The sequence below is a fragment of the Archocentrus centrarchus genome, chromosome 11 (genome assembly GCF_007364275.1).
Source record: "Archocentrus centrarchus isolate MPI-CPG fArcCen1 chromosome 11, fArcCen1, whole genome shotgun sequence".
NCBI lineage: Eukaryota > Metazoa > Chordata > Actinopteri > Cichliformes > Cichlidae > Archocentrus > Archocentrus centrarchus.
The window spans coordinates 18,881,441-18,936,550 of NC_044356.1; the positions used below are offsets into that span (position 1 = coordinate 18,881,441).

The 55,110-nt window shown below is 40.5% G+C and overlaps 4 protein-coding genes across 4 annotated transcripts; 1 reads left to right on the forward strand and 3 right to left on the reverse strand.

Moving 5' to 3' along the window:
* Positions 1-3,021: 3,021 nt before the first annotated feature.
* Positions 3,022-6,489, reverse strand: LOC115788000 (ras-related protein Rab-25-like). Its single transcript, XM_030740844.1, has 5 exons — positions 6,236-6,489; positions 5,508-5,703; positions 5,076-5,269; positions 4,836-4,916; positions 3,022-4,739 (listed from the first exon to the last, which is right to left on the reverse strand). Exons 1-5 carry the CDS (start codon positions 6,270-6,272, stop codon positions 4,612-4,614), a joined length of 636 nt encoding a protein of 211 aa, XP_030596704.1. The 5' UTR covers positions 6,273-6,489; the 3' UTR covers positions 3,022-4,611.
* An 881-nt stretch (positions 6,490-7,370) lies between these two features.
* On the reverse strand, positions 7,371-16,159 carry LOC115788180 (ubiquilin-4-like). Its single transcript, XM_030741123.1, is given in 15 exon segments — positions 7,371-8,804; positions 10,170-10,204; positions 10,207-10,331; positions 10,413-10,528; positions 11,572-11,655; positions 12,128-12,267; positions 12,428-12,650; positions 12,814-12,972; positions 13,131-13,168; positions 13,171-13,392; positions 13,492-13,524; positions 13,527-13,639; positions 13,812-13,854; positions 13,857-13,962; positions 16,016-16,159. Coding segments are annotated over 15 exon segments (1,734 nt in total). The 3' UTR covers positions 7,371-8,651.
* A 3,842-nt stretch (positions 16,160-20,001) lies between these two features.
* LOC115788449 (lens fiber membrane intrinsic protein-like) lies at positions 20,002-23,703 on the forward strand. The gene is made up of 6 exons (XM_030741477.1): positions 20,002-20,200; positions 20,284-20,427; positions 20,865-21,073; positions 21,199-21,348; positions 21,447-21,581; positions 21,713-23,703. Exons 2-6 carry the CDS (start codon positions 20,408-20,410, stop codon positions 21,772-21,774), a joined length of 576 nt encoding a protein of 191 aa, XP_030597337.1. The 5' UTR covers positions 20,002-20,200; positions 20,284-20,407; the 3' UTR covers positions 21,775-23,703.
* A 1,585-nt stretch (positions 23,704-25,288) lies between these two features.
* tinagl1 (tubulointerstitial nephritis antigen-like 1) lies at positions 25,289-45,118 on the reverse strand. Its single transcript, XM_030741701.1, has 12 exons — positions 44,982-45,118; positions 42,143-42,453; positions 40,208-40,274; positions 35,528-35,620; positions 35,309-35,423; positions 33,429-33,555; positions 32,889-33,039; positions 32,626-32,812; positions 31,736-31,781; positions 30,775-30,898; positions 28,162-28,207; positions 25,289-27,541 (listed from the first exon to the last, which is right to left on the reverse strand). The coding sequence occupies exons 2-12, from the start codon at positions 42,444-42,446 to the stop codon at positions 27,374-27,376; spliced, it is 1,428 nt and encodes a 475-aa protein (XP_030597561.1). The 5' UTR covers positions 42,447-42,453; positions 44,982-45,118; the 3' UTR covers positions 25,289-27,373.
* Positions 45,119-55,110: the final 9,992 nt, after the last annotated feature.

The window sequence follows — 55,110 nt, forward strand, 5'->3', positions numbered from 1 at the left end:
ATGAAATTAGAGGCTTTTAAAGGAGTTAATTGACTTGAGTATATGGGGAGATGATACAGCCAAACAGAAAGTGGCAGACAAATGTGCAAACACACTAATCTAGGAAACTGAATTATAGCACGTTTTAATTCCACAACAAGCCGAGCTGAGACTAAACAGCTCCAGTCTTCTAGCGAGATCGATGAAAGCGCTCTTAACAGTTTCCTTGTGATAAACTCGAGGCAGTAACCCACCACTCTGCCCATTTTCAGCTTTCTCCTTCTCCACTGCGCATTTTATTTTATTGTTTTTTTTTTTGTTTGTTTTGTTTTTTTGGGAACACACACAGGCACCCATCAGCTCACCTCTTCTTTTGATTGGTCACCATAACAACATCACCATGGCAATCAGTGTGCATTGACTTGGATTCTATTTATGTGATGATGTCAGCTGATGTGGAAATATCAAATGTGTGCTCTTTGCTGACAGATGAAGGATGATGCAGGAATGTAGGCTGTCACACACTCATGCTCCGATTTTGTTTTCCCCTCGTACATTTGCGTGCACATTTGTACCTATAAACCCACACAGGCACAAAAAGAAATCCCCCACTTATTGTCAGTAACAGGTCCAAGTTATGTATTTAATTTTTTTTTTTTTAGTATGCCCACATGATGCTGCTATCCAGTTACTTCCTCTCATTAGCTCATTCAGCATGATAACTTGAAAGAATTTGAGGTTCAGTTTTGCTAAATGGCACTCAGACATGTGGAGTGAGAGATTAAAGGACTAATCCTTTGATTAGTGCACGATCTTCTCTGCCACTTGTACAACGGCAAGCCAGCATATATCTCTGAATTTGGACTTTATTTCTCCAGATAACTGAAAATCTTCCTTAATGAGTTTAAACATCCTGCTGAATAAACATTTAAAAAACAGAAAAGTGCCGTCACTAGGCTGCAAGCATTGCTGTTTCTCTTGACTCATCAAAAGCTGACATTTTTTTTTTCAAGTGATGTGCAAAAATCTCTGCGTGCATTTTTGTTTCGAGCACTTTAGATGTAAGGAAGTGAGAAACTTTTTTTTTTTAAACGGCAACAGAGGACAGCTGTTTTTTTTTTGTTGTTTTTTTAGATGACATGTAAATAAGAGTGGAATTTTGTTATGACTTATATCACTGATAATCAAATATATAAACAAACAAAAACAGGAAGTAGATATAAACAAAAGAAAATGAGCTCCATAAAAGCAGACAGTAAGTGAGAGAAAGTTTTTGAAAGCAGGATTTGGAGTGGAGAAAAGAAACTGCGAGGCAATAGAAATGATGGACTTCTCCATGGGGACAAATGTCATAAGAAATACAAGGCTTACAACCAAACCCATGCAGATTTGATGCTGCAGTTTAACACTCTTGCAAGATAAGATTTCCCACAGACAAAGTGCTGAGGTGGGGGGGGGGGGGGGGGGGGGGGGGGGGGGGCATTGTAAACTGGAGATAAACAGATCCATGTTGGGGTCAGAGGTTCCATTGCACTCGTCACTTTAGCATTTATACGAGTCCTCGTTTCAGACACACTTTTTACAACTTACACATGTCTAGTAGCATGCAGGTAATAGCCACCACATGTTTGTGCTAAATCCAATTCTTTCCAACCACTGTGAGAACCTTACCTTTAAGGCCGGGTCAGAAAACACACCAGGAGAAATTTGAATAATCTGTAGCAGCAAATGCTGCTTCACTGTTCAGCCCGGGTGTCCTAAGACAAAAATAAGGGAACCTGTAATTTTGTTTTACAGATTTTGTAAGAAGAAGCCTTCTTTGTAAGCACAGGACAAAGCGAGATTTACAAGTTTTGTGACCAGGCTTTCAACCTGTGCAGCTTGCTCAGCCTGCATGGATTATTACACCAGATGTCTTTCCTCAGCCTATAAAATATCCCCATTCACAAGGTATAATTAAACATTTACTGCTTGGTGTAGAGCCTTCCTATCATATTTTCATGAGAGAAGCTTAATAAAAGCATTTGTGGTCATTTCACTGTAGCGAAATCATCTCCGGCGGGGAAATCTTGCTCGGGGACACAGCATGCACACAGCACACACGCACACTCATACCACAGTAAAGGCTCCTCATGCACATCTGTGAGCCAGAGATAGAGTACTATCTGTCCAGAATGTCATTAACTACCACTGCTGTAGATTTATATTCACTCAGTTGTGCCATACCAGCTTGTGCCAATTACATCCATAGGCTGGAGATCTTCTGCGTGTGAACACACTGACATAAAATCACCAAGTCTGGGGAAAATGTAAATTAATACCCTACTTCATAGGCTGCAAAGGTTGCTAACATAATATTATGAGCATAAATGGGATGGATAGTAAGAGATGAGACAGGAGTCTGAGACATGTAGGAGTTACTAAATGAATGAGAGGTGGGAACAAATGCATTTCACTACAGTACCCTCAGGCTTTAGTTTCAACTTATAACATCAGCACTGCCATCTACAGGCTGAGAAGAGATATAACACCTTCAACTCAGGACTATCATTGGGCAAGATCTGACAGCTCTTGTGCTGGTGTTGTTGGCACGTCATTAGTAACACTACCCTGGCATAATCAGTGCAACTGACCAATCGTATTATTGTGATGCCACTGCTCTACAGCTTAGTTGGGGGAAATGCAAAAAATACATTTTAACCTAAACCTCAACTCAAAACCTGTGTGTAAAATGTAATGATTTATCCAAATCACAATCAGTATGGGTGGTACAGTGGTTATCACCATCACCTTGCAGGGAGGTCCCGGGATTTCTGTGTGGAGTTTGTATGTTCTCTCCAAGCACTCCAGCTTCCTTCCAGAGTCAAAAGACATACATGTGGTTAGGTTAACTGGCAATTATAAATTAACCACAGAATGTGAGTGCAAATGGTTGTCTGTGTGTTAGCTCTGGGACCGGTTGGCCGTCCGTCCAGGGTGTACCTTGCCTCTTACACTTTAACACCTGAGATGAGCTCCAGGCTCCCACAACTGCGAACTGGATAAGTGGAAGAAAATGGATGGACATAATCAATATGGCATGTACATACATAGCTGCTTTATTAGGTACACCTGTTCAACTGTTTAACACAAATATCTAGACAGCCAATCACAGCTGACAACCTGCTGAAATGCAAACCAAGCATCAGAATGGGGAGGAAAGGTGATTTAAGTAACTTTGAATGTGGTATGGGTGTTGGTGAGAGATGGTTGGTCTGAGTATTTCAGAAACTGATCGACTGGGATTTTTCTTACACTATCATCTCTGTGGTTTACAGAAAATGGACTGAGAAAGCGAAAATATCCAGTGAGCGGCAATTCTCTGGGTGAAAACGCCTTGTTGATGTCAGAGGTCAGAGGAGAATGGCCAGACTGCTCGAAGCTGATAGGAAGGCAACAGTAACTCAAATAACCATTTTTTACAACCAAGATCTGCAGAACAGCATGTCTGAACTCACAACACTTCAAACCTTAAAGCAGATGGGTAACGGCAGCAGAAGACCACAGCCGGTGCCACTCCTGTCAGCTAAGAACAGGAAACTACAACTAAAATTCACATGAACTCACCAAAACTGAACAAAAGTTTGGAAAAACTTTGCCTGGTCTGATGAGTCTCAATTTCTGCTGGATGGGTCAAAATTTGGTGCAAACATAAAAGCACAGATCCAGCATGTTGCTGACCATGTCTGTTCTTTTAGGACCACAGTGAACCCATCTTCTGAAGGTGCTTCCAGAGGGATAACACAATGTCACAATGTTCAAATCGTTTAAAATTGGTTTCTTTAACAAATCAAGAGTGATGTTTGGTTTGAAAGAGGACAACCGGCTCCTTGCACTCACTTTGATGTGGTTTTTATTGCCTCACATAACTTCTGAAAGCCTTTCTGCTTTAGTGTTTCTGTCCTGAAAACAAACTTCTCCCACTACAGTCACAAATCTGACAACATAACAATGTGATTGGTCAAGTGCAATGATGGAATACCATCAACTTGACTAAATTAAATACACCATTTCTTTCATCTTTTGACTGGGACTCCATGATTCCTCATGTAATTCTAACAACAATAACTTTCACAGATTAACGTAACAGCATATAAATTGGTTAAAATTTGACCAGCTAGCATGTTATTTTGGGGGTTTTTTTCACCTCCTTTTCTCTCCTATTTCCACACAGTCTGGGCCTCATGGAGATGTTTCATGACTTTGTAATAATTACAAGCAAACAGAAAAGCAGAAATAACTTATTCCAAGATGTCCCCTCTGCATTCCTTTCTAAAACCAATAAAACTTTACAAAGTATTTCTAAAAACATGAAAAAAAAAAAATGCCATCTAATGCAGAAATTGCCCATCAGCCACCAAAAGAAACATGTATAAGACAGTGAATTACTATTTGCAACACTTATTCACTGAATTATACACAGTAAAGATGGTATATTTAAAGAGGCTTGACACTGCTGGACACCAACAGCTCAGTGTCAAGCAGGTGCCCCATTCCTATATGTATGAAGTCACACTTAAGCTTGAATGTCAGTCAAGCGTGATGATACTTCAGTATGGACAGATCAGATCTTTGTGGGGGGGCAGCAGTCTGTTAGGAGCTCTTGCAGCAGCCTTTGCGCTCCTCCAGTGCCTCGCTGTTTGGCCCAAGGGGGCGGGACAGGGTCACAGCACTGATGGAGCCACGGGTCACCTCTCTGCTGGCCACCTTCTTATGGATTGCTGGAGAAAACGAAGACAAAGAAGGGCTTGCATCTACATGTCAAAACAGAAATGAGTCAAAGTGAGGGTGTGAATGCTCTTACTCAACACTTTTACCTGTGAGAACTTCACTGAAAGATACTTCAACATTGGTGGAATCCAGTGCTGAGGTCTCCATAAACATCAGACCTTTCTTTTCTGAATTGGTCCAGGGGTTGGGGAAAAAAAAAAAAAAAGTCAACAAAGGTTGACATTATCACAGAGCAAAATTTAGAGTACTGACAATTCAAAATACTATATATATATATATAAATAAATAAAATAGAAATATGCCTGATCAACATTGACTTTACTTACCTGCAAAGTCTCTGGCTTCATCTGTGGGTACAGTCCTAACATTCCCCAGATCACTTTTGTTTCCCACCAGCATGACAACGATGTGAGGGTCTGCATGGTCATACAGCTCCTTCAGCCATCGCTCTGCACTCTCGTAGGTCAAGTGTTTGCTAATGTCATAGACCAGCAGCGCTCCAACTGCTCCCCTGTAATACCTGAGGAGAAACACACGTGGGCTGGGTGTTGTATTCAAAAGTGGAAACAATGTGTTAAAATAGGTGTTGTATATGAAAGAGGTGCAGCTGTTAATTACACACACACACTGCAATCAGTGTTACTTAAACTGGCAAAACATGTGTGAGCCAACACTGATAATCTCATAATTCCCACCTCAATTGTGTCTATTACTCATGCATAAATGGTGTGTCTATGCGTGTGTGTGTGTGTACCCACGCTGAGGTGATAGCCCTGTAGCGCTCCAGGCCCGCTGTGTCCCAGATTTGAGCTTTGATGGTGATGTTATCCAACTGAACGGTCCGCGTGCTGAACTCGACACCGATGGTGGTGCGACTGTCATGGGCGAACTCGTTCTTGGTGAAGCGAGACAAAAGGTTGCTCTTCCCTACACCGGACTCACCAATCAAAACCACTAAACAAAACACACACAAAAGATATTGAAATTGTTCTTACTCCTTTATTTGAATACAAAACTAGATACAAATAACATTCAGTATTAGATTAAGTACCAACTGTTAACTGATCCTGTCTGAAATGAATCACATCTTTTATCCCTTCAAACATTCGCCCTCAGAAGACACCCGACACTCTGACATCACACAAACGTGGCACATCTGCCCCGTGGCTGACTTCACTTTGGAATGAATGGAAGTTTATTTTAATAAGGCCAGTGCACACGCTCACAACATAAGGCTCTTGGTGAAGCAGGACATGGTAGATTATATGTTTCTCCAATAGGTCAAAGGTTAAATGGTTTACAGCCGAGTGGACACAAAGCGCTCACTTCCTCCTTTTCCTGCTCTCTTCACTTCCTTGGAAATAGCAGCAGGCAGCTATGGACGGAGTTGTACCTGACAACTTCACTCTACAAATACACAAACAATACACAGAAAAAAGGCATTTATCTCTTCCTACAAATCACAGCCTAAGCAAACATGACTCACCTTTAAAGACGAAATTGTACGAATCGTCAGACCCCATGCTGCATTCAGAGGCGAAGGATTCCTGCTTCACTAAGCAAATATCCTGAAGCCACTTTAAATATTAGCTCCTAAACTAGAGTTAAAAAAATAAAACAGGAAAAAAAAAAATACAGCCTCCGTCCTCAGTCTCTCTCTCCAGTGTGGAGAGAGAGCAAAGGTGAAAACAGAATGGAAAACAGAACTGGTTGAGCCGCTTGCTTCTTTATCTACGCATAGTAGGTAGCTTCAGATTGAGGGCAGGCAGTCCTGAGCGCTCATCAGCTGACACCTGGAGGGAGGAGAGCAGGTGGAACAGGTAGAACCACTGGCAGGTAATCAGGACAGACTCCACCCTCTGTTGCTCTTTTCATACACTGATTCTGATCATTTGTGCGACCTCACCTAAAAGCCGGTTCTGTGTGCAAATACACGTCGTCATTTCGCCACCTGATGCTCACATTTATAGACAGAGGGCTTTAATTGCCCCCAGTGTCCTAATTATCATGGAATATGTTGATTGTGATGATTAATGGAACACAGTTAACAATACAAAATGAACACAACTGGCAAACTCACAATATAGGCTGACACGGTAATATTACATACCTTAGACTTGTGAGAAGATATTGTCCCATTGTTATAGTGATGCATTCATCTTATAATAAATGGGCTCTTTGTGACTGGATAAGATCAGAATTACCAAATTATAAGATTCATAATTTTGAAAATAATAAAATTTGATCTAATAGCAAAGATTTAAAATAATATTCAATTTTTATAGGGACAATTCCTTACAGTGGTAGGGTACTGGTTTTAATTACCAAAATTAAAATCACTGATGAAAATATTCCCTGGATTACACTGGAAGCTTTATGCATAATATTACTTTATGCAATTTGCAGTAACAACAAGTAATCAATATCATCTCATTAGTACCATATTAAAACAAAAACCTGAAGGATAATCCATCTGTGTTTAAAGAAAAAAACTTCCAAAAGTGAATTTAACCTTAAACACATCAGCAGTCAAAATTTCACATTAACAAATAAAAGCAGAGATCAATAACTTCATATAAATTAATTTTCATAATTAATGGACACACGCGCAGGCTGTTTTTACCATGTTTTATTATTTTTTTAGTACAGTACTGTTAAAAGTTAGTTTCAACATGTTCAATTGGGAGATGGATTTTTTTTTTTTTCAGCTGAGGTCAACAGACAAAGCAAAGCTATAGCAGCAGTTGCCAAGGTTACCACAACTACATTGCTGAGAATTTCAAAAAGAAAGAAAAAAAAAAGAAACAAATAAAATAAAACCTAGGCTTGATTTGAGAAATTTACGGTGCCACTGTACCAGAACGGTTTGTAAAGCCTTTCCATCACTTCGTTTTTCCATTATTATTTGATGTGACAAATCACCTCTAGGTACTAACTGCACCTCAAAAAAAAAATTAAAATGAAGAATAAGATTAAAACAAAAGGAAAGCTTGTTGTTTCATTCGTATTCATTCTAACTGCGCCCTTCACTTCAGAGACGCTGCAGCGTGAGATCTGATTACGGCTAAAGTTCTGGATGATGTGTGAAATTGTTAGTTGGGCAGGGTCCTCAATAAACCACTGAGTGAGGCAATTTACTGATGACAGGGCAGCAGGCACAGCAACAGTGCCTCAGAGGGGAAAAAAAACCCCACTGCACCTGTGAGTGGGCACTTTTTTCTCAAATGACATCTTACATCATGTTATTGAGAGCTCGCAATAAATAGTGAAAGCTGTTGGGCAAAGATTAACTATTATGTAGAATCTTTAGAACAAAGAAAGGAGGAGTAAATAAGGTTGAACATCTGTGTCGACAAGATACCTTCCTTCTCACGCTCAGCTTTACTGACCGCAATCAGAAAATCTTCATTTATCAATTTGCTAGTTAAATACCAGCAAACCTCACAGTAGCCATGTATTAGACACAGCCAGATGCTAATCACATCACATGGGTTTAATTTGTATCATGTAAATGTTAACCTGTAGCACTCTACTCCAGTTTTACGTGAAGAAAACAATGTATGAAGAAAATGGTAGGGAATCCTTTTTTCAGGAGGGGTTTTCACTCCTTTTCTCTGCACCAGAATACCCTTTACAATAAGAGTGGTTCAGCCCAACTCTACAGCAGCACTCTTTGACAGAGATCTGGATGGATGATGGCAAAAAAGTGAAAGTACGGGAAATGGGGACTGATGATTTGAGAACAGATGTAGAGTGAGGGACTTACAGATCCTGCCCACGTTCATTCCGTAAAGTTGGGGACAATACACTTAAATTTATTTTGGTTCTCTGTAGATGCTGGGTGTTTTTTGTGAGTTAGGTATGTAGGCGCGTGTCTGTGTGTCACTAGGTACTGTATGTCTTTACGAGGGCTGTGAGCCCAGAAGTCTCTCGATTGCGGCGTTGATGTCTCCTCCGGTAGCAATGAGGGCCTGGAGGTTGGCCTCACGGTTGATGAAGCCCATAGCGTTGAGCTGGTCCAGCTGGGACTGGAACCGAACCTCTGGGGTCTGGGTCTACAGAGAGAAAGATGAATGAAATGTGAAACAAAACAAAACAAAAAAAAAGCAGCAGCAGCATCACATCAGTTTTTTTTTTTTCCCCCTATCCTGTCTGGCAGCTTTTGCAATCAGAATCGTGATCTGAATGCACTGTTGTGCCAAACACATTTGATTTCCAAGATAAACTTCATAAACTTACTTTCTATAGGCTCCTCTTGTTTGTGTTTTTCTTTTTTATTTATTCACTTGTATTGTTAGACATTGGAAATTGTTGGACATTGGCTGCTTTTTTACTCCTTTTCAGTTCAGTCCTTGTATCTGACCATTTTCAGAGATTATTTTAAAGAATGTGAGGAACTGGACAAATGGAGGACAAAGAAGAAGTGGCAGGCCTAAAAAAAAAAAAAAAAAACTTCTACAGCAGATAAACAGGGTCTGAAAGTCAGTCGTTTTTTTGAGATTTAACAGAAAAAAATAATGTTGCACTCAAAAATATACATTAATTAGTGTGTAATTACATCTTCCAACAAAGTAATGCAATCTCATAATCTTATAATTAATCCATTAAAAATACATATGAGTGGGTCCAGGTTGTGCCACGTTGCCCTGCTATCTTAATACAGTTCCCGAGATGGACATTGTCGGTTTACCAAATCGTGTTACTCTCCCTAGAAGAGTTGAAGCTGTTATAACTGCATGGATTAAGTGTGGGATGTCACCCAAGTCAATATGTGTGTGAGAAGGTATATGAGCGAATACTTTTGGCGTTGTAATGTAGGTAGCACACCTTCTAAGTTACTTTTAATTTAAAGATCACAAATGGCTCTTTCAAACTATATATGACCATTTTACATTTGTATATGTATATTTTCATCATCTCTTTCTCATTAAGTCTTTCTTCCTCTTGTCTCTATCTGCCTCCTCCACCGCAGCTCTCTCTCCTCCCTCATTTCCACCTCATCCTCTTCTTCCTCAACTCAAGCTCTAACACACAAAAGTGTGCATAAACATGCTTATTTGTTCCCGATATTGTTGCAGTTACTCATTGTCAGCAGAATAGACATGCAACCCTGTCGTCTCTGGACAACTGAGAACGAGCTGGCTGAACAATAGCTGGTTATACGCTAACATCTGCCAGTTATCTTATCAATCTACTTTTTGGAGTAGAGTTCAGCCTATGTTGAAGATAAAGGTGGTCATACCAATATGGAGTTTTAAGCTTGTTAGGATTGAACAAACTGTTCTTATACTGTATTTCCATGCACGTTTGCACGTTTTAAGAAAACGCTTGTAACTATTTCCCATTTTCCTAGTAAAATCTACAAAGAAGCACGGCTCATGACTTTTCCACAGTACTGCAATTCCTGTGCATGTGTGTACCGTTGCACTTCCGCCTCCGCCTCCTCCAGCAAACTCTGGAGCATCTGCTGCATCAGCTGCTGCTGGGCAGTGTTTGTTCCAGCACTGCTGGGTGAGGAAGCAGGGTTCTCTGTAGGCATGCCCCCTCCTGTGGGTATTCCTGGAATTCCACCTGACATCAAACTAGGAAGAGAGAAAAAATCGAGAGCTGAAAGAATATCATAATGCAAAAATGCACCATGTTTGTATCGTGTATTAGCATACCTGGGCATGAGGCCTGGTGCTTCTGTCTGCAGTGTCTGTAGGCCCTGTTGTATCTGCATCAGCGCTTGCATGGCCCGTGGATTGGTCATCACTGACAGGGCTTCTGGGTTCTGCATCTGCAACCCAACAGAAACAAGATCAGTGAATTTATCAAACAATTCTGTGACGTGTTAAAGGCATTTTCACACATGCACTGCAGTGCTGTTCACCTAACAGAGGTGCATTGAAGAACCTAAATGTCAGATGCAAGCCCATCAGACATTTTCCAGTCTTGAACCTGCCAAATGGTACTGCTGTGTAAGTACCACAGCCAAGATTCCTATGCATTTACTGTTAGCGTTTCCTGCATGCTAGGTCCAGGTCATTCCCTGAACTAAACCACACAAGTATTCCCAGTAGTGTGAAAGCATCTGAAGCAGACACCTTGCTGTGTATTTGTGACAATGTTGTGTGCTACATGTTGAGAAAGAAGAACTGGTAAATTTATAGACCCAATTATCCCAGAAACTGTCCAAAACTCAAGTGTGAAAACTGCTCAATTAACCAATATACTTCTGATATTCTATTTTAATTTGGGAATCTTTTTTCCTCTTACTTACTTATCTTATCACTTTAATTCAGAGTGATTATCGTTACCTCTTTAGCTATTAAAAAATACATGAACAAACAACACAAATTCATTTAGCAAGTTTTTGGACATTTGCCAACATTTCTGAGTGCCAGAAAGGAAAGAGCAGCAGCACCTGTGAGGGAGCTGCTTGTGTGTTGTTGTCTTGTGGTTTGTTACCCACATGGAGTCTGTTAACTGCGAGACAGGCAGTTAAGACATTTTGTCACTTCCTTCTGAGTGATCATTTTATTTATAATTGTAGCCAAATTCTCATGTTTTAAAAATTATACATGTTTTTTTCCATGTCATTCATTGTGTTTAATGTTTTTTTAACTTTGCATCAGATACTAAATACAAACTAATTACTACTGTAATTCATCATGCTCCCCTTAGTAGATACATGTCAGCACTAAGGTTTTCCACACCTGAAATGAGGCTTGTTATGCTACACTGCACCTTATACCAGATCTGATCACTCTTTGTTACCGTCTTTGATAGAAAACATGCAAATCTAAAACTGAAGTACTAAACTAAACAAATGTGCTGTACCTGCTGTAGAAAGACAGGTAGCTGAGCTCTAAACTGTTCTTGTAGCTGAGGGTTTCCAGCAAACAAGGGGTTATTCATCAAAACCTGGTAAAGAGAAAAGAAATATAGTCAAGTAAATTTGTCATTCCACATCAGACTATGCTGCTTACTTACTAAAGTTGATATTTAAATATATATGTTTCAGCATAGCTTTCAAAGTGATGCTGTACCCTCGACAATATCTCTTTGGTGACTCTGAGCTGCAATTTATCATAAACATGTTCTGGTTTGCCACACAGTCAGCCATTTTTACTTAAGTAAATAACTGAAAGCTTGTTGTTTACACATATCTTTCTGCAAACGTGAGATTGATAGATAATCTCTGTATTGTCCTAATGCCAATGTATAACTAGATCCTGATACTGACAATACATTTAAACTGAACTGTTCAGTATGATCCAGCCTGTAAATCCTGATGCACATTTTGAACAGGTTCTGGGAAAATATTTTAATCTTCTGTATGGCCGTGCATAACATGGATGTTTAAATGTATGTATGCATACGTCTTTAAGCTTACCTGGGAAGCCAACTCTGGGTTTTGAGCCAGTGACTGCATCATGCTGCGCATGTAGGGAGCAGACAGCATGTTCTGCATCAGCTGAGGGTTTTCAGAGATCTGCTGCAGTAGACTCTGCATGCCTGGACTGTTAAACATGCCTAAAATAAAAAGAAAATAATCTAATATATTATATTTAAACAGGAAAGATATATATATATATATATATATATATATATATATATATATATAAACACATAATAAATAGCCTAATATAGAGTTTTAGGAAAGTTTTACCAATTCTGGCTTGCTCTAGCTTACCATTTCCCAGACTGCTGGGATTGATACCCAGAGGGTTGGACACACTAGGGTTGGTGCCCCCAGTGGTACTACTGCTCCCTGTGCTGCCCCCTCCACTCTCAGATGGGTTAGAAGAAGCTGGTGGCCCCCACGGATTGGGCAGGGGCTCTCGGTTCTCTGTCCGTGATGGCTGGGCACCAGATTCAGAAGTCCCGCCTAGGGCTGAGAATGGGTTGCTACCAAACTACAGGGAGGCACATTTGGAAACAACAACAGTAAGAATAGAGCTAGCTATGCAATGCTGGCAATAAAAAGATAAATATTATAGAAGGCATGAAAATTTTAACAAGGACTAGCATAAGTACACAAAAACAAAGATTTCATCAGGAAGCATTCCTCACAGATACCTGTTCTCTGGCAGCACTAAACATGGGCTCCTGGATGTCTGTGTACATCCTTCGCAAAGCATTATAACCTCCTGGGATGCTCTCCAAGTTGCTCAAAGCCCGGTCCTGGTTGCGCATCATTTCTTGCATCATGGCTGGGTTTCTGGCCAGCTCCATGGTCTGGGAGGTGTAAGAATGAGAAAGGAAGTAAGTGAATCACTGTCTACTTTTAAACAGAGCTAGTCAAACTCTAAAAAAAAGAAAAATGTAGTGGAAACTTAATGTAATCATATTTTGTACTACCTAAGTGTCACTCAGTCCCTCCTCATTTTGTTTACCTGTCTCATGAGCTCAGGGTTGTTGAGCATGTGGGATATTCAGGGTTGCGTTCCATCAACTGTTGCATCTGAGGATTAGCCATAATCATCTGTCTCATCAGGTCTGGATTTGACATCATGTTCTGTACCAATGGGTTCTCCATAATTTGAGAAAGCATCTCCGGGTTGGACATGAGCTGCCTCTGCATCTGCTGCTGCAGCTCCATGAAGTTAGCCGAGCCCATCCCCAGTCCAGCTAGACTAGCCAGGTCACCGAACCCAGCTGAAGGAGGAAAGGTTGGTGAGTGCTAGTTAAACATGCTGCACCACTCAAACAACAAAAGGTGTTTGCCTCTATATAATTACACATAGTTGCACTCACTCAGTATGTTGGGCGTCTGTGTGGGTGGTGGGCTGAGCCAGTAGTGCCTGCTGTGGCGGAGGGGTTGGTGCCTGGACTTGAAGTAGAGGTACTGCCTGCTTGAGAGGATGTTGAGCTAGAGGCTGAGGTGCTGCCACCATCTGCTGCCCTACAGAGACAATTTTTGGGCATAAGACAAACTTAATAATGCTGTGAATTCATTGTGCCTAGAGACTCTAAAGTTAAGCTTAACTGCAAATGCACAAAATAGATTGAAGTTGCAAACTAAGGAAGCCTTTTTCAGGAGTATTCTGTTGAATCAGCATGGTTTGTTGACTTACTTGTGTGCTGTCTTTATGACTAAGTGAACTGTCAGGCCATCTTGATGCCGTGTTGGCTGAGGCTGTCGCCATCTTTCAAGATCTTCCCCGCAAAAATCAGGACCAACTGGTCCTGCTTGGCTTTGAACCGCCTCGAGATCTCTTCTTTAAACTAAAGACAAGAAAACCCCCCCACACACATAAACAAACATGAGAAGTGGGGCAGAAAATGTACTTAAAAAAAAGAGAAGGAATGAAGACAGAAAGTGGAAATGAAAATTATAATATAAAGGAAGCGATGCTTAACTCTGATGTGCTGCTATTATCTGGTTCTGTTTTCAGGCATTTTCTTAACATCCTATTGCTGGGACCCTGGGACCCTAAATCAACTAGATTACCATTACTCTTTAGCCACTTTTTGAAAATGACTTCAAAAGAAAATGTTTTCACTCTCTGTTACAGACTGGCAACCTCTCCAGGGTGTACCCCATTTCTCGCTCTATTGCAGCTGAGATAGGCTCTAGACCCTCTACAATCCTGAACTGGATGGAAGAACATGGATGGATGTGTGGTTTCATCTCGGTTAAATATTTCATTATCACTAAAAAAAATAAATAATTTAAAAAAAAAAAGACAATTTGTACATATGACCACTGAGCTTTAAAAATAAACTTGTTTACATATTAATTTTGATAATAGATGAGCCAGAGCAACAACAAGTGGCTTGCTTGCCTTACAAACCTCTTTCCAATTAGCTGTAGAGAACTGTTAGTAAGGAATCTTTACCCTAAATCTACTAGATTACATTACAACATAAGGCTAATCAAAGGCAGGTTTTCTTCAGTTGCTGTAATCAAAGCTCATCTCATAGAAACAAATGTTAACTCATTGCTGTCTGGGACTCTTCTGAATTATTCTTTTGCTTTCCCTTTTTTACAATACCCTGACTAATTCACTTAGTTTCTAATATTAGCATTTGGTTTGTTCTTCCCTTCTTATTCTATTAATAGTAAGTGACTTTGATGTGTATTGTAGGTTCGAGCAAAAATCACCCTAACATCAGTATCTGCCTTCTTGACTGCTATTAGCCCTAGAAAGACTTTTACTTTTACTTTTATTTTTACAGCAGCAGTGGTTATGTTTACCCATTCCAATCCATCAATTTTACTCTGACTAAATGTTTGAAGAAAACTGCAAAACAGTTTTTTGTAAAATATATTAATTTGCTTCCCTGTCACAATATGGGGAATGGATTGAAAAAGAAAAAAAAAAAAAGGCATCAGGTACTAGTATGATACCTGGCTCAGTACGGTGTTACCCTGGTACATTCCCAGTATTTTTGTGTGTATCACAGAGGCCTAGCAACCTCTATGCACCAGCATGGACTCAACATAAGTAATAACGCATATATACACAATGTAACTTAAACAATTTAATATCTGTACATATAAACGGGTCCATCAAACACGGGGCCATGTGTGTGCAAATATAAGAACACTGAAAGCGCAGGCATTCAATGGCTCCTTAACAGTAATGACAGCAGCCATAACAAATACAGCTGAAGAGATTCTACTTTCTTTATGGCTAAAAGGTTTGCATTATGCTTTCACTGTCCCATGTTGCCAAGCCAACAATGGCACCGACAAACTGCATATTCCCAAGAAAGCCCAATGACTCAGGGGCAGCACTGAGAATGTTCTAGAGGGAAAGCAGCCTTTAGCTTCCCTTAAAGCCGCTGGGCTGAGACAGAAAATTAAAGCAAAGGTTTCTGATTATAAATCTGAAACCCCTGCCGTAGTTACATTAGCTATCGGTTAGATCAGTTCTTACTTGTGGCAGTGGCACAGCTAGAGCGTCAGCTGACACTTGTTTGGCTACATAGTTAGCTAATGGCTCGGCTAGCAGGCTGTGTTAGCTAACTTGCTAACTGCTATTCGTTAGCAGGCTAACCGGTTCGCAATTCTATCTATTGGTGTGTGGTCATATTTCTCGATTGGATGTCACCAACGTTAATATCGCCGAACAGTTGTTAACCTAAGCGGCAATACTTCCGTTACACACAGCCCCTTTAATTCCACAGAGCCTCGGTTTGCCGGTAAGAGTGACGACAAATGCTAAGAAGGCTAACACGTTAGCTTCCTAGCTGAAGTTGTGGGCAGAGGCATGACGTTAGAGCACGGCGATGAAGGCAGCAGCTCGCTCCCCACCAGCGAAACCCAACCAACCTGAGTAACAGAGGCATCTTCTGCGATGGCGATTTCTTCTTTGTCTTTAGGGGTTTTCACTGTGACCTTTATAATAGTTCCCTCGGAGGTTTCAGGTTTATTATTGTTGTCATTACCAGGATCTGCGGCGCCTTGGTCAGCCATCTTTACTCCGCCGATGGAACAGCTCGGCTCCTAGCGTTGGCTTCCGGATCATAAGAGGTCAAACCTCTTTCCAGAACGAATATCAGGCGCTCCCGTATGAGCGCTGTCTCTGCCTGGTCATCATTGGTCATCACATGTATCAACAGCGGAAACTGATCTTCTGAAACTTCTGTTCAACATGTGGATCTGTATTAAGTTTAATTAAAAGGAAAAAAACGAAGTTGCTTTGTAAAATATGTCTGCACTTTAATTGAAAGTTCTCTCAGTCCCCAATCTCTATCCTACAAACATTCCTGTTTTTCGACAGGCTTAATTTTTTATTATATATTTTTTTATTTCTTTGTTTATTTATGGGCTCAGGGTAGGCCAATCTATGACTGATAGTGGTCCATTGCTCCAATCTTGTACATTTTGTTCCATCCTATTTAATTCCGTTGTGTGTTTTTCTATCCAGTATGCTTTTACTGCATTGGTAGTGCATTTGGGATCATTGTCATTCTGAAAAATGACAACGATGGTATTGCATGGTGGATCAAAATCTGATGGTACCTATCTGCATTAATAATTCCATCAGTTTTGATAAGATCCCCAACACCACTGGCTGAAATGCAGCCACAACCTATGACAGAGCCTTCACTGTGTTTTACAGATGGCTGTAGACATTTATCTCCTCCATACATACTGAGAACAGTTTGAACCAAAATTAAAATATTTGAATTTTCACTCCAGTTCTGGCATACCTCAGTGTGTTCTCCCTGTTTCCCTTCCTTAAGAATGGCTTCTTGACAACCACACTTCCATTCAGGCCATTTCTGAGGCTTCAGTGAACAGTAGATGGGACAACTGAAGGGCTAGATCCAGGTCTGTGTCAGGTCCTGTGTCAGGGCTTTGCTGGATTTTTTTCCCTGTTTCTTAAGGGCATGACTTTACTTGACTTTAAGGACATACTGTTCATCTGCTGTAGATAGTTTTTAGGCATGCCACTTGTCCAAGTTCCTTAAAATTTTCAAGGATGCACTGCACACCATGCTGAGATATACCACGTTTTTAGATAATAGGTCTTTGGGAATCATGTTTTGATGAAATATAACTACTATTTTATACTTGTCAACTGTGTTATCTTTGGAATTTTTTGTAGATTCAGTTAAGGAAATAGGAACAAATGGTGTGTTTCTGTGACACACTGCTAGTGACAAACTGTAAAGTCATATGTTGTCTCTGAGGTGCATACACAACACTGGTTCATCCCTTGAGTTATGTATCTTTTTGTGCTTGAGTGACTCATAGGCCAGCGTTATGTGGCTTAACAAAGAAACAAACAATAAAATATATAATTCAGCTCTTGCATTGCCATATTACACATGCACTCATGTGAATAATAACAGAAATTAATAAATTAATTACATTAATTAATTGTCGAAAAGCAAATGTGTTTGGCACAACAGTGCATGCAGATTATGATTAGGATTGCAAGAACTGCCAGACAAGACAGGGTTAAAAAAAGAAAAAAGAAAAATATAAATAACTGAAGAGTGGCTCAAGACTTTTGCACAGTAGCGTAAGTTCGTTAATTGATGTGCCCTTATGATATCGGTAAACTTGTTGTCACACTGTCCAAATTTCATATAGGCAAAACATTTGTGTTCTTTCCATCCATATAGCATAACTATAGTTATAACTGTTTTTTGTTTTTTTTTGCTTGCTTGCTTGTCTTTTTTAATACTGTCAATATCACATACAAATTATCACTTTACAACATGATCAGTTATCCTGTGGCAAGTGTCTGTTTTTGTCTGCATCTGTTGAGTTCATGGGTGTTGAATTTGCATATACAGGTGCTGTCATAAAATTAGAATATCATGAAAAAGTTGATTTATTTCAGTAATTCCATTCAAAAAGTGAAACTTATATATTATATTCATTCATTACACACAGACTGATATATTTCTTTAATTTTGATGATTATAACTGACAATTACTGCAGCAATGCGGCGTGGCATGGAGTCGATCAGTCTGTGGTACTGCTCAGGTGTTATGAGAGTCCAGGTTGCTCTGATAGTGGCCTTCAGCTCTTCTGAATTGTTGGGTCTGGCGTATCGCATCTTCCTCTACATAATACCCCATAGATTTTCTATGGGGTTAAGGTCAGGCGAGTTTGCTGGCCAATTAAGAACAGGGATACCATGGTCTTTAAACCAGGTTTAAAGACCATGGTATCCCTGGCAGCTTTGGCACTGTGTGCAGGTGCCAAAGCTGCCAGAACATTGATGCAGTAATCCAGGCAAAAGGAGCCCCAACTAAGTATTGAGTGCTGTACATGCTCTTTTCAGCTGGCCAACATTTCTAAAAATCCTTTTTTTGTATTGGTCTTAAATAATATTCTAATTTTCTGAGATACTGAATTTGGGGTTTTCATTAGTTTCCCACCACCTGGATGGGAAACTGCACCAAGCAGGACTTCATGGCCCTAAAAAGGGTGGTTCGTTCAGCTGAACGGACCATCAGAACCACCCTCCCCAACCTGCAGGACATTTACACCAAGCAGTGCAGGCTGAGGGCCATGAAGATCCTAAAACAGCCCAGCCACCCTGGACACTCTCTCTTCTCCCTGCTCCCATCAGGCCGGCGTTACCGCTGCTGAGGACTAAGACTGAAAGGTTGAAGAAGAGTTTTTACCCACAAGCCATCCGTCTGCTCAACTCTGAGCCCTAACTGGACCATTATTGCACAATGTAAATATTATAATTTAAAAGTGTGTATAGTGTGTAGTATATAGAGTATAGTGTATAGTGTGAATTACTTTTTTTTAATTTTTATTCTTCTTATTTATATGTGTGTGTTTATTAGGTTGCAGGTACAAAATACATTTCACTGTGCATTGTACTGTGTATAACTGTGCATGTGACAAATAAACACTATCTTATCTATCTTATCTTATCTTATCTTATCTTGTCAGTTATAATCATCAAAATTACAAGAAATAAACATTTGAAATATATCAGAATGAATATAATATACAAGTTTCCCTTTTTGAATGGAATTACTGAAATAAATTAACTTTTGCATGATATTCTAATTTTATGACCAGCACCTGTAAATGTCAACCTTAATTTCTAGCTTTTATTGATCAGTTAAATATAATGACAGCGTACAGATCATTTTAATGACCGTGTCTTGGAAATAAAAGAGCGAACAAGAGATTATTAGTATTGCCATGTTTATATGGACGGATTCTAGTTTAAAAGCATCATTGTGAGAATATTTGTGCAAGTAAGGACATTTTAAGTCTTCCTGACAAGAATTTGGAAAAATGAAGACTGGTTTAAAGGTTAAGGTTAGGTTTAGGATAAGGGTGTGAGGTGTGTTGTGTTTTCTTTTCTTTTCTTTTTGTATTTCTCAGTGTGAGTCATATAAGTGGCTTTAACATGTTTCATACTAGTTTTGATGTAGTCTGTAAGGCAGAGCTCTGTACAGTATTAGATTTACATTCTGATGTTCCTATTGTAGACACAGATACTGCTTGTATAGAGTGCTGCCTCTATATGTGTCCGTACATGCTGCCACAGGGGGACAGAGCTGAAAGAAAAGTGTCTCGTTCAGCATGTTGCATTGACACCGACAGTCCTGCATACCCACGCATATCCCCAGTTCTAGAGCAAGCCATTTACAAACAAACAAAACCCCCCAAAAGAAATACCCCTTCTCTAAGGCCACACAAATGCCAAACAGAAACTGCATACACACACGCGTGCAAACACACACACACACGCACACACGCACAAATGCATGTGGGTCATTTGCACTGTGGCCCCTTGTGGTGTTTCATTCAAGTGCTTCTCACAGAGAGAGACTCATGGCAGCAAAAGATTTTGCTTTCCTCGACAAAAAATCAGAGGGGACAACTTTACAGTTGTAGTATTGTCTGTGACTCTCTCGCTCTCTTTCCAGCCCGCTCGCTCTTCTCCCCATCCGCCTGTTTCTATCTACTCTATCTACCTCTGGAAGGTGGGCAGTAGAGAAAGGTCCATTTCCAGAAACGAGGTAAGGGATCGAATTTCACTGCGGGTTTTGAATGTGTATTCTCCAATGTCTCATTTACGTTCGTGGTGACTTTGACTGCATAGATGCAACTTCATTACTGCTGAAGAGGAACCGGTGTGACATGAGGATTTGGAGTGAGAGCAACAAAAAGCTGCAGCATCATATAGAGTAGCTGTTACACAGATTTTGCTTGCTCAACTAATAGTAATGTTTCCACTAAATAACAGGTAAATATGTTTCGGCAATGTTAACTGCTAATCAAATGCTAATAAAAATGTGATTGTTCTAGGTTCATATATGGAGTAACATTTTCAGTCTGCTTCATAGTTCTCCAGTGTCCTTGTTGTGGATTGGCTTTGTGATTGGCTGGCTTTATGTGTGGTTTTCAATATTTAACTCCCTTTTCTCTGTTTTCCATCCCTTTTGTGTAGTGTTGGGATAATCTGCATGAACATGTTGGCTTCTAATTTTTCATTTAACATAGTTCAGGTTGTTTAATGTTCTACCATTACATATGCACAGTGCAAAGGCAGAAACACACAGCATTTAATCAGGTACAGCGGGTATTTGTTTTAGCTGTAACATATTCAACTTATTCTTTGCAGATTTTGATGCAACGTGGGCTTTTCAGTGTTATAAATATGTCGAACTTCTGTTTTTACAGGTGCTCTACAGCGGCCCCACTATCTCTGCTCAAGATGTACAGCTTTATGGGAGGGGGCCTGTTCTGTGCTATCGTGGGTAATATCCTGTTAGTGGTCTCCACTGCCACGGACTACTGGATGCAGTATCGTCTCTCTGGAAACTATGCCCACCAGGGTCTCTGGAGGTACTGCATGTCCAACAAGTGCTACATGCAGACTGACAGCATAGGTAAGGCATTCAGGGTGTCTTTCACACCCCATGGGGCAGACATAGAACAACAATGAAAGCAATCCTGTCAATAAAAAAAAAAATGGGAGTGCCATATTTGTTCATTTCTATCTGCTTTCATCCAGCTTACTGGAATGCCACCAGGGCCTTCATGATCCTTTCAGGGATGTCATGCTTTGCAGGCATCATTGCTGGCATCATGTCCTTTGCACACTTTTCCTCCTTTGAAAGGTTCAACCGCTCCTTTGCTGCAGGAATCATGTTTTTTGTCTCAAGTGAGTTGTCTTTCTTTTGACTCGACAAAAACGCACCAACAGAAACACTAATAATAAGACTGGCATCACTGACACACGTCTTCCAATCTCCCTTTCAGCTTTCTTTGTTCTCCTGGGTATGGCCATCTATACTGGGGTGACAATCAACTTCCTGGGAAAGCGGTTCGGTGACTGGCGCTTTTCTTGGTCATACATACTCGGCTGGGTGGCCATGCTCATGACCTTCTTTGCAGGTGAGAAAGGGCATCCATTTGTAAACCTCATTATTATTCAAAAAAGTCACTAACTGCTTGATTTGCTATTAAATATTCAGATTCAGATATTCAAAGCATGTGTTTTGTGCTTTCGTCTCTGCCTGTTGCAGGTATTTTCTACATATGTGCCTACAGAATGTGTGAATGCAGGAGAGGAACTGGACCACGCTAGAGCGATGTTTAAGAAAAAAGACAACACTGCCCCTTTGAATACATGAAAGACAGAACCCATCAAGGTAGTCTTGACTGATCTACTGAAGAGATGACGTCTTATACCGATGCTGGAGGTCTTTGGTGGTCTGTTTAGCATGTTTTTTAAAAATCACTGCAGTACAGATTTTTATTTTTTTTTTAGTCATGGTAACAACATAGAGGAAAAACTAAATTAATAAAGCCGACATGACTGATTCTGTTTTTACCAGTGTAATTTGTTACTATCTTCATTTTTGTGTGGCATTACCACCAGAAGATGGCAGCACTAAAACACAACAGGAGTCCTAAGTAGCGAGAAGATTTGATGAAGAATGCGGACACTGTATTAAATATTGAATCATGGATTAAATAACTGGTAAGGTTGAAGTTTTACTAGATCATTTTTATACAGTCCTTTAACTTTCAGCACTGCAGACAAGTGGAGCCACGTTTCCCTTCTGGAAATGCTTTTTATTAATAGGCAAACTCTACTGTAGGAATGTATGCGATGTGAAATATTAGTCCACAAACAGAGAACAACACATCAAAGCTATATAGTACATATTTTTGCCTCACGGTTCCCCCTAAAGCTAGCTGATTCAGTACATCTGACAAAGATTTTCCCAAACTAATCTTACAAAATATATGTTCTTTATTGGGTTGTTATTTACAGGACAGAACTTTGCCTCTGGCAACCAGCATGATCTTCCATAGCATTTGTTTTTTGACATCCCCTGAGTACACTTAAGGGTAGACAGCCCATGGAAAACTGGAGGGGGGATGTTTGTGTTTGCATGCATGTGTGTGTAACAGGCTACAAACAAACAGCACAGTAGAATCTAAGAAGAAGACAAAGTTCCTGGAGCAGGGTGGGGCCCCCAGCTACTGATTGTTTCACTGCCTTTGTCTTTACTAACTGCTTCCGTCTCTTTTTTGGTACTCATCAACTACTCAAATCAGCTGAAAGGAAAGGAGCAAGAGCTGCTCAGGTAATGAATGCTTGGCTACACAGTGACGCAGAAACAATGAGAGAAATGTAAACAGTCAGTGGACTGATTCCTTGATCCAAGTTTCCATACTTGGTCCCTGTAGCTGCTGTAGGGAGATAAGCTCTGCAATATAGCGTGCTTTTCTCCAGATTCTTTCATGACCCACTGAAAAGCTTTTTAAAAACCTACAGCAGGACATTTTTACAGCACCAGAGTGGAAAAATAAGAGTGTAAGGGTGGTGATGATATTTTCATTCATTCATACATTTAGGACTTAATGCAAACATTCATTTGTAAAAATCTGTAAACTGAAACAAGAGAGTTTTTTTGTGAACTGAAAATGTTATTAAATTGGTACCTACACACACTCAAAAATGCAGGGGTGGTCACCCCTCCAAGGTGTCTGTGCCAAGTACTGCAGGTCTGCTCATAAATGTTTGCTGCTGTCACTGAGAACACCTGGAAGGGTTTAGGTTTCACCAACACAACCTGATGATTTATGTAACAATTTCTTTAGTACATCTGACTTTGCAGACCTGTTATTTCTCTCACTTCAAGCATGGCATCCGCCTTCACTCAATCTCATGTGGGATTTTGAGGATTTTCCTTTTTTTTGTTGTTGTTGCTGTCGATGGTGGTGTTACCGTCACAGAGAGGTATCAAGAATAAGGAGGAGGAGGTCCAACAGGCAATCGGAATATTTGATTAAAAATAAAAACAATGTTGAAAAATGTCATACAAAACACTGAGTACATTTTTAGGCTTGTGTGCAGCCATATTACACAAAAGTGTGTAGTGGTGAAAGACCTATTCAGACCCTTTAATTAATTAAAAGTCATAATACTGCCTAAACAACAGAGTGAAAGCATGAAGATCAATGTCAAAATGTACTTAAAATAGCTAAAGTGTGAGTAGGTTTCATGCAGAATCTCATGCAATATATTATTGGATTGTAATTCTTGATTCATTAATGGTTCTATCTCTTCAATGATGTGTCTGGAGATTTAATTATGTATGTACTGCTGCATAAATTTATCTATAATACAGCATAATATGGTTGTAGATTTTTTTATTTTGAAGTTTTAATATAAATGGTGTACAAAGCTAAACATTTTCATCCAAAATAGAGGAAGAAGAACAGCATATTAAACACACACACACATATAATGTTCTTGCCTAAATGTATCACTATTCTGCTACTTTTTTTAATATACTATTACTGTATTTCATAGTTCAGGTTTTAAATCATCTGTGCATGTCCTCGAGCCATTTCACAGAAAAGTAGATAATAAAATAAATAAAAATACACAGTTCATATATAATTCTGTAGCTGAATATTTTTGAATCTGACATCCTTAATGTCCTGTGGACCTTAATGTTCAAGAAGACATAACAGATGAGCGTGAGTCAAATGTTTGTTTAGCTTGTAAACTCTTTCCTCGGCTCTTCCACTGGCTGATCGTTAGTTATTGCCCTCAGAGATTGAGGAGTACGCTGACTCAGCACGACCTTATAAAAACTGTCCTCAGCCCACTCTGCCGTATCGTGTGAAGCTTCAATCTAAACACCCTGTGCCCAGTTCCTGCTGTTGCTGCTCACTTGCTACGTTCACTATCAGCTTCTATTCATCCGTGCACAGAATCTATGTCATACTGTGAAATTTCAGGAGCAAGTTACATGGATGTGGTTTTGGAAAGACTTTATTATGTAAGTGAACACTAATGTGGCATTTCATTTAATGCACACAACACGAGACAAAGAAATAATGAAACATTTCACAGACAAAGAAGAAAAAAAGTATATAATTTACACATCTTGTATAAATAAAAGTCTACACATCAGTGAATAGAAAGTGTTTCATTTTACACTAAATACACATGTTCTGAGTGAAATTCTGCTGCCACTCTTGGGAAGTTTCTGGAACAGAGGTTGTGTAATTGGAGAAAACATCTTTCTGTGGAACATATGTAGATTTGGCAGCGAATTTTTTGTAACACAAGTGTAATTGGTCCCATCAGAACCTTGACAATATATCAGTAAAACCATAATTAATGTGGAACATTAATTTTTTTGAACATCTCCACATTGTGAATGCTATAAGAGGGGTTTAAATGCTTTATTTTTTCCATATACTCAGTGTCATCTGTCACATTTTGGTCAAAGCTAACAATGAATCCAAAGAACCACTAAGTGAACGTAATGCAGGACGATAAGAGGTTTCTGGTCAACAGAAAAAAGAAAAAAATCCAGCTTTGGTCAAAACCCACTGCTCTCTCCTGCTTTTTTATCAAGCCACTGATATGCACCATTTCACAATGTTACCTGCTGCAGACAGGTAGTGAGGACTGCGACACACCCATTTAAAACAGGCAAAATCATAGACTTGATTAAGTTCCTTGTTTGAGTAAATGATATAATCATTTTTTTCTCTCCAGGACAAGTTTCACACAGTTTTTGGTGTATTGCTATTTACTGTCAACCTTTGATGCACCTCACGTCTCTTGATCCTTTCTTGACAGCAAAGTTTTTTTTTTTTGTTTTTTTTTTTTTTAACAACGCACGTGAAACACACAAACAACTGCTAATCTCTACCCTCTCCACCACACTGCACATTGCTCGAGCATCCAGACATTTCTCTTTGCTTTTATACTCATTCGCCAATTCATGCCTGAAAAAAAGACGGAAAGGCCTTAAAGATCACAAGACGTGATGATATAAAAATAACAAATCCTTTTGAAATTGGAAGCAAACCGGGGTGTAATTTCAGGCATGCGGTAATAACACACTGTGCTTTGCTTTTCAAGTGAGCCTATGCTAATAATTAAAACAAAGAAAAGACATTTGAAATGAAGATATCTCACAGAGTTTGAGGAATATGTTACAGGTGCAGCAGAAAACAATAAAAAAGTTGCAACAAGCAATGAGAACATAAACAAGCTCATACAGCTCACCTGCGACCTGTGTGGGTTGAATCTGTGTTACAGTGTTACTCAGAAGTGGCTTTATATGTTTATTACATATCAGATGCATAAAGCTAAACACAAACAGCGCAGCACAGGCTGGACTTTAGCAGCATTATCGCCTCTCATTCATCCTCCTCGCTGTGTTCCGTTACAACAATGCAGAAGCAGAAAAACAACAGCGTGATGAGCGTGTTAAGAGGATTTCTAAATACAGTACATTGTAAAACAAGTAGTTAAAAAAAATCTTTAAAATGCAACTGCAGCAAAAAAAAATTAACACCTTTAGCTCAAATTGTAACAGTGTACACAGAATGCAGTAAATTAAGACTATTATACATACTTCCTATTTTCTTTTGCAGCGATCAAAGCAAGTCTGTTTTTTATGTTTTGTTTTTTAAGGCAAGACAATCTTCAAACTTTTAACACATCCATTTTTAATATAGTTAAATATTAGGATTGGGAATGGCAACTTATTCATATTTTAATAATTGTCATGGAGATTTTAATTTTTTTGTAATTTTACAACCAGGAGCCTATGGAAGCTCGTTTCCTTCACCGAAAGAAAAAAACGTTTGCAGTCCATAAGTAAATTCAGGTTATCTCAAAATTTTGACTAAATCAAACTCCTGAGAAAATAACTAAAAATTGAGACAATAACTTGAAATTTAAGGTTATTAAATCTAAATTCTGAGATAAATTCCAAGATAAGCAAGCAAGAAAAAATAATCTATGGTTAATTTTTTTGTTTTTTGCTGACACTGTGACATGTAGGCGAAAAGCCATGATTTTGCCTGTTTGATGTTGTTTGTTGATGTTGCTTTAAAATACCTTAGTATTAGGAGTGACTGTGATTGTCCTTGTAATGTTACACTTTAAGTCACCTTGCATTTCCAGTGTCAGATTCTACACTTTTCCTGGAATGTGTGAGAAAACCTATAGCCTCCAGCTATTAACTCTTTATAAGTGCCCTCCCTGACAACAAGGGAATGGGTCAGGCTATGCCTCTGTGTAACTGACAGGTAAATGTCAGTAATATGTCAGTCATATATTATTGAGTTACATGGTTTAGAAGGGTGTGTCTTTCTAAAAGGGTCGAACATCTGATAGTTTGGCTCTCAGATTTCCTCTTTTCCAAGCCTGTCTGATTATTCTAGGTTTAGAGCTATAAAAGGCTAAAGAATAAAAGGATCACTTCTGTTATCACCCATCTTTGACATGAATATGCCTCACAAGATATTATTCTGAGGATTCTGGGATGTGTGGTCTTTGGAGCAGTAGGTACCTGAGTTGCCTGATTGCAAGGCAAAGTAAAATAACTTTAGCTTAGTTTTTCTCTTTTTGTTTTTTTTGGTGCCATACATCTTGAGTTACACGATTGCTCTATTAAAACTGTAGAGAGGGTGGAGAACAGGGTTTTGTATTGATCCCCAGAGTAAACTAAGATTTAAAAAAAAAAAGAGGACCCTGGCTTTGATTTTGTGGCTATCCCAGCCAGTTTAGAAAGTAAAGGGCATGTGATGGACTGAGGCTCTTGGTGTTACAGTATGCTCTTCTGCATTAAAAAAAAACCAACCGTAGTTGGGAAGAAGATAGAGGTTTTAATAGGGTTTTAACATCTGCAGTGTCTTTAAATGTGGCTGTGATGATGGTGGTGATGATGGTTGTGCATGTCTTCCATTGAGATTCTGCCCCACACGCCGATCACAAACGTTTCGATCTCACACTCATTTTCCCCACGAGCAATCCGGAAGTAGCCATTTTCACCCCAGTTCTTTCCCCAGGAGTTGGCAGCAATCTGGGGGAAAAACAAGATTACATTAAATGTAAAAGAAGACGACTCAGGTTCAATTTGCTAATCCATGCACCTTTTCATTCAAGAAACAAATGTTTCACAATAGAATTTTTATTTTACTATAGAAACATATTGCTGTGTTTTTCAGTGTCTTTTTTAGAGGGGACCTATTCCACTATTTCCTGCTGCTCAGTTTGAAACACATTTTCTACTCTTGTGCCGACCCGGCATCAGCTCGACGCAGATATCCTTATATGGTCATCTCAAGCACAGCTCCAGCTATGGCACTGGCACTGCCTGAGATGAGGAGGTGGGATTTGCAGATACTATAAGATCTCAGTTTGTGGAAGCCAGGTGAGGAGCAGCCAATCAGAAGAAAGAGGGCTTTTAGGGTCAGAGGCTTTAAAGACACCTGATTTAAAACATTTCAAAGCAGGATGAGTTGAGGTTTGCATAAAAGAGCAGTACGAAAATAATAGATTTTTTTTAAAAACTATGTATCATGCAAAGCTATTGTCATAAAGTCTAAAAACAAAAATAAAGAGCTGGAAATTAGCATAGTAGGCCCCCTTGAACTACTGGCAACAAGGGCTCTATGTGCATTTTGTATAATGAAAACTTACCCAATATTTTCTTGATGTTCCATCTAAATTTCTGTCTTCTCCCCACCTAGTTCATAGATCAGAGATGATGGTGAATTAATTAAACTGCATTGGAATAAGGGGATGACTGTGTTGTATTAGAGATGTAAAAAGCATTTTAAGATTTTAAGGCTTGTCATGACTTATTTTGCCTCAAATATGCTCAGTGAAAAGCAGCATAGCAGGGTTCAAATGTTTAACTTTCCCCTTGTTAACAACATCCTGACTATTTATAGCTGGGCATCATCTTGTTGCACTTCTACATAATTCCAAGAGAAACAACACGGAGTTCCCCACTTCCTCGGCCATAGGTCACAAGGAAGGAAGCGGAACACCACCTCAGCCTTGTCAGTGCACCAGTACAGCAAAACATGATTCCAAGCACACAAATACATTGAACTTTACCTTCTCCAGTGGCTATGGCTTTGTTCTCAGAAAACCCTAGCAATGGCCCATAAATTCCCATCATGCCATGCACTTTGGTCTTAGCCTGGCTGCTGCAAACTCCTGCAGTTTCTGCTTGTCATGATCAAAACATTTTCCTAAAGCCAATTACCATCCTGTTTTTCCACTCCTGGCCTTTCATTTCCCAAGAGGCTCCCGGTCCCTAATCGATTGTTATCTTTTATAAAGTCAAGGAATGCTGGGAAATAGACGGCTTCAGACCCTGCCAACTCAGTAGCCCGCCACCAAAACACTGGCAAACTGTGCCAGGCTTCTCTCAGCGAATGACTTTATTAGCCCACTGTTCTCCCGAGTGGATTAATACGTCACATTGACCAGGCGCAGACACATTAAAAACAGCTGTGTCAATAAAAAATGCCAGCCAGGATCTAAAACAGACCAGGGATTTGTGTTTGTGAGCATAAACACATATTGTAGACACCTGTATATGAGTGTATGACACTGTATGCATGCATGCATGCATATTTATTGGTATGCATAGAGGCAGACAGAATCGGACCACCACTGACCTCTTATCAGTCTTCCAATCAGCTCACTTGGGGACAATGATGGGCATACTGCTGTGCCCATGTACCCCGCCCTTGCCCAGCGCCCCTCATTCCAGTCCTGACTTTTTCTCTCGGGGACTGATCCCCCTCTCTCTGTCCAGTGCAGTCAGGATCAGCACCCCAGACAATGCCCTTTCCACCACAGTGGACCTCAATGCTCTTTCCACAAACTTTCCCAGGCCCTGGGCTTAAATGAATACACAGCTATGGGATTTGGCCTATGTAAACATACTGAAGCCTGTGGCTGGCAGATTGGAGCTCAAAACACTATGCCCTCCCCTGCCATCATCTCTCTGCTCCATTCATCCCTAAACCTGTGCTGGAGCCACAGCCACATTTTTTTATCCTACACATACCTATACATGTCAGAGAAGCAACAGACAGTGAAAGCTGTGTGTAAATAGTTTGATTTTTGTCTTTATCAATTGGCAAACAGATAAAAGCACAGAAGTTGCTTCTATCATAATGCTGAAATGCATATCTGCAGGGTTTTTTTTTTTCTTTTTTGGAAACTGTCGCTCAAGTAAATAGACATTACCAACAGTATTGCACACATTCACACATCAGTGGATAAATCAACTGGCAATTGGGGTTTTATCATCTTGCATAAAGACCAGAGGAGCCAGGGATTGATCCAACAACCTTCCAATTACTGCACGAGCCCCTCTCTGAGGGATGATCAAATAAACAATTCCTCAGTCAACATAACAGACCCACTGCCATTTTTTAAAATTGTAAAGAGTCACTTATGAGTGGCAAATATATCATTGACACATGCCAAAGCCAGCTGGATAAATTGCAGAGAACAGCCTGTTAAATATTTACAAGTAAAGGGCTGCTTATTCATTTTAAAGGTCAGAACATCAAAAAAAACCATAAAATAGTATCAGACTGTCTGGTGATAGCCAAAATGATAAGAGGAGTATTTTGGCTTAAATGTTAAGAGGAGAAAAAAGAGAGGAAGTGGGACAGTCTGACGGCCAGATGAAGAGCAATGATGGAGACATCGCAGAGCTAGAGAAAAGCAAGGGGGTAGAGGGTGGGGGCAGACAATCCAGGTGTGTCAGCCGTCTACCTGCCTGCATATTTGCGGTTATGAGAGTTACTAGATGGGGGAGGGGCACTGTCTGGGGCAGATGAAGGAGTGGAGCCAAGGTGTGTCTGCAAGAGCAATAGTCTGGGAGGGAACGCTTATTCACAAGTAGACAGCTGGCTGTGTGCAAACACACGTGTAAGTGAAGCTTTGAATCAAACCCAATACCAACAAGGACTCAATTAAAAACTGATTCATCCTTATTAAACAACTTTTGAAGGGATAGGGCTGCTGTGAAGCATAACAGCAGTGAAACCAGACACACTTTGGTTAAGGATGTAGAAAAAGTGAAAGATTTTGTCTAGACATGACTCAGGCAAAAAAAAAAAAAAAAAAAACAAAAAAAACTTAATATTAAAATCTGGTGAGTTTATGTTAAGCTTAATCAGTTTTGTATACACACTGTAAAGAAGGCTGTTGGTTCACAAAATGCGGTAAAAAGGCTTAATATGAAATGTTTTGCATTGTTACTGTATTCTGGTAACTTACCCGGTGATCCTGACTGAGTGTGTACCATGTTTGCGGTATTGTGGCGGTTTAGTGAAACTGACATCTGTGTGTTTGTAGATCCCAGTCTTATAGACAAAGAAGTCCTCGTGGACCTCCATAATAGCTGCAAGAATGAACAAGCAGGGAGAGTTAGAAGGCAGATATAACCTGCGTGAGTGCACACATACATACAATATCACTCGCCATTTCCCAAATCCATTAAGCAATTTTGCCAAAGAATTTCTGATTTGCCCCCCTGAGTCACACACACCCAAACATCAGAGCAGGTTTGTGTGTGTGTGTGTGTGTGTGTGTGTGTGTGTGTGTGTGTGTGTGTGTGTGTGTGTGAGAGCTGCACATCTAAGCTATGTGTGACTTCGTCATTCCAGTAGCTCCATGGATGAAAGAAAATGAAAACTTTTGAAGCTATACTGGCACGAAATACAGTGTTCCCAGGTTAAGAATACAATGTGAAATTTCTTTCTTATCAGCACCACTTTGGTACACACACACAAACACACACATAGAGATCTCCACGACTCTCTCAAAGTCTTCCTGCCTGAACTGTTAAACAATAAGCTGGCACATGCTCCAAACATGCACGCACACACTTCGACATGTGACTCCTTTATTCAAGCGTACGGCCAGGATGGGCTCCAGACAACTAGCCGCTCTATTAAAGCAAAGTCAGAGCAACCCCAAAGCCGCAAATGCCTCTTGTTTCTGACTAGGTGCCTGGGGTCAGAGTTAAGACCCTGGTCAAAACCATTAGGATGACAAGGTCAAACATGACATCAGCCCAGGTCAGATACTTCAAGGTGCGGTTGTTTTCATTTGTGAAAAAGTCACACCTGCATGGGAGCAATGTTGACAATAAAATACAAGTGTATTTAAGGAGGACACACACACACACACACACACACACACACACACACACACACACACAAAGGCATCACATTACCTTGCACGGGGCCATTATCCATGATCTCCTTCATGATCTCCTTTTCCTAAGGGAGACGATTGAGAGAACGATTTATAGGCAAAAAAGAGTGAGACAGACAGAATGATCATTAGATGCCAGTGAAATGGAGAGGATGAAAACAACCCCCTGGATGTTAAAAGTCAGATAACAAGATTGAGTTCAGCAGGGTTCTTTGGTCTCGATGCCTGGCTTATTGACTTCACAGGCAATCAAGAGACAGGGACAACAGGCTGTAATGATTTTGAGAAGCACTAGCTGTCATTTAGCACTGACGGATGGTTGCTGGTAAAACCACATGTTGGCTGCTGCTCAGTGGTTGTCTAAACTGGAGAAGATGCATGCAGCAGCATGGAGACAGCTTCAGGAAGCAGTTTGTACCAGTGTTACATGATAGTGCATGGTATGAGGAGAGAGCAGGGACAACAAGGATGCAAATCATAAATTTAGATCCCTCCATCCAAATAACAACAATCAAATTGAGATATATACTGTTTTTATCATTCATGTCTCACTCTCATGCCAGCTGATGGATACGGGGCTTAAGTAACTCACTGCTGTGGCTGAGCATAAACAGATGACAAGTAGAAACAGTAAGATAAACACAGAAATCTAATTTTAGATAAACCCACTGGTCTCAAAATGACAGCAGACAATGAGTGTGCATGAAGATCTCCAAAGCGCAGTCTTTTAAATTGGTGCAGTTCACTCACTGCTGTGTTTGTCAAGGCCAACCATTCTAACTCATCATACTAGATTACTTTATAATTTTGTTTCATACCTAAACCTAACTCCTCAGTCCTGACTCTTTTGTGCTCATTTGTGCTCTCATGCATTTTTCTTAGCATTTGTTGTGTTTGTGCTGTGCTTACATTGGATGAGAGCCTGTAGGGTGGTGTGGACTGGTAGATGTCATTGTGGTAGTTGTGCGTGTTGGGGCAGCGCTGCGTGGCTTGCCTCTTCCCCCGTCCAATCGAGCGACTCTGCATCATGCAGCGGCCCACCTCTGCCGGCGTTTGCTGGGGAGGTTGATATGGGTAACATTCTTCTGTCACAACTCTGTTGGGATGGACAGAAAGCTGTAAATCACTTCTCATTTATTTATAACTTTGTTTGTGATAAAGGAAGTACTTACCCCCTGCGCCGGAGATACCACCAGGCTCCATCTATGCGTCCTCCAGCACAGCCTCCCTGGTTGCGTGTGTCACAGGAAATAAGATTTTGGGGAGACAGCTGAGGAGTCATGTGGCCCATCGACTGGATGGAGATTCTGTCTGATGCCACAGCTGGTGAACAGCAACAGAAATAAACATATAAACACAAAAATAAAATTATACTGTTTCAGGCAAAAAAGAAATCTTGAGAGATATGAAACCTGACACTTCAAAGATGTTACTATTATTTAACTGAAATTTTTGCTACTGAATGTTTTTTGCAAGCTGCTCTTTGAGATTACACACTTCTTACTCACAATCCTTTTATTCTGCATTAACATGTCTTCCGCTACCCTGAAGAAGAGGCCTAGTGACTGAAATGCTATAGCCTTAGAACAAAAGAAACTTGAGAACTAAAAAACCCTTCTATTTCCTGGTGTTCGTGCATGCTTGCATGTGTCAGGATATTTCCCTAAAGATCCCCATCAGCCCTACAGCTGTAATTCTCCCTAGGACAACACCTGCTGTTGAGAAGGCCCAGGAAGCAGCACAGTTGCCCTGATCCAGCGGTTCATGAATCTTCCCCGGCCACTTTTCTGCTGAATTGAAGTAGGGCGGCAGGCTGTCACTCTGAGGATCCATGTTCATCTGCGAGAAGCACAGAATGAGGAAAAGACTGACAGTTTATTCACTCCTGCTTCAACCGATTAAAATCAAGTTTTTTCTTTTTCGCATAAAGCGTAATTACTGTTACTCTCTCATGGGACAGCAACCCACGAGGAAAACATTAATAGTTCTCAGTAAAAGCAGTTATTATTCTCTTTGGTTATATTAGTATTTCAATGTGATGATAAAGTTCGGTTATAGAGTGTAAATATTTCCCTGATAGAGTGCATTTACTTGCAAGATGCCAAACATGCTCCATTATTTAATCACCACTTATTGTCAGATGCCCCTTCCTTATCTCCCAGTAATATGTGATAACAAAACGGACACTTCTGTGCAACCAGCTTCCTCTCTCTCTCACACAGACTCTGGCTGCCCGTGCTGCATTCCACTGCTTAATAGTGAGGTATTCAGAGCACAGACAGCCACCTGATACATCACTAAGGAATGTGCTGCTGCTCAGAGATTTGGAGATCTGTGAAAGGTCAAAATCCAAAAAGCACCTGACCCGAAGGGAAACGCTGCAAGAACACGGCGTTACGTGCGTGTGACATGAGTCTGCAGAAACAACAGGAATGGAGAGAGAGAGAGGGAGAGTTTTATGAATGGGCTGTGATCTGATTTGTGGCACAGGTAGGGACATGCTGACAGCGGAAGGAGGAGGGGGAGTTATTAAGTTTCGAGATGGATGTATGCAGGGCGAAGTGGGGAGGTGTAGACCAAAGAGGAAGTCGGTCTTTGTTCTCAGCCACCATCCTTTCCATCTTCTCTATGTGATGTTTTGGTTCCGTCTTATGTAATCTTTCAGGGTAAAATGTAAACAAAGACTGAGGAGGCTGAGGTCCCCAGACAGAGATACCATCATATACCAACAGGCCACCATAATTAAGTGAAAGAGGTTTTGATCAGCGCTCACTTGTTTTTAATAGGTTTCGAGCATGCGAGAGCTTGTAAAAAAAAATCAATTAAAAAAATGTCACGATATGAGTAACTTTTTCTTTCCATTCTTTCCATGATGAAGTGTAAAGACACATTTACACTTCATCAGAGTGTAAATGTGTCTTTTAAATTCAAAAATAAGTAAAAAGTACACACAATTCAAAGCTTTTTTATTGCCAAATATTAAAAATATTATTTTGCATAGGTATAAATCTCTATTTTACTTTTTTCTGGTATTTGTAAGCCTTTATTTTTTAGAGTTACAGTGAGGAGAGACATGACATAGGGAAACATGGAGACATGGAGTACATGGTCCAGCCAGCTGGTAATCCAACTATTCACTGCTCAGGGCATACACACCCATGTGGTATGCACCCTACCTACTTGGTTATAAAATTGCTCCATCTTACAATTGAGGAGGATTCTAAAAGTATCTAAAGATCCCCTTTTGGTTTTCTCAAAATAGTTGTAGCGTTACAACTCCTGAGCCACAGCCACGGGGTGGCTGCTCTACCTCCTGAGCCACTCAGGAAGGTTGGTGGTTCAATCCCTGGCTGCTCTAGTCTGCATGCCAAAGTATCCTTGGGCAAGGTACTGAAGCCTGAGTTGCTCCCAATGATTTCACCGAAGCGTGATTGTGTGTGAATGTTAGACAGAAAGTGCTTGTATGAATGGATGAATGAAACATGATGTATAAAGTGCTCTGAGCGCTCATGCAGAGTAGAAGAGTGCTGTATAAGAACCAGTCCATTTACCATTTTGACTGATGATTTAATGAATGAAGAGCGTCCTGTACCTGAATCTCATTCATGTTCATGACTGTTCTGGTCGGTCTTTGTGTGCCCAGTCGGTAGCGGATGCCTTCATCTAAAGTCATGCCATAGAGCTCACTGTAGTTAGCTGCCTTCCACCTGAAAACAACATGAAAGAGACAGAAATAAAATGTGTTTTTAACCAGAAACATCTTATTGAAAAAACTATAAATGCCACTAAGTACATGTCTGTATTTATTTACCCATAGTTTCCTCTGTTGACAGCTTGGATAATGTCAGGCTCAATCAGACAGGCGTTCTGCTCACACTCCCAGCGTCCAGAAGTCCCACATGTGCTACAAGAGTGAGAAGAAGTTAGTAGGGAACATTCAAATCAACTACAAGTGCCTGAAAACAGTTTTAATGTGCAGTTTGATGCTGCATTGACTGAAATCTATTAAACAAAGGGAAGAAAGAAGAGGCTCAGTGGATTTCCCAAATAAGACATTAATTAGGAGAATGTTTGCAGCCGGAAAAGGCTGGAAAAATTATGGAGTGGGATGGTTAAAAATGAAACATTGGAGAGAGTATTCGGCCTTTTAAGGCTACAGAATGCAGATCCATTTTTATTTGGCAAAAAGGAAGATAAGTGAGCAGGATATTAACGATGACACACAGTTGTTTACTTTGGAGATGCTCAGAAACAGAAGATTTACTTTCTGATGACTCACTGCTGAGGAGTGTGTGTTTGTGTGTGTGGTAATACAACACTAGAATGGAAGGGCTTTTAAAAACAAACATAAACAATTGAGCCCCATCGCTTCATCACATTTTGTTGTTATTACAGTGGATATTCCAGGCTCCAGCACACAGGTAACCCTCCTGTATGTACGCCAAACTGCATGTGTGATTTTAAGCATATGGACCCACATCTTTAAAGCTAGGAGACATATATATAAAAACAAAACCAGGAACACACTAGAAGATAAGGCAACTAAAAATGCCTGAAAAGCCTGACTGCTAAGAGTTCAAATATAATCTAGCTGGGAAACAAAGGAAGCATATGAGACAGAAAGGTAATCAGCTGATAAGACACAGACGAGACAGAGAAGAGGCCTGAAACAAGAAGGACTGTAAGTAAAACTAACAGGATTAAGGTCAAAATGAAACAGAAACTCAAAACATGGAAGAAAAATGAGTGCATGTAAAGTGATTATATTTCTGTGTTTAACAGTCACATGACCAGCAACAACGTTGGGTACGTGAACAAAACAATGAGAGGGATGTTTCCACTCAATTATGAAAAGACAGAAAACTCAATTTATGCAGACTGTGCATGACAGGTTTCACTGCCCGGGGCAATCACTAAACTTACAAGATGATGAAGAGGTCAAATGCCCCTTTAGTCACACACAAACCTACAGACAGTATCCCCTCTCAAACTGCTCACCTTCCTGCTGGGTCACCAAGACACATGTGCCACGTTCGTGTTACGTACAAAGTTTACACCAGTGTGTTTCTGTTTAGCATCCCACAGGGACCATCTGATGGCTTTTGACTGGTGCAAAGCCGTAATGACCTTTCACCTCTTCCTCCCTCCAGCAGGAATAGAGGCATGCAGCAGCACAGTGCCAGCAGGTCAAACTGCAGTACATGCACGCAGTAACAGCGCTAAACACACGGGGATGGGCTCAAGAGTGTGACTGAATATAAAATATGAGAGGCCTGGGGACATATTTAGCATTCCCTGTCATGCTCCCGATTAAAGACCTACTCACTCGAGGGAACATGCATAAACAGCTAGACTGCACAAGGTGTAGTATCTCATCATAGCTGGCCAATGATGCTGCCAGCTCAGTGGGAGCAGAGCCGTGTGTGCATGTGTGTGTGTGTGTCCAGATATCATGTATCTACACCATCTGGCCAAATAAATAAACCTAAAAGGGCCATGTTGGCATTGGCTTTTGTCCCATCTAACATGCAGTAACAAGTCAACAGACAAAAGCAGCTGCCAAATCAAATTAGAGATTAGAGGCTCCTTCAGACTGCTACCCTGGAGACCGCCTTTGAAAGAAGAGGGCGCCAAGGTTCAGATCACTTGGGACCGATAACGGCAGATCAGTAAATAACAGCAATCAGCTAGAGCTCCCATTAACACAACAAAAGGCTGACACATATCATAGTATATGTTAACACACATACAACAGTAAACATGAGCACAGCTTCAAGACACCACACTAAATCTGTTCTAAAGAAAATCTGCACCAGAGTAATTTCAGGCTGTAACTGTACCGCACAGACTGATAACATTTATTCTGATGGTGGCACTAATGTCAAAGCAAAAATGTATCAAGTGCAGCTGTTAAATTTGTTCATCTTTATTACGGTTTCCCTTTTTTGTCTAAATCAGTGAAGAAATGTAGGCGGTACAGATAAGAGAATGCAGGGATGCCGCTAATGAGGGCCTCAGGAGGGAAAAGGGCGAGAGCTGTTTTCTCAAAGAGCTGGGAGGACACGCATTTGGGAAATTAATAAGCGGAGGGAGCGGGAGTAGGAGAAGCATGTCCACATGTATCCGTCTCAGCCAAAGTTGTGGCGCAAATTTTCAAACTCCTGTGTGTATTGGTTTGACAAGCACACACGCACATGCATCAAGACTCTTTGGTTTCACAGTGAAAGGGGGCGTTATAGCACATTAATGCTGTTTTTTTTTGGAAACTTGAACACTAGAGGCTTTTTTCAACCAACCGTGCAGCATGTGTTTGCTCAACCTCCACAAGTTTTTCCTCAAGATAAAAATGGCACCCCCGCCCTTTATCCGCTTCCATCGACTGTATTTCATCCTAATTGCTGATAATACTTACATACTTCAGGCCTGTCAGATTGACACAGCACAGAGCAAAGCGGCCTATTAACTGGATATCAAGGAGTGGGGGGTAGCACGGTTTGCATTAGATGTGACAAACAAGCACAGTATGTTCTTATTATATTAAAAATAAACATGATAAACACACACACACACACACACACACACACACACACACACACACACACACACACACACACACACACACACACACACACACAAGACTTTAAAGAGCAACAAATGACACAGATGTGAGAAACCAGCGTGGACGACAGGTGAGGAATTCAATTTCTGCTGTTCCTGCCTTAACTCACTTAACCTCCCAGTTTCCTCCCTGCAGTCTCTTGAGAACTGTTATACAGCTCCTTTACTGCTGTTTCTGTCAGGCAGAAAAATGGCAGCTGCCGCACACAGATTCTCTTCCCCTCAGGGTGCAGAAGATCACTGAGATATAGATACTTTGTTGTCACTTAGAGTTACTCTTTGTAGAAGCGCCTGACTTCATGTCATGGTAATAAAATGAATTAGAAACACACTGAACTGGAAAAAATAATACAACGCTGTCAAGAAGATTTACTCAGGGAGTCAATTACAGAGAGTTGTATTACAGTGTACAGACTTATTTTACTGAATTAAAGGAGAGTGGATTTTTGTCTCCATCAAAGTAGACCCAGGGCAGATTAGAAGAAGGGGGACATGAATGACACCGCTGGCACTCAAACCTCTGCTACAACATGGGAGAAAAATATTTGACACAAGGCTTGTTTTAGCTGATGCTTCTGCTATGGAGACAGTCCACTAAGGTATCCTATATTTGAAATTAACTGAAAACCCTTACTGATGACAGGCAGTAGTCATTTGAAAACAAGAATCTACAGTAAGGTGATTAAAAAGTGTGGTTCATAGACTGTAATGCAAAAGATGAACACTGTGACGTCAACCATTGTTTTATGGACTGTTTTAAATCCTTGAAGCGAGGGGTGTCAATCACAAAGTAGCCACACCCTAAAAATACCCTGCTTTATCCATCCCATAATTTACAAAATAAACTCCCTTGCATATTAAATCAGACTTGAAACGAGGGCTCGAGAGTATAAACTCATTATTAAAGTGTTTGCTGAGGTCATAAATCAAGACAGACATCTGTACAACTGTATTTCTTTCTGCAGCCAGAGGAGTCACCCCCTGCTGGCCAATAGAAAGAAAGCAGCATTAAAACACTTCAGTGCTGGATTCACGTTTTGGACCCAGAGGCTACATCCATCTTTTGTATACAGTTTATTACGAAGGTAGCTGGAAAGTTGGAGAATCACCAAAAGTTATTAAAAGGAACACTCAGACGGAAATATCTCTACAAAATGTCTTGACAAGCCATCCAAATGTTTGTGAGATATTTCAAGTCTAAAGTCATTTGTCTTGTTTGGATATTACTAGAGCAGTGAATATGAAGCAGTTCATCATTCATCTTATTATCCATACCTGTACATTTCTTACTGGCATTTAAAAAAAAACTAAACAAAGTTTAGACACAGAGCAGAAGGAGGCAGGTTGAGAGTTGTTCTCTTCATCTTGCACCTTCCTCTGTTCCTCCTGCTTGATCGACCCCACATTCTGCTCAGAAGACTGACCATGATCACGTGATCAGCGAAAGAATTTCACTCAAAACATGGGTATAAAAATGAATGATGAATATTACTCCACAAAGCCACCAGTGGAATCGTAATTAGAAACACATGCTGTACACAGGCGCATTTTGCAACCCACACAGCTTCATTTTAAACTGTGCAAATCCCCACAGCTTTGGGGAATACCAAGCACTGCATGTTAGAAAGGGATTCAGAAAAACTTGATGGACAAGATGTAAAATTTTTCAGCTGTCAGGCAAATCCATTAAAAATATTTTCTGTCCAAATTACAAAAAAAAAAATGTGTATATTCTATATAATGTGAAGTGTTTATCCAGGGGAAACAAAACAGTGAAAATGTTGAAACTTTAAGATACTTTAGGGGACAATAAATGGAAAGCCCATGATTTAAAAGGCAGACAGAATGGAAGGAAAAGGTTGGGTGTACATACCATAAATTGCAGTTTTCTTTGTATGTTTGCCCTGTAAAGAACCTGTTTCCATTTCTTTCACAGGTGCCTGAGAAAAGACAAAGGGTGGCAATTTAATATACACGGGTTTGATGTGGCTAAACAAAAGAGATCCTACCGCTGATCTCAACGAAAGCTAAGCTCAGCCTCGAACACGGAGACTCAAATGAGACACATACTGTACACGCAGGCTTACATATACCACACTCACACTTAATATTACTAACACACTAACCATATTCCTTCACTTGCAACCTCAATTAAAATGTTAACAGTGACTAGTCTTAGCAGTAACACACAGAATATAATGTGAGGTTTGAGGCACTCTGAGCCAGTAATCCAGTGCAGGAATGTGGCGTTAGCTTCTTTCCTGCCTTCCCAGGCTTCCTGGGCTCTCGTCATGCTTTAACCAGCTTACGCTCCATTTCACCAACTCTACTGAGATAGCATGGAAAGCCCCCTCTTACATCTATAATTAAAGATTTTTTTTTTTTAAATTTGGGAACTGCAGCTGTAGTATTAAGATCAACCTGTGCTGTCACAACCTCAAAAGTGACCCGGCTTCCTGGATTGTCAAACCTCAAGTGATCTGGTGACAAACTAAGATGTTGTCAGTGGGGACTCCATGTGGACTTTAAGGCATGATCTAGCTGAGAATTTACAGTGTGAGCATGTTTTCCCAGCCTCTGGTGCGAGGCCCGGAGCTGAGAGTGTGATTTATAAGTGATGCTCTCACAGCTGTCTCACCCTGTCTATCGTAACTCAAGTTACTGCACAGCTTCAGCAAGTGGCAAGTTACACATTAATACACAAGGAATGTTTGCAGACTGAATGTATGTAATGGTTACTGTGACACTGTGTGCAATTTCAGTGCATACTGAGTCAAAAACAACCTACAACATGCTAGCAATTAAGAGGTCAAATATGTGTGCGTGCACACGCTTGTATGTCAGACCTCCTGAGTCTTATCGACCAGAACCCACATACCTGCATCGACCTCTCTAACTTTACAGTCCTGTACACATTGTCTGGCCACATAGCCCACATTCTTTCTCCTGACCCCCATTCATCCCTCTATACACCCCTCCTCCCTCTGTCTGGGTTAATAAGAAGCCTACTGTTTCCTATGCTCTTCTCAGGTAGCCCTTTGCTTTTGCTGGCACATTTTACACCTCAGCACTGTGAATGGTGCTAGAACTACGAGGGGAGTCCAAATGTAGTCAATTGACTGGTTACGCAGGTGAATGAAAATGATTTTAAGCTACAATACAATTAGATGCATATAATTGAGGGGACAGATAATCCGAGAAGAAAAATTTTTATGTACGCTGAAATGTAGTTTGACTTTTCTTTATTAATAATATTATAGCCATTATATTAATACTATTCTTTACCCTTCCCTTTTGAGCTTAATCACATACAGAAGAGATCAAACAGACATTAGAAAGATCAAAGGTTTCTGTCCAGTGGTTTTGAGCTACTGAGAGTTATTTCTAGTATTGAGTGCCTTATTAGACTTTACTGTTGCCCGTTGTTCTGCATCAGAAATGTACAGGCTGTGACAAACTTACACCTGAGACCTGGACTGAGAGTTGTATTTTTCACTATTAGATAACGTCTGCCAACATATATCATTCGGCGAGGGATGCCTTTTCTCCGCTGCAATAAATTTCATGCAATCGCTTTGCTGAAACTTTTAAAAGAAGGTTAAATGAAAGCAGGTATGCAATTCTAATCCATTTTCAGCATATTAGAGGTGTCATGCTGCTTTCCACTGAGGCCCAGCGTGAAGCTTTTCAGTAGGGTTTCCTACTGCTCTCTGGCAGAGTTTAACTAACTGAGACATGCCCACACGCTCAGACACACAACTGTAAAACTTACTGATGTGCACACAAACACATTTGCACCTTTACATACCGATGAAAGGTGGCTGCACGCCAAGACAGTGACTCCAGAAGTCGGGGCAGCAGTCGGACACCGTGCGGTTGCAGAACAGGTCACAGTAGCAGATTGTGTCCAAGTACGGCACGGTGCACAGGTCATCTCTGCCAGGACAGCAGCCTCCTCTTCTCTGGCAGTAGGAGCCAAATGGGTCCCTGATGCCGCCAACATGGAGAGGACTGGCAAGCTCCCTCTTGGTCCGTCTGGAAAGGATTCTGTCTGCAGTGCCTTCTCCCACCACCAGAAATAGCACAGTCACAGTCAACAGGATGAGCTTCATGATAAATCTGCAAAAGTAAGGGGCAGGAAATACAATTTAAGAGCTCTGGATAAAGGCAGTGTTATCTAAGGTACACTTTCCGTAATGCATATTGTTAAAACAAACAGTTATAGGCCTGAGATGGCCATTTTTCTCAAGAAGGCACACTTGAAATACTTCATTCTGTGAGGGAAGAGGTTGCAGTGCAGAGTAATTGGGGTATGACTGCTGCCAACACAGCGTCCACCTCCTGCTGTGCAGTTCACATAAACACCGATGCAAGATGAGATAAGTTTGAACAGAGCTGGCAGGACATGGTCCAAATAGAAATCCATGTGATCCTCAAAGATTGTCTACTTATTTCCCAAACTTTCCTTTTAAACAGCCAAGACAAACAGCAGCTAAATATGAAAATACACTCAGCAAGAGCGTGATGGAAAACAGTGACTTAGTGGCAGAAACACAGAGTGCATTGCACACGTTGAATGGTGTATGATGGGCAGGTTCTCCGGCATGTGCATATGCACATGTAACACCCTCAATGCCCACGTTTAGTGTGTTTGTCCCCACTCACAGCCTTAGGATTATTAAAGGTCAAACAATCCTAAGTATTGTTTATTGTTTGTGTTGGTCTCAGGTCAGTGGATGGGGGAGTCTCCGCAGGGTCGGACCAAGAGGAGGGTTTGCCCGGCTGCTTACATAAATAGCATCATTAATTATCCAATCAGATCTCTGGGCACAATGGACCCTGCACACATAAAGCACAGCTCCGGAAAAGGCCTTTGCTGTGCTGTTTTCTGCATGACTGCGCCTTTAGTTGGTACACACACACACACACACACACACACACACACACACACACACACACACACACACACACACACACACACACACCCCATACTCACATACACATATTAGCATATGGTAGCATGGGATGGTCAGGTCTTGTCCTTTACACAAGTGTTTTGTTGTGGCAGACTTTGAGCAGCAGTGCAATAAAACACCCACCAGTCTGCTCATCATGCTGCTGAGGCCTTTAGGTCAAGCTGTCAGTGGAAAGAAAAAAAACTTCAGTAAAAGTCATAATTCTGTTGCCTTAAGAGCTTATCTTTAGCTTCTCTACACGGATTAAATTAGATTGCTAAGGTATAAGAAAGTAATTAGTCAGTTCTCTGCTTAAATGAGACAGTATTTATTGATTTAGTCTATATCACTAGACAAATTAGCCCATTAACACCCAATCTTTCAATAATATGATCCTGAGCAAAGACCTTCCAGTAATGTCACACACACTGCCATATGGTCCATCAGTGCTCCAGACAGCTGTAGCCAAGCTACTGATCCCCCACTTCAGCTACAGGACAGTTGAACCCTCAGTACAAGTTTCCAGCTAACATATTAAAACACACACACACACACACACACACACACACACACACACACACACACACACACACACACAGTAATAGTACATGCATACATAACACAGTGGTAGATGAGATGTGCAGGGTCAGGGTGTATCAGCAGCTTCAGGACCACAGTCTTCACATAAACCTGCATGTGTTCGTGAAGCCGAACACCATTTCATTCCACAGGAGTGCCTTTTTTTAATGGAAACAATAAAGAAAAATGCACAAAAGTATAAATCTATTAATACATTATTTATGTATTAGTCTTCTAAATACTAATACATAGATAATGTATTAATTAATTATCTGTTATTTTAGTGCTCCACTGCTAATGAACAACAAAGTAAAAACCATTCTTGTCCAGTGAATTTGGGTGGAAGTTACCACTTTTCAGCAAAGAAAAGGTTCTCCAGGGCAGTAAAAAAGTGTCAAATCTTGTAATTAAAGTGAATCAAACTTTCCACTGCTATCCACTGCTTACACATGTGACTGTCTCACTTTCCTTCCCAAGGCTGAACTTTGACATATTGTTGCAACACCCAGCAGATAATTTATTCTTCAGCATATCTCTTATAAAAGCACTTTCAGCTCCACTTTTCTCTGTGTTACACAGACCTTGACTATTCTCTGCTCAGCTATTCGGACCAAAAAACAAACAAACAAAAAACACCAGGATCTATTGGGGGTAGTGGTTTGGATCATATATAATACCTTACAGGTGTCCAGTGAGGACTGAGCCACAACAGGTCTGTGAAGAGATTAGTGACGTCCTCATATTATCACAAGAGGCACAGCAACTATACCCAATAACCTCCCATTAAAAAAAAACGTCACCAGTCCTCCCCTCATATTTTTGAACCTGTTAATACAGCTCTAATGTTTCCTACACACCCTGAAGGTAAATATATCATAACAGCACAGGCTTGACTAACTAATGAGCTGCTATAAATCTAAGTAATTACACAAAGACTAAAAACATGGAAGGTGATGACAATGCTCCCAAAGAGAGTTTAACAGTTTCCTCTTATTCAGAAAGCTGTTTAGAGTAACCTGATAATAGTATAAGCCAGGCTGTGACGCTCAGGCTGCACCTGCCTGAGGTCTAACAGAGAGCTGCTGCTGAAAAGTAAAGATAAAGTGTTGTTACCGTGGGTCAAGACACAAATCCTAGTTTTGTAATCCAGTAGGAAAGAGTAACTTTCTGCTGCTCAGGAGGTCACTAACAGGTAGTGAGAGTTTGGGTAAAAGGTCAGTCTCTTTTTCTCTGGTCCTCACTCTCTCGCAGGATCTGCTCTGTCAGACTCGGTCTTCTCTATATACAGGCAGCAAGCAACCGTAACCACTCCCCCCGGCCTCCCTCCTCCACTCTGCCTTGTCCCCTGCTTCACTGCCTCTCCCTCAGCAGCCCGCATGCACGCACTTTCCTTTCCCTGAGACACCCACAGGTTGATTATCTCTGCATGCTTTTCCTCTTCTTATCACAAAGTGAAATGGTTTGCACTCGGGCACATCTATATTCAGTCTGCTCCTCTAATATTTTCTTTCCACTGTCACTATCAGCAGCCATGGCTTTCCCCTTCTTTATCTGTCACTTTTCCCCAAACAGGGCCAGATCCACGTGAGGTGGACGCCGTGAACCATTGCGCACCACCCAGTGGTCACAGGATGAATAGCTCCACCTAAGTTATGGAGCAGCCTGAGGGAAACCTCCCTCCTTCTAGAAAGTTACAGATGAGTCTCCGGAGGTGAGGTTTTGGCAAGCATTTTAGATTGTGTGAATCAATTGTGTGAATGTGAGAAATATTGCGGATGTTTTCTTTTTCTATGGTTATGAATCTGTTTACATCATCAGTCTCTGTTTTGTAACATCTCCCCCTCCCCAAACCAAATAGCTTTAGTCAAGGAACTGGATTTACTAAATAAGTGAAGTTCATGCCTTTGAGAAAACAGGTTTAATTTTTCATTTTAAAAATCTTAATTCTGTATGTTTTCCTGTTTAGATTTTTTTTTTCCTGCAGCATACTGCACACAAATACTACACATTATAGAGTTACGAGTAAATCATAAACACAATGCCAGCTGAAACTGTATTTTTTAACCTTTTGTATGACACATTATGTAACCACACTATGAGAAACACTTTCAGTGTGCTGAAAGTCTGGCTACCTAGACTTTATGAAAGCACATAAATGACACATTGGTTTCAGCCCTCTCAATGTTTCTGGAGAAGAAAACTGAACAGGGATTGAGGAGAGTGTTGTGGTGGTACAGAAAGGCCCAGATGACCCCTTTGGACTGATCAATAAGCTAAAAGCAGAATCAATAACTGTGACACCACATGGTGTTGGAAAGGGTGGGGCTCCCCCAGGAAAAGGAAAGAAAACACCAACTACACAAAGGCATGCCTTTGATTTACACACATTGTACTTAAAAAAAAAATCATAAAACAATTAATTGTTTCCAACTTAATAAATCTATAAAATAAGTAAGTTAATTAAATGAACTACTACTACTGTTAATAATTATAATATGAAGAAGAAGAACAAAGCTTCTTAATTTTCTCAAATAAAAAAAATTACCTGTTAGCTACAGGGGTGGTGCTTGCCACCAGGTGAGGCGGGCAACTGCATGGGGTCCCAGGCAGGCAGTGGCAACGTGTGAAGATTTCAGTGACAATAGGAGAGACCTGACGGTGCCCCCACCTGACTCCACTCAGTCCAATCCACTTTTCCTTAATCTTTCTCCCATTTTTTGGCCATGGTTCATGCACACATCTAATGGTCTCTGTAATTTAAAATGAAAATAACCATTAATTGCAGGCATACAAAAATAATCGGGGGAAAACCTCAACAGAAAATCCACTGGGATGCTTTTCTTTGTTAGATCATGTCCATCTCATCTCCATCAACATATTAATGCTATTTATAGTCAGCAGCAGACACAGTGACCTTTTCAGCAGCATTTTACATTTTATGTTGCATTTAAAAAAAAAAAAAAAACTTGGGGCACATTTCAGATGTGATCCAGTTGTGCCTTTTACAGTTCATGATGCAAAACCTGTGAAAAGCATTTTTTGACTGACTTTAAAGATTTTTGTCATCCTTTAAAGCCTGATTGGAGCATCTCTCTATGTGCACGCCACAGTCTTTTGTCCAGCTGGTGCCAATAATCCCCCAAAATTTAAAGCAATGTCTCTAAATTGCACATCTTTTCTGAAAAGCTCTCAGACAGTTTCTGTCACTTATGTGAGCAAAAATGAGGCCGTTCTGGTTCTGCTTTTCATACAACTCTGTAATTATAGCTTTAACGTCTCTTACACAACCTCATGCCTTCTGAAGAAAGGTGCTTTAAGCTATGTTTACCGTGTTTCATAATCAACGCCTCCTCGGTCATTATCGTACCTTTGTACTGTACACGCTGTTTGCCTTTTAGTGACGATTGATTCGTTGGTGCTAACATGCGAGGAATGCTACTTTGCACCACTACTCACAGCAGGTGAGTCACTTGCAGAGTAGTGCGGCTCTGACGCTCCATTAACCGTAAACACACAAAAGCTTTATTGCAGCCATCTACAGAAGAAGGTGTGTGTGTGTGTGTGTGTGTGAGTGTGAGGACCCTCCAGATAACACCCCTGAATCAGAAGTCACCGGATGAGGAATTGAGTATGATTCACCAGTGAAGGCAAGGATACTGAATCATCTTGGATAATTGTTAGAAATGTATTTCACAAAATCTGTAGGTGGTGTGTTGCAAGACTCATCCATGGATGTACATCTGATATTAAGGACTGACCCAGACTGTGGTGACTCAGGTCTTAACAAGCCCGCCAGATGTTTAACCGTGACACTTGATCTGTCAGAGCAAGAAGCAGGAAAAAAGGAACCAGAAACCGAATAATCAGTGCTTCTGTTTTGTGAGGTCATTTCCCAAAAATAGACTGAACTGTGGAGGCTGAGGCCACACATGTTAACAATGGAGGCCATACATGCTCAGAGCTGTCAGAGCGTGCAGTCAAGGGAAAAGCAGCACATTTGTACACACAGACTAAAACACTGAAACACAAAAAAAGAGTTGTGTCCATTCACAGTATGTGTACATTTGGGGGATGCTCTTGATGAGGAATCTTCGGAAAGAATAACTGACAGGCGCATGATGCTGGCCAATCACACCCGCCTGCACATATACTCATCCTGACAAACAATCCCCCTCTTGAGTTTTGCCTCATAATCCTCCCATGATGTTACACACCAAGGCCAGGAATACCATCTGCACTGTGTTGGGGTGGAGGTCTGCACTTCTGACCCTATGAAGGAGTGGACGTGTATCCATCTCCATCTCTCTAGAGCTCTCCCTGTTCCAGGAACATGCAGGACATGTGGTTGATAGTAAACAAGAAGGGCGTGCTGGCAGCACACATATGGACATAGTTAGCTGTAGGTGTATGGAAACTCACCCACGTGTCAGTGTTGACGAGAAGCACAGACATTTGGGAGAGTTTCATTGTACTGTTTGTTCTTCTCTGCAGCTGCACAGAAAGCAGTGGCTGTGCATTTGTTTGGTGGCTACATATCTGACAGAGTTTGAATATGAGAAATATGAGATTCACCTAGACTAGTGGAAACTGTGGAAAGGGGATGTGAAAATGATTGACTAGAAATTAATTACTATTATCAATGATTCCATTATGGATTAATTGGCATAATTCATATACAAAATCCTTTAAAAAATCAATTCAATTCAATTTTATTTATATAACACCAAATTGCCTCAAGGTGCTTTATATTGTAAGGTAAAGACCCTACAATAATTAACAGAGAAAACCCAACAGTCAAAACAGCCCTCTATGAGCAAGCGCTTGGTGACAGTGGGAAGGAAAAACTCCCTTTTAACAGGAAGAAACCTCCAGCAGAACCAGGCTCAGGGAGGGGCAGCGATCTGCCATGACCGGTTGGGGCTGAGAGGAAAGAAACAGGACAAAAGACATGCTGTGGAAGAGAACCAGAGATTAATAATAACTAGTGATTAAATGTGGAGTAGTGTATAAACAGAGTAAAAAGAGGTGAATGAAAAGAAACACTCATCATGGGAACCCCTCAGGAGCCTAGGCCTATAGCAGCATAACTAAAGGAGGGTTCAGGGTCACCTGATCCAGCCCTAACAATAAGCTTAATCCAAACTGGGAGCTGGTTCCACAGAAGAGGGGCCTGAAAGCTGAAGGCTCTGCCTCCCATTCTACTCTTAAGTATCCTAGGAACCACAAGTAAGCCAGCAGTCTGAGAGCGAAGTGCTCTATTGGGGTGATACGGTACTATGAGGTCTTTAAGATAAGATGGAGCCTGATTATTCAAGACCTTGTATGTGAGAAGAAGAATTTTAATTAAATTCTGGATTTAACAGGAAGCCAATGAAGAGAATTCAATATGGGAGAAACATGCTCTCTCTTTCTAGTCCCCGTCAGTACCCTCTAAAAGCTGAAGGCTTTTCAGGGAGCTTGTAGCACAGCCTGATAATAATGAATTACAATAGTCCAGCCTAGAAGTATGCATGAATTAGCTTTTCAGCATCACTCTGAGACAGGATGTTTCTAATTTTAGAAAGAATTATGCCAGAAGCTTGTTTATGACTACAAAAAGCATCTGTTCGAGGTGCAACTTGCTAAGGGACATTTAACCAAATATTAGTGGGAGTGAATGTATACTTTTGATTCTGTATTACTTTTGACCCTGTGGGGATTAGAGAAAATCCAAAATAAATTCAAACTTTTGCACCCAATTCACATTCTTTAAATTCACTAAAGATTTATGCTGAACAATCATTCCACCCTGGAAAAAGAACAGTTCAAAGAAATTGTTAAAAACCCCAAATTACCACAGTATTCATGCCCATGATGAGTGCAAGTAAGCATTTGATAGCTGTCAAGCTATGTCTCCAGAAACAAAAGGAAAATTTAGAGAAAAACAGATAGCTGTGCAAAATTTTGTGACAGATCATCAAATAGCTGTCGAGGTAATTCAAGCTCAGTCAGGAAAAATGAAGTGACTCCGCCGGTGCTTCAGGATGTAAAGGTCAGTCTGTCACCTCTGCCACCCTCACATGTCTGTATGTCTGTCACCGCTGATTCATATTGATTGTGAAAACACTGTGTTGTACTCAAAACTGAACTGCTAAAAATCTCTTTTCATGTCAGCAAAATAAGTTCTGCTTAATACGATTTGGCAAACACTATAAATGTTTCCTGGAATAAGCAAATCGAGCAGAATTTCAATTACAATAATCACTTTTCTATTGAACAAAGTGAAAGAAATTGTGTAGCTCGTGCATGATCATAAACCATGCAACAACAACAAAAAAAAAGATTAATGAGTCAAACATTTCCTTTTTAATCATGGGGCAGATCTGGACCTGAAGTCACTTTAGTTTTTAATTAAACTGAATGGAGTTCAGAGCCAACAGTTGCATATTATTGAACAAAGTCATAGTCTCAAGGTGTTTATAAATAAAGATCTCCTTCATTTTCTTGCCACACCAAGTGGAGGTTACTGTATGTTGCATGCAGGGGCTTGTCGGTTTGTTCCCTTTTTATTTGTCCGCTCCGCACACATAGATTTCTGATGCATGAGAAGTGTTTCCATGGAACTCAGCTATTCAGATATCACAGATTAATCGGTTAAACTGTGCTGCAAGCATCATGTCTTATGTAATAAAAACTGTTTTGTTTTTTTTTGCTTGCCAGAGGAAGGAAAGAAAACACTGGATAGTGAAAGAAACACTTGTATAACGAGTTGGGATAGATCTGTGTCCACTGTGAGAAGAGAGGAAAAGCACTCTCAAATACATAACTTTCTCCCTCATTGATGATGTCATCTCTGTTCTTTAAACAAAAAGAAAAAGGGAGACCTCAGGTGGTCCATTACACACTCCTCTCCTCCAAACCCTCCCCCAACCATTCTCCATCCACATGTCTCCGCAGGGACTGACCCTCGCTCAATACCTGTCACCCATCCTTCCGCTCATCCATCTGAAGGTAATCATCTCTCCTAATGGAGTATAATACAGCCTAGGCCTACTCTTTTGACCTCTTTGAGAATCCCAACATTTAAACAGTATTGCCAGTATTGCATTCCCAGAGAAAATCCTCTTCTCTCTAAAAAGAACATGGTAGCACAGTTTAGTTTTGCAAAGTTACATCTGAATAAACTACAAGACTTCTGGAACAAAATCCTTTGAATAGACAAGACCAAAGTGGAGATCTTTGGCCATAATGCACAGCACCATACAGCACCACACAGCATGTCAACACAAACACCTCATACCAGCTGTCAGCACGGTGGTGAAGGGGTGATGATTTGGGCCTGTTTTGCAGCCACACGACCTGGGAACCTTGCAGTCAGCATTCTGTTGATCTGACACCATGTCCTTTACTTACTAACTTTTACTAACTCTAGTTCTAGATGATTAATTTAGCATTTGTTTTAAATTCTTGTGCTTCTGATTAAACTGTCAAACATGGCAACCATTGGTGAGCCAACCACAGAATTTCACTATTAAAAAATGATGGGTAGTAAATGCATTGCACACGATTGTTAGTAGGAAATTATTTTAGATAGAGCCCTGATTAACAGTCTGTAGCTACTTTACAAATCTTTTTTCCCCTCTGTTACCTTCTGCAGGAAGTCCAGGGGATGTGGGGAAGTAAAACAGTTTAAAAAGGATATGATATTATGAAACGTTTTTCAGTAATTAAAAAAGTAGATGGTGAATCCATTATTAACACCTAAAAGAAAGGTTAAAAAAAACACATTAAGACTCCCAAAAACAAACAAGTGAATGAGATCTGATCCAAACATGGAGTAAGCAGCTACAAACACACACAGTTTTGTACAGTCTTGAAAACAAAATGTCGATCTGTGAGAGTAAATAGCAAAGCGCAGAAAAAAGAAACAGAAGTTTGTGACTAATGCTAATATGTTGCTTGATTGCTAAAATACCAGCTAAATGTAGCGTTACAAGTTGTCAAAAAGTCATAAAATACCATTTACAAGGACAAAAATTTTGGATTTTAAGACCCATCACAGAATAACACCTACACCTACACTGTACACAGAACAAGTATCTGTTCCACTAAGAGGAAGAGTTTTGTTGTATTTGGAGCAGAGAGGGGTTCAGAGGGCCAACAATGCGGGCAGCAGCATCAGCAGTGCTCCTCGGCTCTCTTATTTTGTTATCTGTTCATCTCGTCTTGTTCCCATAAGTGTTACACAAGCTTTTCACTGGTCTCAACAGGGATTTTAGACTGAAGAAACAGTTCATGGTTTGGGATAATTTGGTGCCTTTGTCGGTATTATTTTATGCCATTATTAGAGATTCTCTGGTAATTTTAGCTCTGCATATGTCTCCCACTCCTTTCTCAGAGTTTAGCACGTAGTTAGTAGTCTGTATTAAAGCACAACAGGACAGCAGTGGGTCTCACTTCCAGGAAGTGAGCATGTTGACATATAAAATAATTATATAAGCATCAGCATATGCAAGGCAGGCAAGCAGCAGTACAGTATGAGCTTGTTATTAGTGGGCAGTGTCACAGAAGCAAGATTGTCTCTGTCAGAGGCTACAACAAGCTGGCAAAGACTCAAGGTTACATTCCTGGAACATCCAGCTTCATGTTCCGTGTTGGTTGTCTGTACATGGGGTGTAAACATGGAGATGCGTGCAGAAGCAGGCCAAACAGTGGAGGACAAGGATAAGGAGGGAGTTTCAGCTGTCTCACAAATGTCAAGAGAGTGGAGGAACAAGTTCAGTCATCAACTTGAAGCTCAAATAATGCTTGGTATTAAATTATTTTCCAGCAAGAATGATATCAATAAACTGAAGCAAAGTATTATCCACTAATGTTTCTCACATGATCAGGTACTAGTTACACTTAAGGTACCTGCCATCAACATACAGCAGGAGATTTAGTGAACCTAAGAGAAATTTCAGTAGTGAAAACAATGAGTGCTTGACTGTCAAGTGCAGAATGTGGCTAAGATCAAGTGGATAGAAGACAGAAACACAGTAAACTCCTGAGCTAGAGCGAGGAGTGAAGGCCGGACACTTCTAGAAGGACTTTGCTAAAGACTTAGGTGAGCTGTATTAATAGATTATCACCTCTGTGATACTGAGGTGACAGCAAATCATAATTTCAGAACCTCAGAATGCTAAACAATTGGTAAATGTCTCCCCAGGTTCATGGAGCTGCAAGGATCAGTTACACAACATCTAATGATTCTAACTTCTGACCTCTTTCTCTGCTAAACCACCACACAAATCCTGCAAGAACATTGCCACTGCTCTCCATGTTATCCATCAATGGGTTTTAAATTGCTGACAGTACTGAGTTAACGAGAGTGCAGTGAGGAGCCTCAGAGCAGACGGTCCACAGATACAATCAGACAGACATTAAAGGACAGGACACATCAGTGAAGGCCTTATCTTAGCAAGCTTTTTCTGTCTGTAGCCCCTCCTTATCCCGCCTCCTTCCCTCTTGTCTCTTTTCTCTCTGCTTTAGTCCTCCACCTTGGCATGCCCCTACAAGGCTCCTTTAGGAATCCCAGACTCTCTTAAATACTCTATCACTAAGTGTAGAAGGAAAGTAAAAAAAAAAAAGAGAGTGTGCTCATGCGAAGATGGTAAGAAGTAGCTCAGGTTTCTGATGCATCCGATGAGTCAAGAGCAATAAAAATGAAACTTCTGCCCTTATTTTTCTTTGAGTAGTTGCTCACAGTGGTGTAAACTCCAAAGGTAAAAACATCCGTGGTGCAAAAACAAGTGTATGGGGTCATGATGTGATAATGAGTTTTCTAACTTAGAGTTTTCTTTGTGCTAAGTTTATATTGCATTATCAATGTAACATGTACAGAAATTTTAAAAATAAAAGATGAAAATAACATGTAAGAGAAGAGGTCTCTGTGACAAATGGCGTGGCAAAACAAACATTTGCCATAAAAAAAATATCCCAAAAGTGACCCACACACGCTGAACTAACAGTGATAAATCGCTGTGTTTGGGTATAGCCACTGTATTTACTGTTGGCAAGAGCGATGCTGCTCCACAGCATCACAATGTGCCATACACGCATAGCAGCTAGGTGCTGAGTGATCGAGAATAACCAAGTTCCCTCTGGGACTTCTGGCCTGTGCTGACTGACCCTGAACAGAATCAAAAGAGCTCAGTTACACCATGACATCATCAGGAAAAGTTTCAGATAGTGATTCATTCATTGTCAAAATACTCCATGAGCATTTTTCCATTGTTCTCCAAGTCTGGGCACAACCCTTTCTTTCGATTCCTTTGTTGCAAGAGCAGAACAGTACTGTTTCATCAATATGGGCTGTCAGTAAGTAAAACAAATGTTCCTCTGTGCTCTGCATTTTTTCCCCTTTTGCAATATTACAGATATGACTAACATTGCCATGTCAGGCCAGTTCAGTTCAATAGCACTTACCAACCAGTCGTGACATGGACACTGTGCACTCTGCTGCCACAGACCTCCTCTGCTCCTGAGGTTTTACACAAAACTTGCTTGCAAACTATTGTTAGTATTCTGAGTACCTGACATTAACTTTTTGTGTCTGTCTTCTTTTGGTTCATCTCACTGCTGTTCAAAACTGCTTCTGCCCCACAACGCATTCATAATGCCCAGGCACAGTAAGGATGGATGAATATTTGTGAGGTGAATAAATATTTATTACAGTGCCCTCTTGCTGAATGCAGAGATAAGAAAGCGGTTTTATTCCAATCACTTGGTACTCTTCAGGGATTCTTCCTTTACTATTGTTTTTATGTGGAGACAAAGGTTAAAATGGACCTATTATTATGATTTTCCCTTTCCTTTGTTACTGTCACATGTATACAGTATCATGCAAAGGTTTTGAGACACTTCTCATCTATTTATATTTTGGTCAGAAAATTGGAATTAGATGCAGCAGTTTATTGAAATATGTGCAAACATACATGCCAAATCAGTATATAAGGCAAAAACAGGCTTTGTACAATTCTAATGACCTTGAAAGACAATATTTGGAATAAGCATCTTTATTCAGCACAGCCTGAACTCTCTTTGGCAGCTTTCTTGTCATTTCTTTAAGTAATCTTCAGGAATAGTTCTCCAGGCTTCCTGAAGGACATTCAAAGCTCTTCTTTGGATGTTGGCTGCCTTTTGTTCTGTTCTCTGTCAAGATGATCCCATACTGCTTCAGTAATGTTGAGGTCCGGGCTCTGGGGAGGCCAATCCATGACTG

What these genes read in the sequence shown, in the direction of transcription:
- LOC115788000 (XM_030740844.1), bottom strand. Translation starts at nt 6,272, where the DNA reads ATGGGGTCTGACGATTCGTACAATTTCGTCTTTAAAG. An exon ending in GTACAATTTCGTCTTTAAAG is followed by an intron (nt 5,704 to 6,235) that starts GTGAGTCATGTT and finishes TGTTTTGTTTAG; the next exon opens with TGGTTTTGATTGGTGAGTCC. An exon ending in TACAGGGCTATCACCTCAGC is followed by an intron (nt 5,270 to 5,507) that starts GTGGGTACACAC and finishes GTTTCTCCTCAG; the next exon opens with GTATTACAGGGGAGCAGTTG.
- LOC115788449 (XM_030741477.1), top strand. Translation starts at nt 20,408, where the DNA reads ATGTTTCCACTAAATAACAG. An exon ending in CATGCAGACTGACAGCATAG is followed by an intron (nt 21,074 to 21,198) that starts GTAAGGCATTCA and finishes GCTTTCATCCAG; the next exon opens with CTTACTGGAATGCCACCAGG. An exon ending in GCTCATGACCTTCTTTGCAG is followed by an intron (nt 21,582 to 21,712) that starts GTGAGAAAGGGC and finishes TGCCTGTTGCAG; the next exon opens with GTATTTTCTACATATGTGCC.
- tinagl1 (XM_030741701.1), bottom strand. Translation starts at nt 42,446, where the DNA reads ATGAAGCTCATCCTGTTGACTGTGACTGTGCTATTTCTGGTGGTGGGA. An exon ending in CGTGCAGCCACCTTTCATCG is followed by an intron (nt 40,275 to 42,142) that starts GTATGTAAAGGT and finishes GTCTTTTCTCAG; the next exon opens with GCACCTGTGAAAGAAATGGA. An exon ending in TGGTATCTCCGGCGCAGGGG is followed by an intron (nt 32,813 to 32,888) that starts GTAAGTACTTCC and finishes CCATCCCAACAG; the next exon opens with AGTTGTGACAGAAGAATGTT.